Source organism: Callorhinus ursinus, unplaced genomic scaffold, assembly GCF_003265705.2.
Source record: "Callorhinus ursinus isolate GAN/ISIS: 27379988/994484 unplaced genomic scaffold, GSC_fseal_2.0 scaffold18, whole genome shotgun sequence".
In the NCBI taxonomy this organism is placed as follows: Eukaryota; Metazoa; Chordata; class Mammalia; order Carnivora; family Otariidae; genus Callorhinus; species Callorhinus ursinus.
The window spans coordinates 7,915,318-7,980,509 of NW_027397080.1; the positions used below are offsets into that span (position 1 = coordinate 7,915,318).

Sequence of the window (65,192 nt, forward strand, 5' to 3'; positions counted from 1 at the left end):
TCCCCAGAACTGTGTGGTGGGAGTTGGAAGCTTCAGTGTCTGTGTCCTCCAGTTGCCCCATTTCCTCTGAACTGGCAGATGTTGGCATTGGAAGGACCCTCAGAGGTCAGATGGGGCTGCGGAGGGGGGTGCTAAGACCCAGGGAGGTGTAGTGATGTGACCAAGGCCACACAACCTGTAGTTGGCAATGATGCGGCAGCTACCCCCAGAGGCAGTGGAGTGGGGCAGAGGAGCTGGGGTCTGTCCTGCTTGTCCTGAGAGCTGCACCAAACATCTTAGCCCATTGGGGTCCAAGGTCTGAGAGACGCACAAGGGAGAGGAGGGTGTCTGGTTCATCGAGGGATGGGGGGCGAAAGGCTCCTCGGACCCCCCGGCTCCGTACGCATGTTGCAGGGTCCCCTGAAGTGGCCACTAGTCAGAAGAGGCTTTGAGGGGGACCCCCACTGCCAAAAGGCAGAGACTCCCCCCCCCCCCCCCCGCCCCCTGCCCAGCTTCCTCCCCACTCCCCTCCTAGAGCCCTGGGCCATGCCTGGGGCCTCCTTACTTTGCTTCAGGACATCCTTTGTTGACTCTTCCCGCTGTTGGGATTGCAGGACAGAAGAGGAGGAAAGGGGGCCGGGGGGAGAACGCCAACAGGAACCTGAGCAGGAAGGAGAGCAAGGAGGTGGGTGCCGGCGCTCGGAGACGCAAGGGCCAGCAACAGTCGCAGCACCAAGGGACAGTGGGGCCGGTCACACCTGCGGGGCCCACCTAGGGACATTCATCACCTCCAGGCCCTCGCAGAAAGAGTCCAGCGCTGCTCTGTGTGATGGAAGCTTTACCGAACTGGAGCGCTGGGGGCAAAGTGTGCACACACTCTCCATACATATATGGACACACAGACACACACACACAGGGCCCATGTCCAAACATGCAACCAACATACATGCGCGTGCGTGCGCGTGCGCACACACACACACACACACACACACACAACCAAGGCCACCGGAAGACACTTCTCTCTTGGACATCACTGCATGAACAGGGTGGGGAGGTGGAGGGGTCACCTTTGCCTGGCAGAGGGCCCAGTGGAACAGACTTGGTTTGAGATGCTCCCAAGGGATATGTCAGAGGGACCATTTCCCAGCGTCCAAGCCCAAACAGAGTGGAGCCTTCTGGAGGAGCCGATAGGATCTGCCCGGTGTGGCAGACAGGAACCAAAGCTTGAGGACTGTTCAGCATTTTCAGCTGTGTGACTTTATCATTGGAGAGTATTGTTTCACACCCATGATCCATATCAGGGCTGCCCCGACTCTGAAAACTGCTTACAGGTTTATTTCAAATTAAAGACAAAACCAAATGACAACGGTAGCCACAGGCACCACATTCCTTCACAGGGTGCAGGGATTCGTGGGGTATGTGGGAGCAGACGGGACAGGGCTGAATTTCCAGAGACCCTCCCTAATGGCCTCCTGGACAGAGGGTCCAGAGCAGGAAAAAAACTTCGAGGATACTCTTGAGGGTGATACCCAGCTTCTCTACAGCCTTGTTACTCAGAGTGTGGTCTGTGGACCAGCATCCACGTTCTCACCGGGCAGCTTTTTAGAAGGGAGAGTCTCAGGTCCCATCCCAGACCTGATGAACCAGAGTCTGCATTATAACGAGGTCCCGGGTGACGGGCATGCACATTCAAGTTTAAGAAGCTCTGCTCTGATCACCTCTACGGATAGAACAAATGTCCTGGCCAGCTTGCCACAAGAGGGATTCTGGTCCGCTATAAAGGAAGACTTCCCAACTGGGAGAGGTAGAATCTGAGTCCTAGAACACTATAGTGGCACCCTAGGGGGAGGGGGTGCTCAGCCTCTCTGGGACGGTTGGGGACCGTTGGATCCAAAGGCAGGACAGCAGACAGCATGACCTCCTGTGGCATCTGAAGTGTCCACTGGCAGATATGTGCGCCAGGCCCTGGACTGAGTGGTTTCTTGGGGGAGCCAGGCATGGGCCTTGCTCTCCTGGAATGAGAAGTTGATAGGGGTGACAGGCATGAACCAAGGGATCATTCCAATAAATGTGTAATTACAAATGGGTGGGGTTAAGGCCAGGCAACCACTGGCACGTACACAGAGCTATGAAAGTGAATAAAAGTGAATAAAAATAAGACTTTATCTCAGGGAAGCTTTTCAGAGGAGGTAGTATTTGAGCCAAGCTCTGAAGGATGAGTAGGAGTTAAGACAAAGAGAAGGAATGGCATTCTAGACCGGTGCTGTCTGCTAGAAATACCAGATGAGCCACTTATGTAATTTAAAATTTTTCTAGTAGCCACATTTAACGAGTAAAAAGCAACAGGTGAAGTTAATTTTAATTATAGCTTTTATTACACCAAATATATGCTATAATGCTATCTTTTTAACATAATCAATATAAAAATTATGAGCAACATCTTTTACATTCTTTTTTTTTTTCAAACTAAGTCTTCAACATTCTCTGTATTTTTACATTTCACAGCATATCTTAATTTGGACACTATAAATTTTCACCAGAAATACTTGACTTGTATTTAGATTTCATAAAAATTGAAAAGTAGACTCACATCCTGAATTCCTGCTTCAGGAATAGTTAACAGTTTTCCAAAGATTGAATTGACTGTGTTTTAAATTTTAAAATTTAATAATTAAAATTAGGTAACATTAACGATTCAGTTCTTCGGTTGTGCCAGCTGTGTTTCAAGTGCTCGCTAGCTACACGTGGCTAGTGGCTACTGTGTTGGACAGCAGAGTTCTGTATAGACGGCATTGCACATGCAAATGTCCAGTGGCAGAAAGGAGCATGGTGTTCAAGGAACTGAAAGAAGGCCCAATATAGCTGGAAGGCCTGGAGGGCAAGTGAGATGAGATGATTCTAGAAAGGTCTCTTGTAGCTGGGTCTTTATTCTCAGAGCCAGAGGAAGCTGCTAAAGGGCAAGTGAGGGGCAAGTGAGATGAGATGATTCTAGAAAGGTCTCCTGTAGTTGGGTCTTTATTCTCAGAGCCAGAGGAAGCTGCTAAAGGGTTTTTAGCAGCCAGCCAAGATGACCAGATTTGTATTTGGCGAAGATCCTGGTGGCTGTCGTGTACAAGACAGACTGGAGGGAAGCTGCATCAGGGGGTATTGCTGTCATCCAGGTGAGAGGTGTTGGAGACACGGACTAGGGTGGAAATGGAGAGAAGTGGATAAAGTGACAAGGCATTTGGAGAATAAAGTTGGCAGAGTTTGGTGATACACTGGATGTGGAAGAGGGAAGAAAGGGAGAGGAGGTGTCAAGGACAAAGTCCCCATTTCTGGCTTGAACACCCCCAGGGTGATGGTTCAGTGTTCTGAGATGGGGAACCGGTCAGGAAGACCAGTTTGGGAGGACAAGGTTTTGATCATGTTAAGTGCGAGGTGTCTTTGAAACATCCTGGTGACCATGGCGAGTAGATGGTGTGTAGACACAAATGCAGGTCTAGCGTGCGCAGGGCATGTCGGAGCTGGAGCATGAACTGGTGTAGAGAAGGTAATTGAGGGTTTGGAAGAGGTCGCATAAAAAGAGAGTTGGAGACTCAGCTGTGCGGCCTTCCAGGTACAAAGATCAGATAATGGGGATCAAATCGGCTGAGAAGGCAGAGCAGGAGCAGAGGAGAGGGAACCAGGGAGTCCGCAAGCCGTAGAGAGGTCACAAGGACCTAAGGTGCCCAAGGGACCAAGTAAACGAGGACTGGAAATTGACCGTTGGACTTATAACACATGTGCCAATGGTAACCTCAGCAGGAGCCGTTCAGAGCGGGCATGGGGGCAGAAATCAGTACAGACAATTCCTTCGGGAAGTTGAGCAGAGAAAAGGGGAAAAGCCTGACAGGGGCTGGAAAGAGAGATGGAGGTAGAGAGAGTCCTTTTTTTTTAAGGTGGGAAAGACTTGAAAATGTTTAAAAACCCACTGGGAATCGTCCAGTTTAGAGAAAGAGGTTGCATCCACAGGAGAACAAAGGGGAAATCAGTGGTGGAAGGCTCCCAGCAGAGGGACAGCTAGATGGGAGCCCGGAGAGGCTGGTGCAGGTGAGGGAAGGATGGAGGTTTGGAAGGTGGGGGATCTCAGGTGTGGCACTTGACCCTCTGTGGGGCTCTTCCCACCCATACCAGAGAGCCGCCCTCACTGCAGGCCAGGATTTGGAGCCGGAGCTGCAGCCTGGGGGTCCGGCTGCCCACCGCCTCCTCTCCCTGACCCTGGCGCTATCTTTGCCATCTCCCTGGTCATCCGTCTTCATCTCCGGTTTTGGTCTCTACCTCTGCCCCTCCCTGTTTCTCTGACTCTGTCTTCCTCTGTCCCTCTTTCCATGACCATGTCTTTCTCTTTTCCCACCTCAGCCTCTGATTCTCGTCTCTCTGTTCTTCTGCCTCTCTTCTGGGCATCAACCCTCAGCCCCTCTGTGTCTTGGCTGCCTCTGGCTCTGACGGGTCCTAATCTCCCACATCCTCTAGGTCAATACTCACAAGTGTGGCCATGGATCAGCAACCTCAGAGCCTAAAAGTGCAAAATCTCATTCCCCTCCTCGACCTAAAGACTCTGAATCTGCCTTAGATCCCCAAGTCATTCACATGCATGTTTAGCGTTTGAGAAGCATTGCCTTAAGCTTTCCTTTAAAGCAACATCAAAGCAAAAATCAGGATCTTAGAACTTGGAATGATCCGAATCCTCCCGAGTCCCCTGGCACCTTGGTGATACTCTAAGGCATTCAGCTTCTCTGCATCACCTCCTCAAGCCTCCCAAATCTGCTCCTGAAGCTCTAGGCCACTAAGGAAGGGAACATAACGTGGGCTTCTGTGGGTCCTGAGCTTCCATGCCTGCAGAATTACTGGTGGGAGGCAAGTCTCCCGACACCAATGAGCTGGGTGCTTCCCAGTGGGACTCTAGTCCCTCCTTGAAAAGTTAGCCCACCTGGACCTGTCTCGCCCCTGTCTGTCTCACTCTTAATCCTTTCAAGACTAAGAATGGTTTTTTGAGCTGGTGGCAGGGTGTGGGTTTCACGATGGGGTTCAGTTACCTGCGCACAGCCCCAGAAGCAACACACCTGAGGCTGGAGACGGTAAGGATTGACCAGAAGTCACACCAGGTGAGTTTCAGAGTGAGCAGGTGCTGGAGAGAGGTAGTCCTGGTGAGATTCCTAACCCTACTCCTGGGTTTAGGCAAACACAGCACCTGATTCGTATGTGGCTGTTATGTGCCCACGTTGTCATTTGGGAAGTGTTAGCTTTGCCTCTCGACGGGGTCGCAGATCCGCCCCAACTAAGACATTTCTGGCCACCTTAGCCAGTGCCAGCTCTGGTATGTTTCAGACCAAGTCTCTAGAGAATGGATTTGTTTTCCACTTCAGTATTTTGAGTGATGGAGTTGTTTCCTGGATTTGTTTTTTTAAGTGGTTTTTCCCCTCTCTGGTTTGTTTGGTTTGGTTTGGTTTAGAAGGAATGAGAGAGAATTTAGGAAAAAGGGTCAGCTTCCTGGGCCCCATTCAAGCCTTTGACCCAGGGCCAGTCACTGAAGTGCTGCCTTTGTGCCCCAACTTCTCCAGCTGTGGTCCGGACCAGACTTAAGTGGACAGCAGGTGAAAACCCCGGTGAAAGTGGTAAGGAAGGGGAAAAGCAACCAGAGAGCAACAAGTTCCATTTTGGAGGACTAAAGAGATTGACTGCAAAGGGGTTGGAGCACTGTCTGGCTAGTAAAAGTGAGCAGGAACAAAAGCCTTGTTCTAGGGGAGTAGAGGAGATCTAAAGATTAGATGCCCCCAGGGTTGCTGAGGCCGAGCATACCAGAGCTGGGTGCACCTGCTTTGGTGTGGTGTACCTCCTGGCTCTCCCAAGGGAAAGAACCGACACGGGGTGAAGAATAAACAGGTTTTGGCTGGAGGCTTGGTGGAGGCTCCTTCAGCATCACAGAGACCCTGGACGAGCAGCTGCGGATGGTGGGAGAGCTACGAAACTGGGACCCCCTTTCTCTGGCCCCTCCAGCCTGCCAGGTCGGTGGTGAGAAGGATTAGAGACCCAGGCCAGTGGCTACAGAAGGTGGCTTGGGTCCTACCCTAGAGCCTTCCAGAACTTAAGTAGGAAATTGCGAAACGAGCTACATTTTGAAAGAGAAAGTATGTGAAATATGGCTCCTCCCTCGCCTGTTCGCTCTCCCGGAGCTTGGTGCAGGGAGGTGGGTGAGATGGATTCCTGGCTAGACTCAGGCGGGTGTGGGAAAGAGGGCAGAGCCAAGCCCCCAAGGGCCCCTCGGGCCAGGCCACACCAGCTGCCAGCCTTTGATTATTGATTATTGTAATGGGGATGTACTTTTACCATCTGTTGAGCATCAGCCTGGCCCATGGAGAAGGCTAGTTCCTTCCTCTGGCCAAAAAGGCTGGCTTCTGAGGGCTCCCTCTGCAACCCAATATGTACCATGGGCTGCTGATTAAATACTTGGAATGTCTTCAGGTCGAGCCAGGCCTATCCATAAAATGGGAGGCATTTTGGCAGTTCCAAGGCCCCTGGCACCCAGTCTTGGCACTAGCCCGGCTGTCTTCTTCAAGGAGCTGGGGTGGGCTTCCCGCCAGCATGCTTCCCTGGGAAACATCGAAGTGAGTTAAAGTCAACAATGAGTTCATCTCCAAAAGGAATAAGCCGGCAGCCTTCAGGGCAGGGGAATGGAGGGGGGGGGAGCAGGGATTGAGGGGCAGCGGAGGGGGTTAAGTGATGCTGGAACAGCCAGACCAGATCCAAGCCTGTCAAACAAGCTGGCAGCTCCAGGAACAAAGAAAAGTGCTTTCCCAGGCCAGCCCTGGAAAGCTCACTTGGCAAAGGTGGTCACAATAAGGATGTCACAATCCCAGGGACCATGGGAAGTGTCCTCTCAAGGACTGGGAGCTGCAGCAAGACATCGACATGGAAAGAGGCTCGGGCAGTGGGGCTGGTGCATCCATGAGCTCTGACTCTGCCGTTGCCCGGCCTGTCTTGTGGGCAGACGAGGATGGACACTGGGGCTGGTGAGCTCCACTGTCTCCTGCTGGAGGATGGAGTCAGGAGGACCTAGGTGCCAAGGCCACGTGAAGAGCTGGCTCATGATTGTTGGAACCTGGCATTTTAATCTGAGCATCTTTGTTACTACATTTATTTATCTCCGAGGGCTTTGCATTTGGATAATGGTTCCTGAACTGAGCCCGGGGCTCGATTCTGTGCTCTCGACGGCCAGGGGCATGAGGAAACCACACCCTTAATGGCATCAGGCTGCTCTGGGCTCACTGGATCCAAGGCGCTGTGGGCCTGGGGAGCCAATGGCAGAGCAAAGCCCAAAGTGAGCCGCACTCTGGGATTGGCCTGAAGCTGGGGCCACCTCCCTTTGGGCACTGAGTGGCATTAGGGCCTGCCGGGGCCACCTCAAGGGCTGGGCTCCCAATGGAGGGTGGGGAGCAGCGCCTCCTCGCTTGGGACACAAAAGCCTGATGCTGGCCCAGCAGCTATGATACGGAGAACCCATCCCATTCAGCCCTCCTCGGATCCGCCCCCCCGGGGCTGGGAGCCTGGCAACAACGGCCTCAAATCTATACTTGGTTTTTCTCCCAGGGGCAGGACCGCTGCCGATAGACTGTGTTGGATTTCTCCCCTGCCCTCTCACTGGCTCTCACAAGGTACTTTGTTGTATGAGGTATTTGCCTACCACGCATATTTATAATTCTTTCCCTGCCACCAAACCAACAAAATGTCCACATCAATGTCCACATCTCAGTTTCTCCCAAGCACATTCTCATCACATTCCCATGGCTTGCCCTTCTCCTAGTTCCCTCTTAAAAAAAAAAAAAAAAAAGAAAAGAAAAGAAAAAAGAAAAGAAAAGAAAAGAAAACACCAACCAAGCAACCTGCTCATCCTTCTGGTCCTACTGATTGCTCTTCATGTTGGCCGAGTGGGCGTTTCCACTCTCCCAAGAGCTTCTTTGGGGTCCTTCCCAACTCTCCTTTTGATGTGCAGACACAGGTTCTTCCCAGCCCATATTTCCCCGGCATTTTTGACCAATTGCTTTTGGCCTTTGTGACGACAGCCTAGATGTTTGTTGAATGAATGAGAAGAAGCGAATGAATGGAGAGGTTCCCCCTTGAGTGGGTTTGTTGTCCTACTAACCCCGGAGAGCGTAATTATTGATTGTGACTACTCTTTTTTTCCTTCTGGGAGGAAAAGCAAGGCCAGAATCAAAGTTCATTAGGGCCTGGAACCAAAAGCAACCTGACCTTGATCTTTCTGTCATTTGGCCGCCACCAGTGGGGACAACCCAGCTTGCCAGTCATCTCCAGCCACTCCCATCCCCCTTCCCATCTATTCATCTTCTCAGAACTACTCAGTGGTGCCTGATACAAATGAAATTTCAGAGTTCAGTGACTTTGTCTGCACTGTTCCCTCCCCCTAAAATGTGCTTCCCCCGCGCTCTTATCTGTGGATCTTCTACTTTTATCTCCTACCCAGACCGAATAATTGTGTGAAGAAGCTCCCCATACTGCTATCTCCTCCCCTCTCTGTATTTCTAGGCCTGTGCACCTTTATCACACCCCCCATGCCGATGTCCCCAGCCATATGCCAGCTCCTGAGAGCAGGGACTGTGGGATTCATTGTTGCACTCCCTGCTCTTACACGTCCCACCAAGGGGTGGGGAACCGTTGGAAGCATACAAGTAATAACCATGGCAAACGTTTATACAGCCCTGACACTAGTCTCAGCCCTTTACTTGTGCCGCCTCACTTAATCCTCAACCCAGCCCTGCGAGGTGAATCCTGCGATCATGTCCATTTTGCCGATGAGGACACCGAGACACGACCTGGTGAAGGTATGTGACCAAGGGCACGCAGCTAATGAATGGTGGAGCCGGGACTGGAACTCAGGAAGTTTGGCTGCACTACTGCCCAGCGGTTGAAAACTCACATTTTTGCACATGCTTTTCCTCACCTGCGGGCTGTGATTCCCAGCCTGTTCAGGTCTCACTTGTTTATTGGGAAGAGGAACGGGACCCAGGGGGTGGATCCCATGAGCTAACGGCCCTGCTGCCAGGCCCTGCCTCTCCCCTCCGCCCCTCCCCAGGGTCCATTGCTCGTGAAGCTGCTCAAGACTGCCTTCGCACCGCATGGCTGCCACCGTGGGGGCCAGTGTCGGGCCACGGGGACCGCCTCGGGACGCTCTGCTCCTACAGCCGCCCACGCTGACAGCAGCTCCCGAACATTCCCATGCACCGGAACCACTTTGGGCCAAGCTGAGAGTCTCTTCTCTACCTGTGTTGTGCTTGGCCTCAAGGTCACCAAAGGTGGTCCCATAAAGACCCTGGACAAAGGGGCTCTTTGGATTTCTGGCTGAAGCTTCATTCTCTTTGGGGCCCAGAAAAAAATCCCAGGGCTCTGCCCAGGGACCGATAGACCCGTGCTGATCCGCCCAAATCCCCCTTTCTCCTACACAGGCTCCCTCTGCCCCCTCCCCAGGAAATTTAAACCTCTGTGGAGAGCCCCTGCAAGTCCACTAATGTATCAGCTGCACTCAGGGGTACAGCCAACCCCCTTGTTTGAATCCCCCAGGCAGAAAAAAAAAAAAAAAACTAAACTAAATGTCCCTCTGTATTGGGACAGACAGGGTCCACTCTCAGAGGGCAGTGGCAACTGACAGCCAGCTAGAGTCAGGTACATGCCTGCTCAATGCACAGAACATACTCCAGAGCCCTAGCATGGGGTGTGGGCAAGCTTTTTCTGCAAAGAGCCACAGAGCTACTCATCTCTGTCATTGCAGTGCAAAAAAGCAGGTGTAGATCATGTGTAAACAAATGGTGGGGCTGTGTTCCAATAAAACTTTATGAGCACTGAAACTTGCATTTCATGTCATCTTCACGTGTCACAAAACATTATTATTATTTTTTAAGTAGGCTCCACACCCAGCGTGGAGCCCAACATGGGGCTTGAACTCATGACCCTGAGAAGGAGACCGGAGCAGAGATCAAGGGTCAGATGCTTAACTCACTGAGCCACCTAGTTGCCCCAACAAAACAGTATTCTTACTTTGATTCTTTCAACCATTTAAAAATGCAAAGATCATTCCTAGCTTGTGGGCCATAGAAAAAAGGCAGCTGGTAGGATTTGGTGGGCAGCCTATAGTTTGCCTACCCCTGCCCTTGGAGATGAACTACTTGGTTTATGCCTGGTGTACCAGTGAGGTGGGACGGGATGGCGGGGGGGGGGTACACAGCAGCAACTTGAGTCCCCAGGTCCTTGGTGCACCACATCCAGGCATCCTGGGGATTTGCCCAGCTCTGGTTGGAAGCAAAACAATCAACTCTAAAGTCCCTCAAAGAAACCTTTAAAGCATTTGGAAGATTCCTCTAACCTGGTTGCACACTGAGTCAGAAGGAGTGCTTTGTACCCCGCCCCCCAGATGAGGGAGTGGCAGACTTGTCATTTTCTAATCAAGACTCTAAAAAGTCACATAAATCAAGATTTTGATCTGTTCTTCCTCTGCTGCTTGAAAAGGTATTCATCCGAACTTTCTTCCACACCTCAGCCTTCGTCTCTACTTTGGGAGGCAGATTTTGTTTCCAGTCTAGACTAGACCAAACAAGGGCGCAAGAGGGTTGCCGGAGGCCAAGGAAAGCCTTAGCGTCTTGCGGGGCAGAAGCCGCCTCTAGGGCAAGAATGACCTTCTGACAGACAGAGGCCCTCTGACACATTGGTTTCAGGAGTTGACTTTTCAGATTCTTTAATGTGACATTATTCTTCTGGAAACAATCCAAGTGACCTGGTTAACATTTTTAAAAGTGTTTTCGTAAGGAAAAGGGGGGAGGTAGGCAGGAGAAGAGGGGGTAAAGAATTACACACAGATTTAGTCTAACGGCTTAAAAATCAAAAGGATCATTGAACAGATAGATATCAAGTGTAATAGGAAACACACTGATCCTGGGGAGATGACTTAATATGGGCCCTTCAGTCTCTTTGGAGCTTAAACAATTACCTATGACTTGGAATTATACTTTAAATTCCCACATTGGTGTGTGTTCTGGATCCATTTTTCGGGACGCAGCCAGCAATCTCGAGTTATCTAAACTAGGCTGAAAATTAGAAGCCATTAATAGCCTCTCATAAAATTGCTTCTCAGATTTTCATAAGCGGAATCTGCTGAGGGCCACAGGGATTCAGTGATAGGAAGGAGCAAAATGCTGCTAGTTATTTTTCTGAAGCTTAATCTAGGGATCTTTTTGAAGAGCTCCTTGCGCAGCAAGAAGATGAATGCCAAGACCAATACAGACCATGTTTTTCCCACTTAGAAGTGGTGACCAGATACATCACTCATGTGGAGAAGCTTCCTGAGGTTCCCAGAGGTGAGCCTCTCAGCCACTTTTCATAGCCACTCAGCCCACCAGCTAGCTATACCCTTGTCCCCAAACTTCCCAGGCATCCTAGAATGAAAACAGTGCATCCCAGGCAATCTAGCCCGCAAAACTCCAAGTTAACACACCTTATTTTTCTTGTATTCCCTTATGAACTGTTAAGGTTATATGACTGAGGACTCTCTCTTTTTGTTTTGTACAAATGACCCAAAACAACAAAACCCTGAAAAATCTCTTTGGAGTGCTTCTCTGTTCTTCCAGGGTCCCAGAGCCTCTGCTTGGGGGCAAGTGTTTCACATTGAGCAGCACTCAGCCAGGGGCCCGACTCTTGGCCCCAGCTGGCGGGGGTCAATTCATCATGGACTTGCCGGAGGAGAGACACAAGAGACTGAATAGAGAAGCCTCCTCTCTCAGTTCAACAGGGAAGGATAAACCAACAAGCTGGCACTAATTAAGAGCTAATGGCCTTACAATGGAGCATTGCCAAAGGATAACGACCCTCGGGCTACAGCATAAATATCAAGACATTTGGGGCAGAGCCAAGACATATATTTTCCGAGTACATTAGACACTGCTGCAGCCTTCCTCACTCTGGCTCTGCAAGGAAAAAGAGGATTTAAGGTAGATGGGGAAGGAGCAGGGTTGCGCTAGGGCTGCCTTCCGGTCAGTTGGTCAGAAAGCCTCAGGGTGACTTTGGGGAAAGAAACTGCTTTTCAGATCTGTAACTTTTGCGTGTACCAGAATTACCTGAGGAGCTCATTAAAATGCATATCCTCCCCCCCCTTCCCCCTCTAGAGGGTTTGATTTCAGTAGCTCTGGGGCAAAGCCCAGGAGTCTGCATTTGTAATCAGTTTCCCCACGTGGTTCTGATGCTGGTGGTCTTCAGATCACACTTTGAAAAATACTACTGAGGAAGCTGCTGTTACTTGCCCATTAGATCCCAAAGAAAACGTTTTTGCAGAACGAAGAACATGAGGTCAAGCAAGATTCTCCGCTTCCTGTGAAAAGGGCAGCCCCATCTTTCCTATCAGAACTTGGCACGAGGCTGTCTGAGGCTGTCTCAGAAAGGTGGCATCTCCAGCCAGTTCCTGTTGCGGTCTTCTCATTCCGACCAACCTGTGGTTACTGGGAGCAAGATTCTAGGAAAGGAGGATCTAACCATAGGTCTGGAGGAAAGGAGCAAACAGCCCATCTGCATGGTGTGTAGCATGTCTGCGATGCTTTCATATACCGTAATTCATATGACCATACTGTAACCTTTCGGGGTAGTTAACTAAATACATCTGTTTAAAAGCGGAGGAATCACAGGCCTGGAGGTGTGTCTTGCCTCCTCTGGTCACCATGACATGAGGAAGGAGGGTGAAAAATAGTCAATGTATTACAATTGCAGTGAGCAGGGCAGGCAAACCAAACCAGTAACTTTGGCCTGACCTTCATAGATCAAACGTATTATTGGCTGGTTGAACTGAGGTTGGTTGTTGGGATCGGCAGATACTTGTAAAAGGATTGATGGATCAGATTATAAAAATAGATGGAAAGTTCGTACGATAAACGCAGCTGAGGATGAGAACAGGAGAGAAACACCCCACCATATCATCTGGGAAAATGAAACTCCTTGGCAAGACTTCACAACAGCCTGATTCAAAATTTCATAATGAAATTATGTCTCTGATCAAAGCCTGAATGAGCTCATGGGCTGATTTTTGCCATTCGTGTTTATTCTGGTTCGAACCAAACTGAGGCATCAGAAACACATTATCCTAGGCTTTTCTCCAGGAGTGGGCTATTGCAGCCCCTTTGGGGGGCTGAAGGGACAGTATGAGGAAGAGGGTGACATCTCTGGGTCCTCACTGGGCGTGAAGTTGTTTCTGACTGGCTCTCAGAGGCTCCCTTGGGACACCACGTCTGGGTCAGGGGCTCTGTAGCAAAGTTGTTTTTAATCTCAGGACGCTTGTCCTTGGGGCAATAAAAGGGAATCTCAAGGAAGAGAAGGTCTTTCCCGCTGTTGTCCAGGATGTGACCTGCTTTTGCTCTTGAAAGAATGTTTTTTGGTTGGTTTGTTTCAGACTCAGAAGATAAAGACTCAATCATCCTCCCCTCCCCGGCAGCCCACAGAGTATTCACTTTACACCAAGTTGTTTGTTTTGAGGGACTGAGCTACACCACAGGTGGGAATCCACCTCCCTCCTGCCTAACCACCTCTTCTCTGGCCTGTCCTCAAGGCACAGTAACGGGCACTTCCTGGTAACTTGAAGTGAGAAAAACAGAGGGAGGCCTTCTTGGTTGAAGCGCAGGCATCTAGAGATTTTCCGTATTTTGGCTGTAGAAATAGCAATGGCTGGGTTTTTACCTTCTTCACCCTCAGGGCAAGAAGCATTCCCATCTGCTATTGACTGAATGTTTGTGTTCCCCTAAAATTCACCCAGTGAAGCTCTAATTTTCAATGTGATGCTGTGTGGCCTGTGGGAGGTAATTAGATTTAGATGAGGTCGTGAGGGTGGAGCCCCTGTGATGGGATTAGTGCCCTTATAAGAAGAGGAAGAGACCAGAGTCCTCCTTCTCTTTCCACCCTGTAAGGGAGGACATAGTGAGAAGACAGCTGTCTGCAAGCTGGGGAGAGAGTTCTAGGAATGCAACTATGCGGGGGGGCGCCTGGGTGGCTCAGTTGGTTAAGCGGCTGACTTCAGCTCAGGTCATGATTCCAGAGTCCTGGGATCAAGCCCCGCATCAGGCTCCTTCCTCTGCGGGGAGCCTGCTTCTCCCTCTCCCTCTGCCTGCTGCTCCCCCTGCTTGTGATCGCTCTCTCTTTCACTCTCTCCCTGTGTCAAATAAATAAATAAAATCTTAAAAAAAAAAAAAAGGGAATGCAACTATGCAGGCACTCTGACTTTGGACTTCCCAACCTCCAGAACTGTGACAAACAAATGTTTGTTGTTTAAGGCACTCAGTCCATGGTATTTTGTTACAACAGGCTGAGCTAAAAACACCATGTATTCATTCTTTCATTCTGTGAATATTTATTGAGTCCCTACTGTGTGTCAAGTGCTATTCTAAGTCTTGGAGTTATAGCAGTGAGCAAACTTACAAGGTCCCTGTTCTCAAAAAACTTACATTCTGGTTTTGGGGAAGCTCAGATAAACCTGTAAATAACATAATTTCAGCTGGTGATAAATGTCATGAAATAAATAAAACAGAATAAATGCAGAAGGGCAGGAGATGGCTGATTTGGAAAGATCAGCCAGGAAAGTCTTCTCCCAGTAGAAGGGATTGCCAGATAAAATCCCGGATGCCCAGTTAAATTTGAATTTCAGATAAACTATTACCTTTTTTTTTAGTAAAGTTATGTCCCAAATATTGCATGGGACATACTTACACTAAAAATTATTGTTTATCTGAAATTCAAATTTAACTGGGTATCCTGTATTTTTATTTGGGAAATCTTGCAACCCTACCAGTAGGTGACATCCCAGCCAAGAACAGAATGACCAGAGGGAACTAGCTATGCAAAGGTTCAAGGAAGAATGACTCAGGCGGACGGATCCAGTGTAAATGTCAGAATAATCAGAGGGAGGGAGGTACAGGTGAGGTCAGATAAATAGGCAGGGGCCAAATCCTGCAGAATTCTGTAGGGATGGCTAGGAGTTTTGAGTTTCTTTTTCTCTCTCTCTTTAAGTGTAATGATGCGCGACCGGAGTTTTAAGAAGCGTGGCAAGGTCTGACTGATATTTGGTCAGGCACCTTTGGAAGGGTTAGAGGACAACCTCAGGAGATAATTGAGCTTAAGCTTGTGCCATTGACCTGGGACGTGCGGGTGGACCCACTAGGGGCTCCGGGCCGTGCGTGCCGAGCACCTAGGCAGCCGCTGGGGCGGGGCAGCTTGGCGGTTGCTAGGCAACGAAAGGGGCGGGGGCTCCAACGCCGCGCGACGGCTAAGCGGCCGGGACGGGGGCGGAGTTAGGAGAGCGGCGGCGCGCGCCGCGCGTTCGCAGGAAGTCGCCCAGGGGAAGCAAGGGGCGCGAGCGGAAGTGACGTCGCCGGCGCACACGTGGTTGAGTGTGGTTCCCGAGGGTCCCTTCGGCAGGGCTTGGGAAGTTACGAGCTCGTGTACCCGTCCGAGGCCGGATCTAGCGCTCCGGTTCCCGTCCCGTCGGCAAGATGGTGAAGCCCAAGTACAAAGGACGGAGCACCATCAACCCCTCCAAGGCCAGCACAAACCCTGGTACAGGCGGCGGGGCTCGCGGAGGGTGGAGCTTGAAGGAAGCTTGATGGGGAGGGCTCCGAGGTGGTCGGGGGGAGGAGGGACACCGGGCGGCGTTGCTTGGAGTGGCCTCTCGCCGAGTGGCCATTGGGGACGAGAAGGGAGAAGGTGGTTTTTTCATTCGGAGGCACTGAGGAGGGCTGACATCTTGCACGCCTCAGGGCCAGGTGCCAGGCCCCCGGTCTAACGTCGAGGAAAGTGAACACTCAGGTCTGGCAGCCTTGGGGCATCTCCAGTTGTGAGATGCGGAGACTGGGAAGCCCTGCGTTGGAAAGGGCAGTGATCTTGACCTCCTCTCGCGTTCCTGTGTATGTCAGCCCCTCCCCCAACGTATTTCAGTCTTGTATGATTCCAGCTTTCCAGCTCAGGGAATTGTTAGAAGTAAATTAGATAAAGTCGGATTACAGGTGGTGTTAGGGCCGACCCAGCTGACGTTTCACACTTGACCACACTTGCCTGCCACTCTTGCTTTGATCGTTTAAATGAGAAAGGGTTTGTATACTTGGCTCTCGAGTCATCCCACCTGGTAAAGGGCACAGAAAACCCTACAGTTAGATAACTAATGATCATTTCAGTAAGGATGTTTTTAGAGATGTTTATGAGTTTTGCTGAGTTTCTACCTGCAGGATGAACAAGATCATCTTTGGGGGAGTCCCTTCTATTGGGTTTAGTTAATAACACTTTGTTTTTAAATATGGTTTAAAGTTTTTGAGGACTTGAACTGATCACATCGAATGTTCTCCCTGGATTGCTGATAAATTATTCAATTTGCGTAGACTGGAATCTTAGACTGTTAGACCCAAAAAGGCCCTTAGAGGTTATGATGTGATAGGTGAAGAGGTGGAGCCAAAATGGGGAAGTGGCTCATCAAAGCTGGTACAGTTGGTGAGCGGTAGAGCCACCAGGGCTGGGATTTCAGCCTGTTTTCTACTGCATCACTTCAGGAGTAGACAGGTGACCGGAAGATATCCCCAAAAGGCAAAGCTAGGCTAGTCTTAGCATGCTTATTTGTCCTTCTCTTTCTCTCTGAGATGTAAGGCAAGAATCGCTACCTACTTTGCTGTTGATTCAACAAAAACATTAGGAAATTAAGAAACTGGTACAGAAGGAACACTTAAGTATCAAAATCGTAGTCTCCGTGGTGCCTTGCATGTAGCAGGCACTCGGTATTTGCTCAATTGAGACCCACGGGTAAGAGCACAGGTGGTGATCTAATGCTTTTGTTCAAATTCTGGCTCTGCCATTTAGTAGCTGTGTGATCTTGGGCAAGGTGTCTGGCCACCTGTGCCTCAGTTTCTTAGCCTAAGGAATGAGGCTGACGTATCTCTCTTTGTAGGATTATTCTATGGATTACATGAGGTGATGCCTGTAATGTGGATTGCACAGGGCCACAATTAATGCCCAAAATTATTAACTCTTATCAAACACAGTCATATTGAGAATCAGAGATTAGGTCAGCTTTGTCATACCAGGTACACTGGTAGCTTCCATGATGATAATTCTGTTGGGGTGGTAGAGGGAGAGAGTAGATGTTTTGCAGCAAGGCGACAGCTTGCCTACTTTGACCTAGTTGGTGTGTTTGAGGCAATGGCCATACTTAAACTTGGTTATCAAATAGTTCGCAGTCTACTTCTGTCTTTCCTAGATCGAGTGCAGGGAGCAGGAGGCCAAAACATGAGGGACCGGGCCACAATCCGGCGCCTGAATATGTACCGGCAAAAGGAGCGCAGGTGAGCATTCCACGTTGTCATCCTTTCCTTTCCTTCGTGCCCTGGACTCCTAGCTGAGACCTAATCACCTCTAATGTTCCCACCCCCACATCCCCTAAATAGGAGTACCATATTTTCAAATATCATCTGATACGGGTGCTGTTAAGACAAATGGCAAATTTTCGGTTCAAGACATGGGTAGCAGGTGGTGAAATAGTGTTTGTGTCACAAATCTGTATAGCCAGTGGAGGTTTTATTCCTCCCAGCCTCGGCCTTCGCGGATAGCACATTAAATCTCAAGTTAAATATCCCTCAAGAGAACTCTGGTTTTCTTTAACAAAACATATAGGCCTGTAGTTATGAAAGCAGCCGGGAAACTTGTTTTTTAATTCGAGACTTTAGATCACAACATTGTGGCACTTGGAAACTCATCACAACTGTGAGTTCTGCTGAGGCAGCCTCTGCCACGGGGACTTGCTGAGCGTGGCATTTTGCTAGCTGGTCTTAATTTGTTTGGTAATTAGATTCTTCATCCGTTCTGAAAGATGTGTCTAAAACACAAACGTCAATGAACTTAATCTGCCTTAGTCACCTACTCTGCTGTTTGTTTTAGAATTTTGAATTCCAGCATAAATCACCCTCTACTTAAAATTCATTTAAACCAGTCTTCAAATAATTACCAAAAAAACTCATGTATGTGGGTTTTTTTTTTTAAAGCAAACAGTAAACAGATTTTTTAACATCAGCATTATTTGTTATTCATCCAGCAGAAATCATTACGTGCTGTGTTGCAAGAGGTTAAATGACTTTTGGACAATCTGTTTCAAATGTAGAAGTACTTTTTGTTTACTGAAATCTGTATTTCATGATCATTTAAAACCAAAAAAAGAAAAAAGCTCCTTTTGATGGAAAGGGTGTTCTGGAAACCAGGCTTTGCTCTTGCCTTTCTTCTGTCATCAACCAGAATCTGTTACTTCCTCAATTTAGGAACAGTCGTGGTAAAGTGATTAAGCCTCTGCAGTATCAGTCCACGGTGGCTTCTGGCACGGTGGCAAGAGTGGAACCAAATATTAAGTGGTTTGGTGAGTATCCGCCTCTGTCACTTTTGCTCTACCCGACGGGTGCTGTATGGAAAAGGGTAGGCTTAAAAGGTGTCTAAAGGGCAGAAGTTTGGGGGTGAGCCGAACTGTCAAAGATTATATGAGAAATGGCTGAGAAGTACCCATAGTGGGAAAAGTGCTGAGAAAAGTAGTAGTGGTGGTGGATTCCATAAATAAATTCTTTTTGTAGGGGCACCTGGGTGGCTCAGTCGTTAAGCGTCTGCCTTCGGCTCAGGTCATGATCACGGGGTCCTGGGATCGAGCCCCGCATCGGGCTCCCTGCTCCGCGGGAAGCCTGCTTCTCCCTCTCCCTCTCCCTCTGCTTGTGTTCCCTCTCTTGCTGTGTCTGTCAAATAAATAAAATCTTTAAAAATAATAATAATAAAAAATAAGTACTTTTTGTAAAGAGCTCATCGTCGTTAATTGTAAGTGAACCCTCCTAAACAGATAAAGCCATCCTGACTGACCTTCACAGACCTGAGAACTCTCATCTCTTCAGTTCTGGTGGCCTGGAGAGATGGCTGTTTGAGAGAGGCCTTGCAGATATGTTGGTACCTTTAACACGAAGTATAAGTGCAATCGTTGGCCGTTCCTTTGAAACGTTTCTTAATGGCGATTTGCACTGAGTGCCAGTGGAAGGATCTCTTGTTGGTCTTTCCCAAGAATGAATAGAAGGGGATCGGGCGTTCCTTCTTGGAAACTGCACCTTCATTTCAGTGTGGGCTTTCCCTTAGTCCCTGCTAGGTGTGTGGGCCAGTCAGATGGTCAGACCCCATTGTTTGCCCGGTGCTTGACCTCTGTGTTGGTGGAAGGTGGCAGCTACCTTTCAGCCTGTCTTTTGACAGCATACCCTCTGGGAAGCTGCAACTTGGGGAAAGTGTCAAAGAAAAACCTTTTAGAGGGGTGTTTAGCGTCGTGGCTCTATACTGGTCCAGACCACCTGTGTGTGCATTCTGGTTCTGCCATTTCTGTGACCGTGGGCAAGTTATTTCGTCTCTCTGTTCACTGGTTTCCGGTCTCTGAAATGAGGCTAAAAGCAGTCCGTATCTCGTAGGACTGCTGTGGGAGATCCGTGGGTGAGCAGGTGTGCGGCGCTGAGAGTCGTACACAGCCCGCAGTGAGCCCAGTGTCATCGGCACCAGATTCGTAGCCCTCACCGTCTTGGGTTCTGCATTTGTGCTCCAGTGAGCTGTTCTGTTGAATATGTGTTTCAGGCCCCCTCGCTTCCCAGGTGTTCTCCAGGTAGTGTTCTATAGCTTTATTTGGTTCCCTTGCATGGATTTATGGGCTAATTTAATAGTCCTTTCAAACGCTCATAACCATAAAAAGTGGTAACTCTGACCCAGGTTCTGTCCTTCAGGATTCTCTGTGTAGACTGATAGATCAGCTCTGATTGGCTCCAAATTTCTTTGCCAGATCTAGCAGGAAGTGTCGGATGTTTGTCAAATCTCAGTTCCATTCAGTGATGTTGATTTTTCAGTTTCATCCAGTCAGGAAATTGGGCTTGGAAAACTCTTGAAACCCTTTGTGTGTCGGGGTGGGCGGATTAGTCCATAGTCTGTGAGTGCAGGAGAGGCAGTTTTTTTGTTCTTGTCCCCCCCCCCCCCCTTTTAAGTTTGAAAATGGATCCATGGGATGGATGTATCAGGTGTTTGGGTGAAGCCAGGGTAATTCAAAGTCTTGCTTTTCCCTATGTCATTGGGAAGAAGGATGCAGAAGCAAAAAGGAGTTCTTTATTAAATGGCAACATTCTTCTTCAAAACAGGAAACACACGTGTGATTAAACAGTCATCGTTACAAAAATTTCAAGAGGAAATGGGCACAGTTATGAAGGATCCGTACAAAGTTGTCATGAAGCAAAGCAAGTTACCCATGTCTCTTCTCCATGATCGGATCCAGCCTCATGTAAGTTGGAGGATATCCCTGGCAATGGAATTTCTTAGGCACAGTTCATGCTGAGCCCTCTCGACCCGCTTTGTCTTTTGTTCTTCCGTAGAGAAGAGTGGCTCTTCTCATCGTGCAGTACTGATGAGCTTTCTCCTCTGTTAGGGGTCTCACCTTGGTATGAAGCACACCGTGTCAGGAAGGTGCAGTCCCTAGTGGATCAGAGCACAGGCTTGGGAGTCAGGCCTGACTTAGTCTTTGCTCTCCCCTTACGTGTAGAGCCTTAGGTTTCTCCATGAGCTTTCCCTGGCTGTAAAGTCAAGGAAACCTACCTCCTTCAGTGATCAGATGAAGATGAGGCATTTGGCATATAGTGAACACATAGCACACCGCCTTACAGCTAGATAGAGCATGGCTATTACTAGTACTAGTTGTACTTTTTTTGTTAGGCAAACTAGTTTAAGTGGTGACTCCATCAAACTTTAGGGAAATGTGGAATTGGGATTGGGTTGATAGGGGGGAGCCCTTTGGTGCTGTGTACTTTCAGCTTCTGTGAGACCCTTGGAATTCTTTCCAGCAAAGGAAAGGGTGCTGGTCAGATTGGTTCTTAATCGCTGGAGTTGGAGGACAGTAAGGATGGAATCGAGCTTGAAGTGGAATGAGTTTCACACATAACCAAAAAAATGGCCTAATGTTTGCACGTTTTTACTTGCATTGAATAATAATTCCCAGAAATGTAGCCAGTACATAAGCCTTGGTTCCAATGTAAGGAGGGGAAGGAAACATTGACATGCATACATGGATTAAACAGTTCAAAGAAAATTGTTTACTCGCAGAACAAAATAAAAACCAAGGCCTGCTTATTGCCTCAGGTTTTGTCAATTATGCTTTGTTTTATGACGGACTAGAAGAATGGCGCCTATTAGTGGAATGACTATTTTCTTTCAGGAAAACACATGAGTGTAATTCATGAACCACAGACAAGTTGCTCATTTCCCTTGTTCTCTTTTGTCTGTTCTCCCTAAAGCCATCTTTTAACAAACTATTGAATCTTGTTTATGAGAAGAACAGAGAGGTTTTTATTATGGATTTATTGCTTTGTTGCCCATTCCAGTTGTTCAGTGCTTCTAAAATTCAGACTTCAATCGCTAATCTGTAGGCCGAAGGGTCCACAGCTGCAGCAAATCAGCTGGGATTTTGATGCAGATAGGTACTCAGAGTAAGGGAGGAGTTTTGTGCTTTGGCCTTGAAACCTTACCTATTTATTTTAGTGCGGTATCTACTACTGGTTATGAAACTTAAATCTGAGATGGCTGCACAGTGGAGTCAAATCAGATATGCTTTAACTTTTAGCTCTGTGCACATTATAATGACTAATTCTGTAGCAATAGAGCAAAAATACTGTAACATTTGATTTGTGTCCTTTATTGCCTACTGCCTATAACTGTGTGGTACTTGTTAATGTTTAGCTTTCCATGCACACCTCCTTGTGTACTGTGCTTTATAGGTGATTTATGAGATTTCCAAGGATAACTTTAAACACAGTTTTCCCAGTGACATGAGTACTTAGTTCCCATGTAAAACCTGACCCTTCTGTTTGGGGATGTTCCCTTGTGGGAGGGTAGAGAGTGGGTAAAACTGAACTAAGAGGAGATGGGTTAGAGAATCTGAAAAGGTGACCATAGCTTAAGGATCTTTGGGAATTGGGGTGGGGGGGGAATCAAGGTCAGAAGCCACAGGCGTGGCTCCATCATCCGCATTTAGTAGCTGGTGCTTATAGAGGAGCTTTGTACTGCAGGGCAGAGGGCAAATTTTTTTTTTTTTTTTTTTTGAGGGCATTCTCTGCCGGCTGTTAACATCTGTTACATGATAGATTCTAACTCAAACTTTGACTTTTATCCTGCTTCAAAAATTCCTATGCCCGTAACTCCTTTACAGGCACAGCAAGTTCTAGTTAGTATCAGGTTCCTTTTTATCACATCTAAACTATTATTTTGGACTTTTGCTAGCTGTTTTTCATCTGAAGACTTTCCATGTGCATTTAATAAAAACGTTACCTAAATTAGGGAAAATGTTATCTGAAACTAAAATGCATCTTACAAAACAAGCAATTCCTTTTAGCCATGAAAGAAATTAACTTCCAAGAAAAAGTTGGCATTTACAGTTGGTTTAAAAAAAACCACAAATTTGAGTATGATTGTCCTTGACAAAATCTGTGAATTTGGCGAATTTTATGCACTTGTCTGAAAGCTCAAAAAAAAAAAAAGAAAAGTTAAGTTAATGTTCATCATTGTAGCCTTAATTACATTTGACTGAGATTTATGATAAATGAAATAAAGCAGAGTTTTTGGCAAGTCTTACACAACTATTCGTACTTGCTTTGACTATTTGCATTACTTTGTATTTCTCCAAGGAGGCTTACAGAATTTCAGAATTGGGGAACAAGTGCTTTTGTGATTTCAGGCTGATTTGAAACCAAGCTGCATCCATGTTGTAGTTTTGGGTACGGGTTGAGCTTTGGAAAAATAAAGGAAGAAAACCTTTCCCAGGTCGGTTTTTAACTTTCACTTTTGCTCCGCGCCTTCCTTAGCTTTATGAATAATTCTCTTTTCTCTTTAGAACTCAAAGGTGCACATTCTTGATACTGAAAGCTTTGAAACTACATTTGGCCCGAAGTCACAGAGGAAGCGACCAAACTTATTTGTTAGTGATATGCAGTCTCTTCTAGAAAATGCAGAAATGTCCAGTGAGAGCTACGACCAGGGCAAGGATCGTGACCTGGTCACTGAAGACACTGGTGTCAGGTACAATTTGAACGTTCATACCACTCTCATTTGCTCTTCTACAACAAAACATTGTCTTTACCTTTATTTTACCCACATGAAGCTCAGTGCTTTAACTCCTTTTTTTTTTTTTTTAAAGATATTTATTTGACAGCATATAAGCAGGGGGAGGGGCAGGGGGAGAGGGAGAAGCAGGCCCCCCAGCTCAACAGGGAGCCTGACACGGGGCTCGATCCCAGGACCCTGGGATCATGACCTGAGCCGAAGGCAGACGCTTGACTGAGCCACCCAGGCGTCCCCAGTGCTTTAACTCCCAGATTGATAGTGCTCTTCTTCCCTTTGACTAGAAAAATTTGTGAAGCTAGGGCCAGAATGAAAATAATTTGAGGTGGCTTGTTTCCTCTGGGTTTCTTTTTTCACTCCCCAAATAAAAATAAATAACTTTTTTTACTTCGTTATAATAGCAGTAAAGTCTAGGAAAGACAGTTTTGAATATATAGTTAAATTAGAAATGCAACACAAAGAAACTAAGAACTACTCATAATCCCACCGACCATGTTACTTGTTAAAATTGTGAAGGTCAGGGCTTCCTTAAACAGAGACTCTGGAACACTGGAGATTCACGGATGGCCTTTGAGTTTCTTGTGACCCTCGGAGGATAACGTGGAAGATGTACGTACAAGCATAAAGGTGGTGGTGGTTTGTTGGTCTTGTACTTGTTTTGGGGAGGGGAGGAGAAGGATCGATAGCTTTGTGTTCTCATAGGAGTTCATACCCTAAGGAAGGTCAAGAATCTAGATTATTCTAGATCTTTTTTACACTCCATGTTCACTTATAAATATAATACCTTAAGACTGTATTTTAATTTGCCCTTTATTTTATTTTTTAAAAATATATTTTTAAAGATTTTATTTATTTGAGAGAGAAAGTGGAAGTGTGAGAGAGAGAGAGATCATGAGCAGGGGGGACAGGCAGAGGGAGAAGCGGACTCCCCGCCAAGCAGGGAGCCCGATGCAGGACTTGATCCCAGGACCCTGGAATCATGACCTGAGCCAAAGGCAGACACTTAACCAACTGAGCCACCCAGGCACCCTAGCTTGCCTTTTATTTTAGATAAATATTTAGAAAAAATATTTTTCTAAATTATTAACAGTATATTTCTATGTCAGTACTTAATCGACAGTCCCACTGTGGAACATTTATGCTGTTTGTAGTTTGACCCTGTGGTAAGTAAGGCTAGGGTAAAACATCAGTGTGATGGAATCTTCTTAATTCTTTCCCTAAGATACATTCTTATTGGGGAAATGACTATGTCTGAGAACGTGCGTGTTTTTGGCAGGCAGCTGCCTGGCACCCTCCAAAAGCGTTGACCAGTGTTCCCTATTCACCCTTGTGAGTGTGCCAGGTGCGTCAGCACTGAGGTGCTGTCGCTCAACTGCAGCAGGGCCACCCCGGTGCTGTGGACGGCCCACGTCTAGCTGTGCGTCTCCTGCCGATGATGCCAGGCCATTTTAGGCCAGGCAAGAGAGGCAGCTCTTTTCTTCATAGAAACATTTGGACTTTGTGTGCTTCTGCTGATAGGAATTTTTCCTCCTCCAAAAGGTGCAGTAGATAATGGGGGAGAAGACAACCATTTTTGTTTCCGAGACACTGGGTAAATGTCTGTGAGGCTAGTGGAGAAACAGATTCTCAGCCTTATTAGAAAAATTTCTCTTCCTATGGAAGTATAGATTGACTCGGGTCCTGCCGATTCCTTTTCATAATCTTCCGTGACATGTCACATAGCTACAGTCACTTTTGTTTTTAGGATTTAATTTGAGAGAGAGCGAGTGTGTGGTGGGGAGGGGGAGGGACAGGGGAGAGAGAAACTCAAGCAGACTCCCATCCTGGACATGGGGACTCGATCTCACAACCCTGAGATCATGACCTGAGCCAAAACCAAGAGTCGGATGCTTAACCGACTGCGCCATCCAGGGGCCCCTACCTGCAGTCACTTTTTAAAATATTTTTATTTTGGGGCGCCTGGGTGGCTCAGTTGGTTAAGCGACTGCCTTCGGCTCGGGTCATGATCCTGGAGTCCCGGGATCGAGCCCCGCATCGGGCTCCCTGCTCAGCAGAGAGTCTGCTTCTCCCTCTGACCCTCTCCCCTCTCGTGCTCTCTATCTCTCATTCTCTCTCTCTCAAATAAATAAATAAAATCTTTAAAAAAAAAAATAAAATAAAATATTTTTATTTTGGGGGGCACCTGGCTGGCTCAGTCGTTAGAGCATGTGACCCTTGATTTCGAGGGTTGGGAGTTTGAGCCCCACATTGGGTGTAGAGATTAATTAAAAATAAAATCTTAAAAGAAAAGAAAATATGCCTTTAAAAAATAATAAAATATTTTTATTTTTGAAATTTCTAAATGTTTTCATATTTTTTATGTATGATCTATGGTTTAAAATTTTTTAAAGTTTTTTATCATTTATTCATCATGATAAGTGCACTCTTTAATGCCTGTCACGTCTTTCACCCATCCCCGCACCTGCCTCCCCTCTGCTGACCATCAGTTTGTTCTCTAGAGTTAAGAATCTGTTTCTTGGTTTATTTTTCTTCCCCCCCCGCCCTTTGCTCATTTGTTTTGTTTCTTAAATTCCACATATGAGTGAAGTCCTGTGGTATTTGTCTTTCTCTGACTGACTTATTTTGCGTAGCATTATACTCTCTAGCTCCATCCATGTTGTTGCAAATGGCGAGATTTCACTCTTTTTGATGGCTGAGTAATGTTCCATTGTGTGTGTGTACCGCAACTTCTTTATCCATTCACCAGTTGTTGGCCCCTTGGGCTGCCTGCATGATTTGGCTGCTGTAAATCATGCTGCTATAAACGTAGGGTTGCATATATCTTTTAAAAATTAGTGTTTTTGTATTCTTTGGGTGATACCCAGGAGTGCAATTACTGGATCACATGGTAGTTCTATTTTTAACTTTTTGAGGACTCTCCATTCTGTTTTGCAGAGTGGCTACACCAGTTTGCATTCCCACCAGCAGTGCACGAGGGTTCTCCTTTCTCCACATCCTTGCCAATACCTGGTGTTTCTTGAATCACTTTTTAAATTAGTTTTTAAAGATTTTATTTATTTCACAGAGAGAGACACAGCGAGAGAGGGAACACAAGCAGGGGGAGTGGGAGAGAGAGAAGCAGGCTTCCCGTGGAGCAGGGAGCCCGATGCGGGGCTCGATCCCAGGACCCTGGGATCCTGACCTGAGCCGAAGGTAGATGCTTATTAATGACTGAGCCACCCAGGCGCCCCTCTTGAGTCACTTTTTTTTTACATTAAATTTTTTACTGTGGTAAACTGTACATAAAATGTATCATTTTGAAGCCTGCAATTCAGTGGCATTAAGCACATCCATGTGGTTTTGCAGCCTTCACGGCTCCATGTCTGCTTCCAGAACTCTTTCATGTCATCCCAAACTGAAAGTCTTTACTGTAGACAATAACTTCCCAGCGCTTGGTGGCCACCATTCTGTGTTCTGTCTCTTAGCAGTTTGACTACTCTGACTAGAGGTACTTGATATTAGGCGCAGTCCTACAGTTTCTGTCTGTCTGGCTTATGACCAGAATGTCGCTAGGGTCATCCGTGGTGTAGCCTGTGTCAGTACTTTATTCTTTTTTCGTTGCTGAATGATACTCCATTATATGGACAACACATTTTTAATCCATCCATCCATTGATGGACATTTTGGGTATAGTCACTTTTTCAACAGAATTTGCTTTTGCCCCATCTCCAAGTAGTTTTGATGCCCTTTCCTGTGGCACGTGGTTGACTTCTCCCTAAACATCCTCTTTATAGGGTCCAGTTGCTCACTTTGAGTGTTTTCTTATTTAGAAATGAAGCCCAAGAAGAGATTTATAAAAAGGGACAGTCCAAAAGAATATGGGGTGAGCTCTACAAGGTAAGACTTTCAGTTCCTTCTTGTTGATTGCTTCCTTTGGCTTTCATGATCTTGTATGAGAAAACTGATCTTGATATATGGAAACTCTCTCATATAAAACACAAACTCCACTGTCCGCATTCCCCTCCAAAACCAGGACGGGTGTGGCTAAGCACATACTACCATTGTTCTGGGTAACTGCCTTTTTTTGTTGTTGTTCTTAATAGTAAAAGCTACATTACATAGACTTTAGATTTATCATACATGGTTAGAGCTGCATGGGGGTTTTTAAGTTATTTAGTCCAGCCCTGTCATTTATAGATGAGAACACACATCTAGAAAGGTTGAATACCTTACCCAGCTCACCCAGCTAGTTCGTGGAGGAGCCTTCGCGTGTCCTGAGTCCTGGTCCTCAGTCCAGCTCTTCAACTTGGCTGAGTTTTGTCCACGTACTAGAGATAATTCTTGGTGACTAAAGGCTTTCAAGCGCAGTCCCATAATCCAACAGTAACCTAACAGGAAAATAGTACCCTGAAGGCAAACTAAATGTTTTAATTTTTTTGTGAAATACATAAACCCTGTGACAGTAGAAACTTCTAGAAGTCTAAGAAGTAAATGATTTTATTCAATAATGAATAGTAGTCACAAAGTAGGGTAGGTTATATCTAAGTTAGTTTTCCTATTTGAAATTTGACAAGTTTCTTCTACTCAACATTTGGAAAAAGTTTTGAATTCCGATCACTGGGCACTGAGATTGGCCACAACCTACCCGTGTTTTGAAGTTCTCACTGTTTTATTTTCTCCGGTTCCTTTAAGTGTCCTCCATCTCCCACTTTTCATCTGTACTAAATTAGCAACTCATTTTCACCTCTTTGAATCACAGGTGATAGATTCCTCAGATGTTGTAGTTCAAGTTCTTGATGCTAGAGATCCGATGGGTACCCGTTCCCCTCACATCGAGACTTACTTGAAGAAGGAAAAACCCTGGAAACACCTTATCTTTGTTCTTAACAAATGTGACCTTGTTCCAACCTGGGCGACAGTAAGTATGCTGCTTACCCAGAACAGACTGCCAGGCCACTTGGCTCCTTGGAGGCCAAGTTCTCTGTCAGTAAGGCCGTTCCTGGTTTTTGGGATTTGAGACATTAAAGTGCTGGACTTTTTGACCTAGTAGTTGTGGGAGCATTCTCACTGAAAACAAAACTAAAATGTGCTTCACCGACCGCGGGCGGAGTCACGTTTTACCCTCTGATGGTTGGCGAAGGGGCGGCTGCAGTACCCACGGAATGGGCGATGTGGCCCCTTCGGGAGGAGAAGGTGCCACAGCCACAGGCCTTTTCCGCATCTGTTACCTTAGCGGCGTTCGGTCACAATGAAGGCGGTTTTGTAATTGTTCCGTGTTTGTCAGACAAAAGACAAAGCATTAACTGTCGTTCCTTAAAAAAATATATTTTAAAGAATTACAGCTAACATTTTCCTTAGACAGCTGTCTATGTGAAAAACGGTCTATAACTCAAGCTCTGAGTCTTCCTGGATTATGAATAAACAAATATCTTCTCTTCCCCCTTTAGAAACGTTGGGTGGCTGTCCTCTCCCAGGATTATCCGACCCTTGCCTTCCATGCAAGTCTTACCAACCCCTTTGGCAAAGGAGCGTTTATTCAGCTTCTCCGGCAGTTTGGAAAGGTACTGGGACCTGACCTGCCTCTCCTGGAGTGTGGAGCTGTGGGTCCGTGGAAGACTGTCTCTTGCCAGTGTGCGTCAGAACGTTACACACCTCACTTCCCCCCTCTTGGTAATGAGAAGTGTGGGTTTGAGAGCCGTAAAACCTCCAGAGCCTCGGGGTTATAAGGGATTTCGGAAAGTATCTTCCAGCTCAGCCAGCGCCCCTGTCTTTGACGAGCATTGCTTCCCTTTCTGCCGTATCCCTGGCACCTGGCACCTGACGGTCCCTCCTCTGCTTGGGGCCGGGCCCCTCCGCACACTCCCTGTGTTTCCCATCCTGGCTTTGCGAGGCCTGCCATGCCTCCTCCAACTTTGGACCTGTGCAGTTTCTACACCGGCCCCCTTCCCCGGGAAGCCCCCTGCTGATCCTTGGTCCAATGGCCCTTTCTCTGGGAAGCCCTGCGACCAGGTCGCCCTCGCAGATGTTCTCAGAGCTTCACGTTCTGTACCTGCAGCTTGGCGTTGGCGTGTCTCATTCCTTCTACCTGGCTTCAAACAAAGGACACACGTCCTCTGTCCTACCCTTCCCCACTTCCTGGAAGTGGACACTTCCAACTCGTGGCTGTTAGTTACCTCCATTATTTTCTTCCATATTTTTAATACCTGCTTACGATTCTATTTCTGATCTCCCCCACCCCATTCCCCATGCCCCACCACCTGCTGTTTTAGACACTTGCTGAGTCTCTGCTATGGAAAATGAGGACTAAGTTTCTTATAGCTGTCCTCTCCCCACACATACTCCCCTCCCTCTGTTCTCCCTCTGTTGTTATACATCATCTGGCTAGATGACTATTGCCTTCAGCGTTTACATTATTATGACCGTAGAATATCAGGCCCAGCTGATGCACACAGTGCTGTGATTATGATTCCTTTCTAATAGAACCTTCTGTCTCCTCTGGTGTTAATTAGCTCCTTGTCGTTTGTCACTAACGTGTCACCAAATCCTCTGGCAGAGTGGGAGCTTTGAGAGTCTTGGGGCACCTCCCTTTCAGTTGGGACTGCTGCTCCTAGGCTGGCTGCAGAGTCGTCTTCCTGGGATCTCCTTCACCGTCATCCTGAGCATTCCTGTGGCTCTCTCCTGGGTTGGATCCCTTGTTCATTGGGATCAAGGGATCCAACACAGGATCTTCTTTCTTGTCTTTTTTTCTTCCCTGGTTTACTCCTTCCTTTTAATGGGACATATTTTCCAAAAGCTTCCGGAGAAGCAGTGCTTGGAGGAGACCTTTTTTGAGACCTTGTGTTTTGGAAATACCTTTTTTCTGTCTTCACACTGTTTGTCCCCAGAATGCTGAGGGCACCACTACATTGTCCTCTGGTGGCTTCTGGTGTGGCATTGAGAAAGCTGAGACCATTGTGACTCCTGATCTGTTGTGGCTGGGATCTCTTAAAAAACTCCCGTTTTAAAGTTTCACAGTGATGTGCTTTAAGGTGAGTCTTTCACTGTTCAGTGAGTTAGGCACTGGACGGGACTTTGTCTGATGTTGTCCCGTATTATTTCTTGGAGATCCCCCCGCCCTCCACCCCATCATCTGTTTTCGTTCAGGAAATTGGTTTTACCTCCTGGTTTAATTCTTGAATTTTCTTTGCTTTATTTCGGTGCCTTTGTGACGTTTTGCTCTATATTATGGGACGTTTCTCTGACTTGATCATCTAGCTGTTCTTAACAACATTTATTTTGCCTCTCACTTTTAAGAATTGCCCTGCCCCTAATCTTGTTTCACCAATGAACTGTCATCTGTTTCTGAGAAGGATAATAGTGTATTTTGAAATTTTCTTCTCCCTACATTGACTCTGTTTCCTGCCAGTTTTTGTGTGTTTTTTTGTATTTTTTTTTGTCTTGTACTAGTGTCACACTTTAAATTTCTGGTTATTCTCGGCTTTTTGTTCATATTTAAGGGTGAGCCACTAAAAAGCCAATGGAAATTTTATGGGGGGGGTGGGCCTATTGAATAATGGACTTCACTGTAGGGTAACTAGATAAAAACCCAGTATTTTGTTGGAGGGCACCCTTGGTATCAGTGTCTATAGGTCTTTACTCTTGGATCTGTGAGTTTCCCCATAAAGGAGTCTTCCAGTCTCCAGCTCAGGGATGTAAAAGCTTGACTGCCAGGGTTCTGGGAACTCAGCGGGGGTAAGGTTGTCAATATTTAAGACTTTGAAATTAATCACACTGGGAACGCTTGCATTCAGCTGCTGTTATCCCTAAATCTAGGTTCCCATTTAGATCTGAAAATGAAAGATACTTTCCAGAGATGCAGGGTTTCCAAAAAAAAAAAAAAAAAATCAGTATCTGGTAAGGCACTGGGGCAGAGAAGCTGGGTGCCCGTGCTGGGGGAGGGAGGGGTAGACCAGTGTCACTGCTCCGCAGACTTTTCGCTAGTCCTTATTTCAGACCCCTTAGCGGTAGCTGTCCAGCCAGTTCCCGAGGGTTTTTGTGATTCTTTGGCAGTATTTTTGCTGGATTTTTAGTTTTTCTACCTTGGCTTTTATCTTTGTAGCGGGCCAAGTTAGATACTACTTTTTAGCTGCTAGTATTTTGCTAACATCATATGTTTGTTTTTATTGTCTCATTTCCAGCTCATTCTTTGGTTTTATATGCCCGGTTCTGGGGGTTTCTATGTGTTCATTCCCACTGCCGTCTTCATAGTGGGGTTTGTGGCGGGAGTGAGGCCAGTGTGGCCATTCAGTCTGCCATCTTTAATCGGAAGTCCTCAACTAGCTATAGACTGTTGTTGAGCTCTGTCTCCTTGAGACTCTCACCCAGTGGTTTAACTTCTGAGGTTGCTTTTTTTCTTCTTCTGTCGTTTGTTTTTGGCAATGAAAATGCAAAACGTATTGTGCAGAGAAAAGGAGGGATGGGTCTTGGGATTGCCAGTTGGTGTATTTGTGGATGGTATTCCAAACTGATGACAAACAAGTTCTTTCTTCTTTTGCTTCTCGACCTAGATACTTTTAATCTTAAAACATTCAGGAACAATAACACATGGACGACCAAGGAAATGAGTCACCTCTGATTTATTAATAAGTGTGTGTGTGCAGCCCACTCAGACAATGTAGGTGGTGTGTGTCTGAGCTTTAGATCAAGTTCTAGTGACACCTTTGTCCTGTATTCTTTGTTTTATTAGCAAAGTAACACAACCTATTTTTCCCAGGGGATGTTCCTGACTGTGTGTATGTGGTGTGTATTCTTTTTTTGAACAGTTGCACACTGACAAGAAGCAGATCAGTGTCGGTTTCATTGGCTATCCAAATGTTGGCAAGAGCTCTGTGATAAACACATTGCGCTCCAAGAAAGTTTGCAATGTGGCCCCCATTGCAGGTGAAACAAAGGTACGTCCAGCTCAAGGGGGCCTTATTTATGTCTCCATATGTTATTTCCATGGAGGGTGGTGGTTTAGGCCATGGAGATTTCTATCTACTTCTTTTGAATGAAGGCCACCATTGAGAGTTTAGTCTCCACTTGATAGTTTGGTTTGTACCAGAGTTGTCTCTGCTCTTTTGGGTAAGACCGAGAGGACTTTGTATGGCACTGTGTGCCTTTGGCATGATCTGGGAGGTGCTGTTCATTTTTAAGTCTGTTTTAAATTGTCACTCCAGCCTTTTTATTTGACAAACAAAAGTAACCCAAGAATATTTGGTGCCTGGGTTATGAAAGAAAACTCAGTGTTACGGAAGATTCTGGCAGTTGGGCACAGACCCTGAAGCACATAGTGTTTGGGGAGCGGCATGCTTCTACTGCAAGGAAGAGGGGTCAGACGGTATTAAGCTTTGAAGAGTACTTTGAAAAGTCAGGGAAAGGTTGACTTGATATTATCTGCCTTACTTTTAGACTCTTTGCTGGTGGAAACAGTTGTTTATACTCCGTGGAAGTGCCTCATGCAAGGCCCAAGTAGAGGAGAGACTTCGTAGCTTTGTGAGATTAGACTCTGAGTGTATGACCCAGGGGAGTCTCCAGCTTTCTTTCTGACTTCAGGTCTGGCAGTATATCACCTTGATGCGTCGGATATTCCTTATCGACTGTCCAGGTGTGGTTTACCCCTCTGAAGACTCGGAGACAGACATTGTGCTGAAAGGAGTGGTGAGTATTTTTGGTCCTGATAGGCTCTTTGTTTGCCCTTTGTGGGGAGCATTCTGTGGGGGAACATTGGATACCTTTGCGTTTCACTCATTGGGAAGGCAGTTTGGGGTCATCCCGTCTGAGCAGACTTCAGGAACACGACGCTCAGCAGGGCGGCCTCTCCATTCCACTGAAGCCTGCTTGGGGAGTCTGTGGAGCCGTGGGCAGATCTGGTCAGTGTCATCCCACAAAAGAGTTTGTAGTTTACACAGGGGATCCAGAGGGAAGCAGGGCCTGTTTATGTTTAGTGATCATTCATCTTCGAGGGTTTATGGGCTGAGTCATTTTGGAACTCAGGCGTTTCCTCACTTGTTTCTGAATATGACCAAAACCTTTAAATGGCTTCACTTAACCTTAGCCAGGGCTGCTGGCCATACATCCTGTGCACATTCCTCCCCTCTTTCCTTAAACTATCGAATTCTCTTTGTGTCCTGGGATTGGCAGGCTTTTCGCCATTTCTACAAGTGAGTAGCGTGAGATGGTCCAACTTGAGACTGCTTGCAGAACCACACAGTTAGTTTGTGGTGAGCAGGGGTCAGCGTCGAGTCCTGGGCTCTGTGGCAGTGGCTGGCGTGCAGGGACCTTTCAGCCGACTGCAGCTGGCCACCTCGGAGACTGGCCCTGCTAGACTCCACTTGCATCATGGTGTTGAAATCTATTTTCAGATGTTGTTACAGATGTGAACGTCACTGTTTCCATGTAAAGTCTGTAAGGCAGAAATTTCCTGTTAACATCTAGGTTCAAGTTGAAAAAATAAAGGCTCCTGAAGACCACATTGGTGCTGTACTTGAACGAGCAAAGCCGGAATATATCAGCAAGACATACAAGATTGACTCTTGGGAGAATGCTGAGGACTTTCTTGAGAAGCTGGCTTTCCGGACTGGGAAGTTACTGAAGGTGAGCGAGGGTTTGTGCAAATATAGACCAGGACCCACGGCAGACGTGTGCATGTGCTCTGGGCCTTCTTTGGAGGGCCGGGGGGGGGTTTTGTCTGTTCGTTTTAAGGATTCTGTTTATTTATTTTAAAAGATTTTATTTATTTGACAGAGAGAGACAGTGAGAGAGGGAACACAGCAGGGGGAGTGGGAGAGGGAGAAGCAGGCTTCCCGCCAAGCAGGGAGCCCGACGCAGGGCTCGATCCCAGGACCCTGGGACCACGACCTGAGCCAAAGGCAGACACTTAATGACTGAGGCACCCGGGTGCTCCTAAAGATTTTATTTTTAAGTAGCCTCTACACCCAGTGTGGGGCTTGAAGAGTCGCATGCTCCACCGACTGAGCCAGCCGGGCACCCCTGGACCCTTTTTTGTATGTGTTGTGTGAGCGGTATGAAACTTGGCAAGTAGATGGTGATGAACAACCAGGGCAGCTTAAATGCCTCCGTGCTGGGAGGTGGTTTTGTTATTTGAATGTAACGGTTGTCTTCCTGTGACATTTCAGGGTGGAGAGCCTGACTTGCAGACTGTGGGTAAGATGGTTCTCAATGACTGGCAGAGGGGCCGGATTCCTTTCTTTGTCAAGCCGCCCAATGCGGAGCCCCCTGCAGCCTCCCAGGTAAGAGAACAGGGTGGGCCCGCCTTCTGGAAAGCGTGGTTACTGACCTAGGCCTCGTGCCTTTGATTGCCTTCCTTTATGGAGCACCTGTTTTCTTTGGGGGTGTTTCCTTCCACTGTTTTCCCAGCCCATAGAGTCGTTGCTATGACCTTGTTGGGGGGCGGGGAGCATTTGGAGACCAGAAAGGAGATCTGTGATAGAAGACCAAGTCTAAATACCAGTCTTTAGGGCCTTGAATGAAGAGGGCTCTAACTGTAAGTGCTCTTCCGATCCTGTGTCTTTCCTTATGCATGAGGAGCAGAGGCATTTCCAGGATTCACTTAACATTTATTTGTTAGGCCCAACTATATGCTAGGCACGGAATGTAGGAGTAAATAGCACAGCCCTTGTCCTCAAGAAGCTCATAATCAGGTGGGAAAGGAGAGTGGTACAGTTTATAGCCAGGAAAGAAGCCTTAGATTTGGGGCCTCTGGGCTGGATTGAGAAGCTTCCCTTCTGCTGCGTTTCCCTCCCCCTGACAGTGGACTGCCACAAGGCTCCAACTGTGGCCCTTTGCTTTTCTATTCCTAGGCTCTTTTTCAGAACTCTGCCAAGCCTTTGGAAGAGGTGGCTTTAAGTTTCGTTTCCATGCTAATGCTTTGGGTTCATGTCTGTTCCCAGAGTTTCAGTTCTCAGAAACTTCCAGTTGAATATGTTCTCCAGCATTTCAGAATCAACATACCTGAAACGGATGTTAACTTTTGCTCTCTCCCCGCTAAGACCCCCAAAGAGCCAAAAAACCCCAAACCCAATCCTCTCCCATCTTCTTCATGTGGCGTTCCTTCATTGGTTCATTCCTTCGGCACCCGTGCACTGAGGAGCTCCTGCATGCCGGGCGCTCTGCTGGGCACTAGTGGTACTACAGTGGAAGCAGATGAGTCCCTGCCTCTTGCACTTCTGTGTCTGTGGATGCTCTGGTACCGTCTGGTACTATCTCCATACCAGCTCTGCAGTTCTCTGACACCAGTTGGGTATCCAGCAATTCAGTTCCATTCTGACACTACCTCCAAGAGTTAGCACAGACCCACAGATTAAGGGTTCAGCCCCACAAGATGGTCCCCGCTTCAGAGGCCAGCTGCAGATGGGGTTCCCAAGTCCCTGCACTTCTGCCCAGCCAACTACAAATTCAGAGGTTCTAAGGTTTGATAATTTGCTAAAACGACTCCTAGAACTCAGAAAAGTGATTCATGATGGCGACTTTATTGTAGAGGATACAGCTCAGGAATAGCCGAATGGAAGAGATGCATAGGGCCGGGTGTAGGGTTGTGGGTGGCACATCAATTCATTTGACCCAGAAGCTCCCCAGACCCTATCCTTCAGGGCTTCTCACGGAGGTTCTGTTATATTGGCCTGATTGATTAGAATATTGGCCATCGGTGATTGAACTCCATCTCTAGCCCTCTCACCAAGTACTTGGGCTTTCTGGTGACCAGCCCCCGTTCTGAAGCGAGGCTCCACTGTGAGCATCTCATTAGCATAAACTCCGGGGTGGTGGGAAGGGGCTTGTTATGAAGAACGACAGATACCCCTTTTTAGCTCCGGAAGTACCAAGGGGTTTAGAGCTTTTGGGCCAAGACCAGACATATATTCTGACACTACAGGGAGGCAGACAGTAAACAGATAAATAGAGAATGTCAGGAAGCACTGCTTACTGTGAGGAAGACAAAACCAGGGTAAGGGGCTTGGGAGATGGAGGCGTGTTCTCGTATGTGGGGTGGGTGGGGGTGGCCTCTGAGGAAGTGGCATTTTGGCAGAGACCTTAATGGTATGAGGCAGGAGCCGGGGGCCTGTCTTGAGGGGAGAGTGAGACAGGCGAAGGCAGTGGCACACCTGGAGCACCCGAGGCAGGAGCCTGCCTGCCATGGCCCGAGTGCTGAGGGAAAGTCATGGGGCTAGACCCCGGTGCCAAGAGCAGGAGACATGGCGGGAAGCACCTGGGGGGTGCGTTGGTGCGTTAGCCAGTAGGGGTGAGGAAGGAGGAGGTGTGGCAGGGTCTGTTGTGACCCTGTGTGCACACAGTGGGGTTATCTTGAACTCTTCCTCCATGTCTGGTCATTGAGTTTTAGATCATTAGTTCCCCCAGGCTGCGATTTTCTTTTTTTCTTTCTGTAGTGGCTGAAACTTTCAGAATCCAAGAGCTAAAAACTTTACCTTCGGAAAAAGGTATAAAAATGGACCTACAAATTTTGTATACAATTTCCTGAATTTTCTGGATTCCTGATTTATTGAGCACTTTGTGTAGCCACTCTTGCCTTCAGAAAATCACCGGAAGTTCTGTGATTCTCAGCTGTAAGGATAAAATGATGCTATAAATGCGAAGCGCCAGGATAAAGCCTGGCACCCACTTCTCCTTTGCCGTTACCTCAGAGAGGCAGGTCGTTTCAGTGTCCCCCCCACATCTCGGCTCCTTCCGGCCTCACCTTGCCAGCCTCCCTCCTGTTGCTCATCCCTTTCCTCCAGGGGCCTCCCCAGCGCCCCCCTGCTGAGCGCTCTGCTTTCCCTCTAGAGCAGTTGTGAAGGCCCCTGTTGGGTGTGCCTGTCTCCACAGCCCCGTCCGTTCCCCTCCTTGGGGAGGGTGCACGGCGGATGGTTTGAGTGGTTCGATACTCACAGCGGGCTCATCCTCTGGAACCGCAGCTGACTGCCTCTGATCCCTGCGTAGCAGCTTCTGGGTGTAATGCACCTCGGCCTATGGTAGATGAACACCGTGACTCCAGGGTGGGGGTCTTCAGTTCTTTCCCTTAGCCCCGAGAAGAGGACTGCCTCCTTGAGAGCAAGCTGTCCAGAAATGGTTTTTATTTTCTGATCCCATTTCTCTCCCCCACCTGCACCCCTCTTTGGCCTGAATAGCTCCCGTCCTCCTCATCTTTGGAAGTTGCCACAGAGACAAGCCAGAAGAACGCAGAAGAAGAAGTCACAGCAACTGTGGGTGAAGCCTCAGAGCCTGTCCCTGAGAAGGAGAAAGAGAACAGTCACTGTGACACCGACTCAGAAATGCAGCAGATTCTGGCCCGGGTTCGGCAGAACTTCGGCAAAATCAATGTTGTGCCTCAGTTTTCTGGGGATGACCTGGTCCCTCTGGAGATGTCCGACATCGATGAAGCGCTTGAGAGCTTTTCCGAAGAGGAGGAGGGGGAGGAGGACCAGAAGCAGCCGGGAGGCGAGGAAGAGGGGTCTTGCCCGGAGCCCCAGGAAGAACACGCGGCAGATGACACCAAGGCAGTTATTAAAGCACTGGATGAAAAGATTGCTAAATATCAGAAGTTTTTAAACAAAGCCAAAGCTAAGAAGTTTTCAGCAGTCAGGTAGTATCCTCGTCTTCTCACAAATTGTGGTTTGCGCGTTCCTTTCTGAGACCCTTGCCATGGGGACTGGAGCAGTATTTTTCTGGGAGGTGGAAGGGAGTTAATGCCATTTTTCAGGAAGTGGTCTGTCCATTTCTAAGCCGCCGCTCCCTGAAGTATGAGCAGCGTAGGTCTGCCTCTGACCAAGGCCCAGGGAGCTGCCGGGACTGCGGGGCGTTGCCTCCTGCCCCCGGGTTGGCACCTGATTTGGGCAGCTGAGGGGAGTGATGGGCAGCTTTGTTACTTGACTTTTCTGTTGCAGAATATCTAAGGGACTAAGTGAAAAGGTTTTTGCAAAATCTGAAGAACAAAGAGCAGCTGAAGAAGTTGTAGAAGACACAGGTAAAGTTAAATTCGTCACACCGCTTAGGTGCGGTGTGCATCTTTAAAACTATGTGAAATGTAACTTTAACCTCTAAACTTGGAGATTGTGCTGTCACCTGCACAGGTGCTTATCATTACCGGCAGATGACCCTGTTCTATATACTGTTGGTCGTACGGCTCAGATTATTCACTTTTCATTCCGCACATTTCTTGGGATTAATTCGGGAAGCTTCCTGTAAAAAGAGTCCATTAGTAACCTTACAATCTAGGGGTGGGTCAGCCAGATTTTTTTTGTGGGAGGTGGGATGGGTCAGGTATCTGTTCTTAACTCCATTGGACTCACAGCTTCTATGTGGAAAGTGTGTTTCCGTGGCATAAATGCAAATCCTGGCATGGCCTGCAAGGGCCTCCTGGCTTGGCGCCCTCCTGGCCACCCCCCGCTTTCCTCTGTGCCGTGCCTGCCACACTCCATGCTCACTGGCCTTCTTCCTCCAACACATCAAGCTCATTCCTACCTTAGCATTCACACACACAGTTTTGAAAGTTTGAAAGTCCTGTTTCTTCCCTGTGTGTTCGTGTGTTGTGTTTCCAGAAGGGAAAAAGGGAAAGAAGAGGAAAGCACAGAGGGAAGAAGACCATTCGAATAAAACTCGCAGGATGCTTACATCCAAGGAAGTACGTGGTTTTGATCTTAAACATCACCCAGGAAGTAGAGAGGAGAAGTCAGTTTCCTAGGAGACACACTTTCCAAAACTGATGGTCTGGAGTTGAATTCTCGGAACCCCGGTTCTAGGTGACCTAGTTGAGATCAGTTCCATAGCATCAAGAGTCGGCCCAGTGGATGGCAGTCCTTGAGTTCTCGATCGCTGTCCTCGAACATGTGGACTATCCTCTAGAAGGGTCTGCTGGTTTTCTGTGAGCAGAGCTGTGTAGGCAGATGGATCCCTGCCGTCAGCTTTGTAACTGGGCTCATCAGAGCTGGGGTGGGCCCTGCTGGGAAGGGAAGAGCTTGTTCTCAGAAGTGTTCACCCTTAGACAGAGGACTGCTTGTCAGGAGTGCAGTAGAAGAGATTCCAGCAGGGAGGACGGACCAAACGACAGTCTAGAACGGGGCGCGTCACGAGTTACGGTGGAAGGGCACACTTGGGTCTGTGAGGGGAGCCCTTGCTTGTTACTAGCGCTGATTCTAGTTGTTGGGGGAGCAGCACAGGAAGGGAGCACAGAGAAAGAGGGGCCTCTTCTGTGACTTTGCCGTGATTCATGGGGTTTTTTTTTTTTTTCTTCCCCCTTTTGCCATTGTTTACAGCGGAGGCGAGCGGTGCGGCAGCAGCAATCCAGGAAAGTTGGTGTGCGTTACTATGAAACCCACAACGTGAAAAATAGGAACCGGAACAAAAAGAAGACCAATGACTCTGAAGGACAGAAACACAGACACAAAAAATTCAAACATAAGCAGTAATGTTTTAAAAGTTTATTAAATTATACAAAAATATGCAATTAGAAACTGTGTTCCTTCTCTTCATGCCCAGTCGGCATTTCTAAGGCCATGATGCATTTGTTCTGAGGTTCGACAGTTGAAACCCTTCACCGGTGCTGGTGAAAATAAAGTCCCTACACCTCTAAGGCTTTAGGTGATGGGGTCCAGTGGCACTTCTGACACTTAAATGAGCCCTCTTCGTTCCTCCAGAGCGTACCCATGGCATGCAGACCTCTGACAGAAACAGATGAGGTCTACAGAATGGAAAGGGTGGAATACCTTTTATACTGGCAGTTAGTTTGGAACAGAGTTGTGAAAAGAAAATCTCGAAGATGTAGGGTATGTGGCCTACGCTTTAAAATAGGAGGGAAAAATGCCGCTTCAGCTCTCCCTCCGAGTCCGTTAGATGGACGCAGTGAGGACACAGGTACTTTACTGTCAGGGAGTCCCGGGACTGGCGCATCTCAACGAACAGAGTTCTTTCCCATGAGAACGGCGGCCCAGACAGGTGATTTCAGTGGAGCCTTAGAATGCCTCAGGACACCAGGTTGGGGTAAAAGCTGGCTTCCAGTCTGAGATGAGAGGGACAGGGCATGTTTGACCCGGAATCCAGCTCTTCTTGTTGGCCTGCCCTTCTTTCAGGGAGTCTTGGAACCTTAACAGGGACGATGTCGGGTCAGAGCTCCACTAAGGAGGGTCCTTCTTGGCACCTCCTGGGGAATACTGCGCAACTTGAGGCGCTCCAGCCGGGCGGACACGTCCGTGCCTTCCTAGGTGTTGGCCGTGCAGTGTGCATGAAGGGTGGGAGTCCCTCGTCTTGCTGCGCTAGCCTACCCTGGACTGCCCTAAATGGAAGATCTGTGTTGCTCACTTAGGCTTCTGGGTCTACGAAACCAGGAGCAGCCCTGGGCCTCTGAACTTTGAGTTTAACCTGGGAGGAATAGTAAAATGCAGTCTACAGGCCATAGCCTCCTCATTAATAATTAGAGCAGCACGTGAGGTTTGGGTACCTCTCCAGTTGTTCATCAAACATAGCTAGTTAGAGGGGTATTAGGGTCAGGGTGTGATTTTCTGCAGAATAAGATGAACAAACCAAATCAGGGCTCCTGAGGTGCAGGCAGCTCACAGTGGACCTCATGACTTGTTTCTTCCCAGCAAACATTTACTTTCTCAGAAGCCCTGGCTTTGGCTGCCATTGCTGCCTCACCTGGGCAGTCTGAGACTAGGGAAGAGGCTGGGGTGGCCTTGGCGGGCGGGGGTAAAATGACCTAGTATAAACGCAGAACTCCAGCATGAGTCACTAGACCCGCACTGGGGTAGGGATGGTGAAAGACCTCAGGGGAAAGACTGAGGCCTCAGCAGCCCAAGGTCAGATACAAGATGCATCATGGACCAGAAATGGGACAGGCAGGCGGCTCATTCAGCTAGAAATAATTGATAGTATGGAGCAGTGGTGGGAAGGCAGTTTCACCTGCGAGGGATATGGCCGAAAGCCTTACTTTCTGAGTTGGCAAATCCCAAGGTTGGCCACATACAGAGACTGTCGGCTGCACCACCTTCCACTGCCCAGCCAGGAGCCTGGCTGCCAGACCTAAGTGTTCCATGCCACTGGGGCCACGTGTGACTTCTGACAGACATGTAGGTGGGGACCAGGGGGAGGATATGGCCTGTTCACTCAGGAAACTAGCTTTTTTTTTTATTACAACAGGCTTAGGATGGGGTAGCAGTGCTTGCTGAGACCCATGTGGAAATGATCACTTCTTTGGTGCAATAATACCTTCCAGTTGGGCCTGAAAAACAAAAACAAACTCCATTAATATTTGAAGCTTGCAGCCTTGCGCTGAGAGGTGATAAAGTCCCTGGGAAGAAGAATCCAATGCTGCCCCGCCAAGTGTTTTTCCCTCCATTCCCAATTCCATATTTCCTAGATAGCCGGTTTCGGGCTTGGCATCCAGTCTTGCTACATTGGGAGAAACCAGAGCTGTCCTGGTTTCCATACAATAATGGCTCTGCGTATAATATAAAGCACTGAAAAGGAAATTGAATAAAAGTTGTTGAAATAGTGGTTTTTTATGGCTCAGATTTCAGGCCTGAAATGCTAAGGTAAACATGTGGCTCTCTGGTTCGGGATCCTGGGAGCTCTGAGTTGGGACGAGAGATTTTGGAAACAGCCATTTTTCAGCCACTTAGACAACTTGACACCCAATTAGAGAAAATTGCTACCAGTAAGTAGGGAGCTGTCCATCTTGTATGTAAAGCTTAAGACACTTGGGAGTTATTTACTCTGCTCCTCCAGCAGCCAGGAAAATAATTTACTATCATGGTATATGGACAGATCTTTAAGTAGGTCTATCCTAGGGACAGCAAGCACTGCTTTATTTGCAGTGCAGCTTGGAGCCAATAAAAATAACTCACTTCTAAAGAGTCCTTCACCCTGGGGATGACAAGTTTGCTTGGAAATGTTAGAAAGATGCCAAGGTGTTCCACTTTGCTCCTGCTGCTGGTGCTGTAGGAGGAACTGAGGAACTTGGGCTTATGATAAAGGAACATGGCAGATAAGGCACGCAGCTTCAGAAGCTGCTAAGTAAACAGATTCATGTCTGGCTGTGAAGTTTCTAGCTTTTCTTTGTTAAACTCAGCAACAGGAAAACCTGTTGTCCTGCCCTAGCAGTTCATACAAGCCCTTCCTTATCTCAAGTGCCTGTCCTCCTTGCTGGAGCCCCAAGAAGCCTGCCAGTCACAAGAATGTAAGCTTTCCATGAGACTAGGGAGGAAAGGGAGACAGCATCCAGGGGCCCCTCTGACCAGGGCCATGGAAGACCACCACTAAACATCAACAGGTCCTATATCTAGAACAATGGTTCTCAAACTTCAGTAAGCACCAGAATCGCCTGCAGACCTTGTTAGGCTGTTGGGCCCCAACCCCAACGTTTCTGATTCAGTCGATCTGGGATGGGCCCAGTGACTTGTATTTCTAAAAGTTCCCCGGTGATGCTGCTGGTCTAGGGCCCAACCTTAGAGCAGTTTCAGATCCCACAGAGAGCCTGGAGTTTCAGACGCCTGGCCCCGCTCCAGCTCAGCTGGATAAATGTAAACCACTGGCGAAGGGACTTTGAGGAAAAACACCTACCGTTGAACTCCTCTGACCACACACCTGGGGAAGGTTCCTAATTTGAAATGGTTCTTCCCTCTCAAAGGGCCTTCCCTGCCCACCCCAAATGCCATGCCTCAGAGGGGCTGCAGGCAGGAAAGGCCTCCCAGAAAGCCTGCTGAAGAGATCCAGCCCATGCTAGGAAGGCTCCAAAGTATCAGCTGTCATGGGAGAGAAATTCCACTTTCTGCCATATCCACCTCTCCTGGAGGAGGGGTAACGTTTTTTCAAGGGAAAACAAACCCTCCACTGGAGAGCCGGGCTGAGGTGTTGTGGGAATCCAGGGCCAGATGCATGCAGAAGCTGCACAGTGAACCCTCACCCCTGCCCCCACATCAGCTTCCTTCACTCCTTCACTCCTTGGCAGCGCGCGGGGACAAGTCTGCTGACTCCTCGGTAGGAAACGGAGCTGCCTCCTGGCCCCCGCACAGCTGGGGGGCGGCAGGCAGGAGCCCCAGCACCTGGGCCTGGGGAGGGGGGGCCCACCTTCAGCTGCTGATTCGTGCGCTTGAGGAACTGAATCTCCTCGTTGTGCTTCTTCTCCTCCACCAGTCTCCTCTCGATCTCCCGCTTCTCGGTGGCCTCACACTTGGCCTTCTGCTCGTTCACTTGCCTCTCCAAATCTCTCTTTTCTGTTTCCAATTCTGCAATCTGAGGACGGAAACTCGGGTCATCCTGGGCCTCCACCAAGAGGACAGGCCGGTGTGAGTGCCTGCGGAGGGGACCTGGGACGCAGCCGGCCAGGCTCACGGTGCCAGGGTCTGTGCTGCCACCCAGTGGGAGGCCGGTGACTGGCAAGCACCAGGCGGGCCCGCACACTCTGAACCCAAGGGTCCCCGCTGACAGGATGGCCAGAGCCCCCTCGGAGGTGAGACTTTCGTCTGGAATGACAACCCTGTGGCCCTGAGCTGGGCAGAAGAGTTCACAGAGGGCGGAGGCCTCGTGGTCAGGCCCACTCACTTTCCTCTCCATGTCGGACTTCCCCTGCTCGGCCTGCAGCGCCTTCCTCATGCCGAAGGCCACGCTGCTCTCGTACAAGGTCTGGTAGGCGGCGACAGTCATGCGGATCTCATCCCGGACTCGCAGCAACAGCAACCCCCTCTCCGCACAGTTGATGGTGACCTCTCGTATCAGCTCGTCTTCCAAAGTGCATAACAAGGAGTTCAGGAGGGCAGGCGGGAGGGAGACGGCACCATGTCTGGGGCTCACCGCCCTTCCTACTGGGGACAGTGTAGCGTGTGTCCTCCCCACTCAGAGACAGAGGCCCCAGGAGCCTTGCCAGACAACTACTGCTCTGAAGGTGGCACTTGGGAGGATAGGCAGTCGGCGAGCCCAGGGCAGAGGGAGACAGGAGCCCTCGGGTTTGCTTGTCGCTGGGAGGCTCCCCTTACTGACCCTCAGGTAGAAACCCCATGGTATGAGTCAGAGAAATTAGACTTTTCAGCTTGAGGACGGTGGCTGCTTTAAGGCAGCTGGGAAATCCTGTGTGCCCCGGTGGCCGGATGGGCTTGGGGCTGCCAACAGTAGGAATCAGAGCTTGCCCACGCATCTCTTCCATGGATGCTGACCGTCGTCATCCTCAGACTGAAGGGAGCCTGCTGGCCGCAGGGTTTGGCAACAGTTTGAATGTCAGAGTCTGCACGGGCTAGTGAGTTTGGGCTGGGGGACAGCCATTTGACACTATCACTTAAATCTTTTGTGACTGTCGGTTAATAGCAAATTATCCCGAAATATTTTTCTGGGCCATAGGGCTGAATGCTGATGGATGGATATAAATACAGAATATTTAGTCTTTCTGATTAAAAAACTAACATGCTTATTATTAAAAAAACCTGTTTTTTAAAAATTCAAAATGGAAGTTCTTGTCTTCAAACATTTGCTAAGAGGTTAGGAACTGGGGGGTCATGTTGGCTGGCAGATGAGGGGGAGGCGGGCGCGTTTAGCAGATCCTGGGGCAGGGGTCGGGGAGGGGGAGGAAAAAATCATTCCAGGATGGGGTGGGCCTCAGCTCAGGGGTACTCAGGGCTTGGGTCTGTGCTCAAGGGGAAGGGCAGGAGGTGGGAGAGGACCGCGTATTCCCGCAACGCCAGCCCTCGCCAGGCCACTCACCAAAACACTGCGAGTAGAGCTCCCTGCGCACGGGGCAGATGCCGGTCTCTCTGGCCTGCCGCTGCTGCAGCTTCAGGTCCAGCTGCTCCTGGAGATGCACCACATCCATCCTGGTGCTGGGGGTGCTGGACACCTGCTGGATCCATAGCTGTGTGTCCTCCACCCATTCCCTGTGGCACAGACACAGCCAGGCTGAGCAAACCCACAGCTAGAGGGGCCTCAGGACGTGAGCAGAGATGGCCCTTTGGGTTCTCTGCCTGAGCAGGAACAAAGGGGCAGCTCTGTCACCAACTCACCAGAAGCTTCCATCCCTCTCTCTTCCTTGGGGAGTGTGGGGCTCCATAGCCACACCCACTAAGCTGCCTCCACGGGGCCTCTACCTGGGAGCTGGGCAATCTCTACCCTCCTATGGCTTTCTGTGAAATCATCACCCATGTTCCAGATCTTACCCTCCTAATGGGTTGAGGACAGATTCATAGACCTCATTGCTTGATTGGAAAAGAAGGCCCAGTGAGAATTCCCCACTGACTTGTGGGGTGGGAGACACAGGGCACCCTAAACCTTGTGCCAGCCAGAAAGAGGCAAAAGTGTGCAGTGGGGAGCTTCCTGAAGGCGTGCAACTATGTGGTCCCCTCCCCGCTCACCCCACCCCCCTCCCCCCAATAAACCTTGTGTCAGAGGCTTGGCCAGGTTCTGGAATCACAAGGAGGGAGCCTGAGGGTAGAATCACCATGGGGAGAGGATTTCCATTTATTGACAGGAGGAAATCACCTGAAAAATCCCCCCTCCCTTGACTTCCATCTCGGACGAGATGGCAGTCACTCTTTTCATTACAGTCTTAGAAACTGTACTGTCAACTTATTACCTAAAAATAGTTGACTAAGCATGTCAGATAGTCATACACGTGGCTGCAGAAGGAGGGAGCAGGGTGAGGGGATGGTGAAGAAGGGAGAAGGTGCTCTTTTATAAGGATTCTCAAGGAAGGCCCCCTTGAGGAAATCACATTTGAGCAAGACCTGAGTAAAGAGATGGAAGGGAATGAGGTGGACATTGGGGGAAGAGTATCCTTGGCAGTAAGAACAGCAACTGTCAAGGCCCTGAGGTGGAAGGGTGATGGAAGTATTCCAGAGACAGCAGAGGCCCCTGCGGCATCAGCACACTGAACAATAAGGAGAATAACAGGAGACGAGATCATGGATATATGAGGGGCCAGATCGTGCCAACTCTTGCAGGTCATTGTAAGGACTTTGGATTTTATTTTATTTTATTTTATTTTAAAGATTTTATTTATTTATTTGAGAGAGAATGAGAGATAGAGAGCACGAGAGGGAAGAGGGTCAGAGGGAGAAGCAGACCCCCCGCCGAGCAGGGAGCCCGATGTGGGACTCGATCCCGGGACTCCAGGATCATGACCTGAGCCGAAGGCAGTCGCTTAACCAACTGAGCCACCCAGGCGCCCAGGACTTTGGATTTTAGTTGGAGTGACATGGGAAGCCATTAAAGAGTTCCTGGCAGAAGACTGGCATGATCTGGCTTAGGATTTCAGGGCTGTTTGGAGAATAGATTGTATGAGCAAAGAATGGAAGCAAGGTTTTCAGATAGGAGACCACTGTAGGTGACAAACAGTGGCGAGGAAAAAAATGGTGGAAGCAGAGGGGGTGGAAAGTGGTTAGATTTGGGATATAAATTTGAAGGTAGAGCCAAAATAATTTGATGAAGGATAGGACATGTGATGTGAGAGACCAAAAGGAATGAAGGGTGGCCTGAGCCACTTGTAGAAAGGAGAAGACTGGGGATGAGTAGGTTGGGAGAGGGGGACATCATGATTTAGTTTGGACATGCTGAGTTTGAGATGCCCAGGAAACACCTTCATGAAGATAATGAGGAAGCAGTAAAATACATGGGTGTGGAGTTTAGAGGAAAGGACAGGGCTGGAAATACACATTTGGGAGCCATCGGCATGTAGATGGTATTTAAAGCCAGGAGCCTGTTTGAGCATTCAGGAAAAGAGGAGGATAGAGAAGAGGTCTCCCCCCACCCTTCCAGGATCCAGCCATCTGCAAGCTCTAGGAGTTCTGGGATGCTGGGAGGAAATCCGGGCCAGGAACAGAGGGACAGGGTGCCTCTTCCTACATTCCCAAGTTCTGGGATGCAAAGCCTGGGCTTTCTCGAAGCCACTGCACCTATGTTTTTACCTTGGGGGTAGGATGGCATTCAAGATTTCTTCTGCCTGCTTTGTAGGATCTGGGACACAAGAAGTTGAGGGGAGCTTGGTCTTTGGTGGCTGTGGAACTGGACCAGAGGGTCCAGGCTGCTGGGCGCTGACTTTCAGTGGCCGTGCCTGAGAATGGATAGGTTAGGGCAGGAGGTGATTCAGACACTGAACTCCACGTATCCAAGCCCTCTCGGTTGCCCCAGGTCTTCTAAACACCCTTCCCCTCTTCCCAGCTCACTTTCCCCATCTCTCTTCTCAGAAGTTATGTCTCAGCTGAAGGAAGCCATGAAGAGTCTTTGGTTCCATCCTAGCCCAAGGCCTGTATCTCCTGGAACCAATGTTTCTGGCACAGGTGCTCAGCCCTGTAGTGATGGAGCGAGCAAGCACTACCAGATCTATTCTTGGAACAGACTACTATGAAAAAGAGTGAGCCCCATCCATCTCTGTGACTTCCTCCCTCATCCTAAATCTGCTCTCTGGGGTCACCCATCTGCGCTTCTTGTGCCGCTCTCCCATCTTCCTTCCCCTGTCCCAATTCCCTTTGCTCCCAGTTGCTGCAGCCCACGTCTCTCGGGACCCGGGATCCTCATCGCAGGGATCTTTCCCCATCGGAGCTTCCGGGCTCCCCCGCCCCCTAAGACCCGTCCTTACTTTGGGGCTCCGCTTCTCCGTATTCCGGCTCACCAACACCGGGGTGTCATACTTGAGCAGAGAGTCCGCAGGGGGGATCATGGCGGCCACGGTGGTAGCAGCCCGGCCGTGGCCCCTCGAGTGTGCGCCTTGTTTGCCGTCACCATGGAAACCTCCTCTCCCTTCCCGGTGGCCTGGGCGGGGCTTCGGAGTGGGGCGGGGCCAGCAGCACAGAGTTTCCGCTCAGCCTCCGTGAAAAATTCTCCTTGCGCTTACCTTATCTGGGTTCCTGCTCACCAGGTCGCCTTGATACTCTTGGAAACATGCAAAACAGGAGTTCGAGTCCCTGCGCTGCATCTCGCTCGCAATTTGAATGAGGTGGCAGATCCCCTTAGCTAACCCCCAATTTTGTCACCTGCAAAATGGGAGTCATGTGACTCCTCAATGAAGGCTTGGGGAAGATTCCAGAGGAAGGGATCTGGAGTTCCCAGGTTTTAAAAAGTATTTATTTTGGGGGCGTCTGGCTGGCTCAGTCAGTGGAGCATGAGACTTTTGATCTGGGGGTAGTGAGTTCGAGCCCCACCACTGGCTGTAGAGATGACTTGAGAATAAAAATATTTTAAAGTGTTTTTAGGGGGCGCCTGGGTGGCTCAGTCACTGAGCGTCTGCCTTCGGCTCAGGTCGTGATCTCAGGGTCCTGGGATCAAGCCCCACATTGGGCTCCCTGCTCGGCAGGAAGCCAGCTTCTCCCTCTCCCACTCCCTCTGCTTGTGTTCCCTCTCTCGCTATGTCTCTCTCTGTCAAATAAACAAAATCTAAAAAAAAGTGTTTTTAGTTAAATGTTGAAATGACAGCATAACAAAGTTCAAGAACAGAGGGGGGCATACTAATGACTTGCCCACGGGCTACTATCTGTGATTGCTTTTCCCTCTCTCCTTAACTTCGTATTTCCAAACTTAAATGTAATCACAGTTTGCGCACCATTATTTATCCCGCTTCTTTCCTTGAACAAATCAGGGATTCCTCCATCTGTCACAGAGCTTATAAACAGCTTACGAATGGCGAGAGACCATTCATCAGTTGCCTAAACAGTTTCCTACTGCCGGACATTCAGATTGTCTCCGTATTTAGTAATTACTAATAATGCGGCAACAAACAGCCTCGAGGGGAGCTTTTTCCCAGAAGTTTCTTTCTGTCACTTAAAACTCCCGCCACCGGAGCCGGTCCTGACAGCCCCGCCCGCTGCAGTGTCGTAGTCACGTGCCTAGCTCTCCGCCGCGAGGGTTTCTGGGAGAGCGCGCACCCGGAAGCGGAAGTCTAGGGGTCAAGTCCGTCATTTCCTTCAGCGAGAGGAGCGCAACGGATCTTTTTTCCTTCGCTCGGCTCGTATCTCGGCATGAAGGAGGTAAAGAGCGAGCGGGAGCGGGGGAGCCGGCGGAGGCACCGCGACGGGGACATGGTGGCGGCGGCGGTGGTGGTGAAGGTGAAGCAGGAGCGCCTCAGCCCGGAAGCCGCGCCTCCCGCCCACCGCCGCCCAGATTCCTCCGGCGGTAGCGCGTCCCCGCCGGCTGGCGAGCCGGGCCGCCCTCCTCACCGCGGGAACCGAGCCCGAGGAGGTAGCCGGTAAGTGGAAAGGCGCCTGGGATGGACTTGGGTCCGGCTCTTCGAGAAAAGACAGGGCTAGCGTCAGAAGCACACCTTGAATGCTGCGCGCCGCAGCTTGGATTTAATCTTACGGTGGTGGAAGTGAGCCGGTGGTGCTTGTGCTGAAGAATGTTTACTCTGGTACCTGTCACTTGCGTTAAGCGCCTGATGCCTAATGGGTAGGATCCCGCCTCTTCATCTCTGTGCCCAGCTCTTGGCCGAGTAGGGCCCAGCAAATGGCACTGATCGAGTTGAAATAAAAGGTTTTCCCTATCTGCCTGCAAATCGAGTGCTGGCGTTGGCTTTCCAGTTATCTGCCCCCAAATGTTTCCATATTGAGAGCCTAGGCGATCTACCTGGTAGGGATTTGGAAGAAAGCTGAACTCGTTAATTTATTCCTTCAGCATAGTTTTACTGCATGCTAAAGACTGCCCTAGGTACAGGGGCCTCAAGGGTGGCCCTTGTAGTCCTCGCCCTGTCGAAATTGATGTCCTCTCGCCTTGAGACAAAATAACAAGCCGATAAAATAGTTTCAGTTAGTAACAAGTATTAGATTAAAGAAGAGGTTAAAACAGGAGTGTGATAGAGTTTGAAGGGAAGTGAGAGAAGGCCTTCTCTGAAAAGGTGCCATTTGAGTTGAGTCCCGAATGATAAGAATAATCTAGCCTCGTAAAGAGCCAGGCTGAGGAAACAATACGTGCAAAGAACCTGAAGCAGAATTAATGTGATTTTTCTAGAAATAGGGGGGACAATTGTCTGTTGATCAAGGACAGTGGTAGGAGTGAGGTGGGAGAGGGAGGAGATAGAGCCAGAGGACTCCCTGATGGATTGGTGTGGTTGTGGCGGGAGGGAGTGGGGAGCTATTGGTGGTGAGAGAAAAAAGAGTCAAGGGTGTTTTCTAGGTTTTTGTCTTGAGGAACAGGGTGGATGGTGGTACCAGTTACTGAGATGGCAGAGACTGTGGGAGGAAAGGGTTTTGAGGGGTTGGGAAGCGAGTGTTAGGCTCTGTGAGAAGGTTCAGTAGGCAGCCATGTATGTGGGTCTGGAACTCAAGACGTCAGGGCTGGAGAGTGAAGCTCCCACCTCCTTTAATATGAAAAGCAGAGCCCTTCACAAATGTGCTGTTTGTGTTAGTAGGTAAGCCTGATACTTGAAGTGAATTTATATGGGGGAAGGGAAATTGAGATAAAACCCTGTGTGTACCATGCTCTGAAAAGGTCCCCAGCCAAAAAGAAAAACAAGTCCTCAGGGAGAAGAAGCAAGTCTCCTCGGAGTAAGAGAAGCCGAAGTCCTCACCACTCAACAGTCAGAGTGAAACAGGTAAGTGGATTGAGATGTTTGGATACCAGGTCCAAATGTAGAACCTCTTCCCGTCATAACAAACACATAATCATATGTGTTTACCTGTATCTGCAATGGGTTTTTCTAAAAATTGGGTTTTGGGGTTTTTTTTCTGATTGTTTTGTTAAACTTTTTTTATTTTGAGGTAATTGTTGATTTACATTCCATGGTTAAAAAAAATACAGAGGTATACTCTTTACTCTATTTTTCCCACTGGTAACGTCTTACAGAATTCCAGTACAATATCACAGGGAGATATGGACATCGCTATAGTCAAGATACAGAACATTTCCATCACCACAAGGATCCATCATGTTGCCCTTGTGTAGTCTTACCCACTTCTCTCCCACCCTTACCCCTCAAGTCCTGGCAACTTCTAATCTGTTCTCTATCTCTATAATGTTGTCACTTCAAGAACGTTATGTAAATGGAATCATACATGTAACCTTTAGGGATTGGCTGTTTTCACTCAGTGCAGTTCTTTGGAGATTCATTCATGTTGTTGTATCTGTCAGTAGCTCATTCCTTTTTATTGCTGAGTGATAACTCAGTTTTGTGCATTTAACCATTTGCCCATTAAAGAACATCTGGGTCGTTTCCAGTTTTTGGCTGTTATATGTGAGGTTGCTATGTAACATTTGTGTACAGGTTTTTGTGTGAACACGTCTTCATTTTTCTGGGATGAATGCCCAGGAGTGCAATTGTTAGATTGTATGATAGTTGCACCCCAAACTGAGTGGCTGTATTAGTTTGCTAGGGCTTCCATAAAAAGTACCACAGACTGGATACCTTAAACAACAGAAATTAAATTTTCTCACAACTCTGGAGGCTAAAGTCCAAGATCAAGGTGTCAGCAGGTTTTGTTTCTTCTGAGGCCTCTTTCCTTGGCTTGCACATGCTACCTTCTTGTCTGCGTCCTCATGTGGCCATTCCTCTATGGGCTCATATCCTTGGTGTCTCTTCCTCTTCATATAAGGACACCAGTCATACTGGATTAGGGATTTGCTGTCATTTAACTTAATCACGTCTTTAAAAGACCTTATCTCAATAAAAAACAAAAACAAAAGCAAAAAACCCACAAAAATGGTTACATTCTGAGGACAGTGGTTGGGACCTCGACATATGAATTTTGGGGGGACACGATTCAGTCCTTAACAGTGACTGTACCATTTTACATTCCACCTGTATTGTGCGTGAAGCAGTTTCTCTGCATCCTCATCCGCATTTGGTATTGACATTATTTTTTGTTTCAGCCATTCCAATAGATGTGTAGTGATTGTGATTTTATTTACTTTTTATTTTTAATTTTAAGTAGGTTCCACACCCATCGTGGGGCTTGAACTCACAACCCCGAGATCTAGATTCCCATGCTCTACCAGCTGAGCCAGCCAGGTGCCCATCTCATTTGATTTTAATTTGCATTTCCCTTTGAGCATTTTTTCATCTACTTAACTTGCCCTCTGTATATCCTCTCAGGTGAAATGTCGCTTCATAGTCTTGCCTATTTTCTACTTTTTTTTTTTTTTTTTTTTTTTTGCTTTCTTAACTGTTCTGTTTGTAGAGTTCTATGTTACTTCTATGTTACTCGACCTTTTTGGGTACATGGTTTGCAGATAGTTCTCTCCAGTCTGTAGCTTGTCTTTTCCTTCACTCAGCAGGGTTTTTCTCAGAGTAAAAATGTTAAATTGTCATGAAGTCCAGTTTATCAACTTTTCCTTTTTTTTAAGTTTTTTTTTTATTATTTTTAAAAGGTTTTATTTATTTATTTGTCAGAGAGAGCATGAGCACAGGCAGAGGGAGAAGCGGGCTCCCTGCTGAGCAAGGAGCCCATTGGGCTCAATCCCAGGACTCTGGGATCATGACCTGAGCTGAAGGCAGAGGCTTAACTGACTGAGCCACCCAGGTGTCCCTCCACTTTGCTTTTTATGGATTGTGCTTTCGGTGTCATGTCTCAGAACTTTTTGCCTAACTCTAGATCCCAAAGATACGTTTTTTCCTCAAACTTTTACATTTAAGTCCATGATTTATTTTGAGTTTGTTTTGATATAAGGCATGAGCCTTGGGTTGAAGTTCATTTTTTTTTGCCTATGAATGTTCACTTGCTATGGCACCATTTTTTGAAAAGGCTGTCTTTCTTTCCTTGAATTGGTTTTGCTTCTTCATCAGAAATCAGTTGGGAATATGTGTGTAGGTTTACTTCTGCTTCTCTGTTTTGTTCCATTGATCTCTGTCATTCTGCCAGTACCGCACAGTCTTGATTACTGTCGCTATATAGTAAGTCTTGAAATTGGGTAGATGGGTTCTTCTCCTTTTCTTCTTAAAAATTGTTTAGCTATACTAGTTCCTTTGTCTTTCCATATAAACTTTAGAACAATCTTGTCTATATAAAAAAAATCTTGCTAGAATTTGGGTAGAAATTGCAGAAAGCTGTATTTCAGAGAATTGGCTTTTTGTTGTTAAAGAATGAATTTATTTATTTATTTAAAGATTTATTTATTTGACAGAGAGACACAGCAAGAGAGGGAACACAAGCGGGGGGAGTGGGAGAGGGAGAAGCAGGCTTCCCGCCGAGCAGGGAGCCCGATGCGGGGCTCGATCCCAGGACCCTGGGACCATGACCTGCGCTGAAGGCTTAACGACTTAGCCACCCAGGCGCCCCAAAGAATTTATTTATCTGACAGAGAGAGAGCAAGACAGCGTGCATGCACTAGCAGGGGGAATGGCAGGCAGAGTGAGAGGGAGAAGCAGGCTCACCACTGAGCAGGGAGCCCGATGCCAGGCTCGATCCCAGGACGCTGGGATCATGACCTGAGCCGAAGGCAGACGCTTAACCGACTGAGCCACACAGGCGCCCCGAGAGTTGGCTTTTTATCATATCAAATCTTCCAATCCATGAACACTGTATAAGTCATTTATTTAGATCTTTGATTTTTTTTCTTCAGCGTTTGTAGTTTGCACTTAAGTTCTATATATATTTTATTAGATTTACATAAAGTTTTTATTTTGGGGGAGTGATTATAAGTGATACTTTAAATTTTGGTCCACATGTTCATTGCTAATCTATAGAAGTATAATTGATTTTTCTGTGTTTTTCTTATATTCTGTGACCTCATTGGTTTGAATGGGAGGGTTTTTTGTAGATTTCTTGGGATTTTTTTTTACATAGACACTCATATCTTCACATAGGAACAGTTTTATTTCTTCCTTTACAATCTCTCTGCATTGTATTTCCTTGTCTTGCTTTATTGTACTAACTAGGACTTCCAGCATTGTGTTGAATGAGAGTAGTGAGAGCAGATAACCTTGCTTTGCCCCTTATCTTGAGAGACAAGCATTCAAGAAACTCTATGTTACAATGTGCAAATAGACATTAAGAAAATGTCTATTTTCTTATGTTTCCTATGCACTGTGTTTTTTTTTTTTTAAGGTTTTATTTATTTGACAGAGAGAGACACAGCGAGAGAGGAAACACAAGCAGGGGGAGTGGGAGAGGGAGAAGCAGCCTCCGAGCCTGATGCGGGGCGTCATCCCACGACGCTCAGATCATGACCTGGGCTGAAGGCAGACGCTTAACGACTGAGCCACCCAGGCGCCCCACACTGTGTGTTTTTTAATTCAAAAAAGGAACCATGGGGCGCCTGGGTGGCTCAGTCGTTGAGCGTCTGCCTTCGGCTCAGGTCATGATCCCGGGGTCCTGGGATCGAGCCCCGCGTTGGGTTCCCTGCTCAGTGGGAAGCCTGCTTCTCCCTCCTCCACTCCCCCTGCTTGTGTTCCCTCTCTCGCTGTCTCTCTCTCTCTGTCAAATAAAATCTTTAAAAAAAGAAAGAAAATGGATTTTCCAGGGCGCCTGGGTGGCTTAGTCGTTAAGCATCTGCCTTCAGCTCAGTTCCTGATCCCAGGGTCCTGGGATCGAGCCCCACATTGGGCTCCCTCCTCAGTGGGAAGCCTGCTCCTCCCTCTCCCACTCCCCCTGCTTGTGTTCCCTCTCTCACTGTGTCTCTCTGAAATAAATAAATAAAATCTTAAAAAAAAAAAAGGATTTTCCTGTTATTTTGTGAGACTGTGGGCAAGTTTTCTAGTATCTTAAAGATATAAAGCCAGACAGCCTTGGTGGTGTGCAGTGTGAATTGATCAGGTACTGCTTTAGCTATCTCAGAATGCAGCTCCCAGAACCACACCACCCGGATGAGGCCTGTCATCCACTTGTGGTTTTTTCGTTTTTTTGTTTTTTGTTTTTTTCCAGTGTGCAACTGGCAGCTTTTTACCTGTGGTTTCTAAATGAACATTTTACAATAAATCCTGGGACTTTTAGAATGGAGCTTTTCTTTTCTTTTTTTAAAGATGTTATTTATTTATTTGTCAGAGAGAGAATTGGAGAGTGAGCACAAGCACGGGAAGCGGCAGGCGGAGGGAGAAGCAGGCTCTCTGCTGAACAAAGAGCCCAGTGCAGGACTCCGTTCCACGACCTTGGGATCATGACCTGAGCCCAAGGCAGATACCTAACTGACTGAGCCACCCAGGCGTCCCTAAAATGGAACTTTTCTGTGCTTATTGCCATTTTGATGTATCTTCATTTGTTTATCTATGTTAATTTCCCTCCTTACCTCAAATTATCTCCTTAAAAGCTAATTTCTGTGTGTTAATCAGCTGGAAACTTGGAAATGGCTCTCAAGCAAAAGGGCTCGATAGGCGGTTGACACTAAGTGACTTTCACATGGGTTAATCCTAAGGGAGAATGCATGCAGCCTCTGACTTAAGCATCACTTGTGCTTGCAGGCATTCTTTTCTCTACACCTGAACCACCATTTAAAAAATAAATTTATTGATTGCATGCTCATTGTAATAACACAGAAGTACATAAAGTGAAAGAGTATGGGATATGTTGTGTATGGTTACTTCTCCCATTATCCCCAAAATTGCAGGTCCCCCCCCAAAAAACCACCTAAGTCTCCAGAGGCAACCATTTTAATAGCTTGATATTTATACTTCAAGACTCTATTATACTTATGTTCTCTTTTTTTCCTTTGTTTTAGTATGCACCTCTGAGTGTTTTCCATGCACTGTGTGTTTTTTAATTCAAAAAAGGAACCATGGGGCGCCTGGGTGGCTCAGTTGGTTAAGCCTCTGCCTTTGGCTTGGGTTACGATCCCAGGGTCCTGGGATCAAGCTCTGCATCAGGCTGTCTGCTCAGCAGGGAGCCTGCTTCTCCCTCTGCCCCTCCCCCTGCTCGTGCTTTTTCTCTCTCTCTCTCTCTCAAATAAAATCTTTTAAAAAATGTTTAAAAAGGAGCCATATTATATATATTATCCTACTTCCCAGTAATTGAAATCTTAGTAATTTTGTGTTATCTGGTTATATGATTTGTCATATCCTTTTCCATACATAGCTTTTACTAATTTTGACTGGTCTACTCATCTTTATTTACTTACCCTGTGCGATGGGGTGGGGCAAGGGCAGAGGGAGAGACAATCTCCAGCAGACTTCCCACTGAGCTGGAGCCCGATATGGGGCTCGATCTCACGACCCTGAGATCATGACCTGAGCTGAAATCAAGAGTTGGACGCCTAACTGAATGAGCCACCTAGGAGCCATGGTCTACACCTCTTTAAAATGAGGACTGAGATTAATTGGTCATTGGAATAGTGGATGTACAGAGTCTTATGGGGATTGGAATACAAGGGAGGTGGGGGTGATGACCTAGAGTCTGTGGCTTCTTTTAGTGTTTCATTTAATCAGGGATAAAGGGCATAATGAGATTAGTTTTGTAGGTGGTGGAGGCAAGCTTGTGAGTATCTTAAGGTAGGAGGGATGGGGGCCTGAGCCTCCCTCTTGATGCTTGTCTTTGGAGGCTAGGCAGTCTAGAAAAACTGAGTCCTACTCTGAGCAAGCAGGCCTGTACTTGACCCCTGTGTGTAGCTGGGAGAAGGCCTTGGGAGCAGGGGAGACAGTGAGATTTCAGTGCTCAGGATTTCCTCTTTACCTTTTCCAGGTGTGGTAGCCTTGCTCATAGTGTGCAAGGCTCCCTCTTGAACTCTGATGTTTTGGTTATAAGGATAAGTTTATTATATTCATGTGTTCATTAGATACTTACTTCCTAGCAAAATTATTAATATCCTTTGCCCATTTTTTTCTTTTGAATTGTCTTTCTTACTGATTTATTTTTTTATTGATATATTAACAGATGTTATGTGTTGCAGTTTCTCCAAGGCTGATTTTCAATACTGAGTCTTTTTCAAGAAACCATGATATGTTTATTAATTTTTTTCAGATCTTTAAAAAAATATCAATAAATTTTTACAGGTTTCTTACATGTCTTACATCTTAAGTGTCTTCCTTGGTATTGAACAATTTTTGTTACTGTTGAAATGAAATCTTTTAAAATTATTACATTTTCATTTTGACATAAGAGAAAACTAGTTTTTTTCTTTACATGTTTATCTTGTACATGACTACTTAGTGCTGTTAGTTTTGTTTTCTGTATATGCTTCCCTATGAGTGTGCCTATAGCTCCTCTAGTTTCTAGGGTTCTGAACCTGGACTTGCAGTGTTAGAACTGTAGTCAGGTATTAACATAACAATAAAAATTAAAAAAAAAAAGAACTGTAGTCAGGTGACAGTGTGGAAATAGTCTGTGTAGCCTTGCAAGGGAATACAACCACCACTGCTAACCTTATTTCTGTGGGACATTTTGCTCTGAATGCCAAAGTCCAAATCACAAATGGCTTTTTGAATGCATCTTGTTCACAGAATGTGGACTGCCTTTCATTTACTGGATCTGTTTGAATTTCAGGAACGTGAGGATCATCCCCGGAGAGGACGGGACGAACGGCAGCACCGGGAGTCATCGGGCCAGGAACACAGACGAGCTAGAAACAGTGACCACGACAGACACAGGGGCCATTCCCACCAGAGGAGAAGCTCTAATGAGAGGCCTGGGAGTGGGCAGGCTCAGGGACGGGACCGAGACATTCAGAATCTACAGGCTCAGGATGCAGAGCGGGAGTTTTACAACGCCCGAAGACGGGAGAATCGCCAGAAGAACGAAGTTAGTGTTGGTGGTAATGAGTCTCAGGAGTTGGTTCCCCGACCTGGTGGCAACAGTAAAGACAAAGAGGCACCCGCTAAAGAAAAGCCAAGCTTTGAACTCTCTGGGGCACTTCTTGAGGACACCAACACCTTCCGGGGTGTTGTCATTAAGTATAGTGAGCCCCCAGAAGCACGTATCCCCAAAAAACGATGGCGCCTCTACCCCTTTAAAAATGACGAGGTGCTTCCTGTCATGTACATCCATCGGCAGAGCGCCTACCTCCTGGGCCGGCACCGCCGCATAGCGGACATCCCAATCGATCATCCCTCCTGCTCAAAACAGCACGCGGTCTTTCAGTATCGGTGAGTGTACATTTGCAGGAAGAACCAGAAGTGTGCGTAGAAGCTGAGAGTCTCAGGATTACTAACATTTGTGTGCATGTGTATGCAGACGCAGAAGAATCCCATACTCCTCAGATCTAATCTTCGTTTTAGGATTATGAATCTAACCGCCCTTTGAATAATCACTTACATGTGTCTAAAAGCATCACATTTGGTGTCAGAGATCCAGATTTTGAATCCTGCCACTGCCCCTTCCCAAGGGTTTGACCTGGGGCAAGCCACTCTCTGTGCCCCAGTTTCTCCCTACCTCAAAGGGCTATATTGGGGGTTACATGGAAATGTACCTGAGAGTGCCTGGCACGTGTGTTTGCCATTCTGTATTTGACTGTTGTGTAGGGCATCTGTTACTGTGTGATCATCACAACACGTACGGAGGATAGGTCAGCTCTTAATATCCCCATTCGATGGGTGAGAAGATTGAAGCTCAGCAGAGCCTAATAAATGATCTGATTCAAAGTTAGCTCCCTTGACTGTGACGTCAAAATCCACTACTTCATTCCCATTGGGACAGGAGCTAAAATATGTTGAAATACAGGTTTATCTTGATTATAAACAACACAAAATGTATTTTCTTAATCATGGCAAGAGTTCTTGGATTCTGATTTTATATTTTTAATCTACCACGAATTTCCCTCCCCTACTCCCTCAGCAACCAGTTCTCGCCTTTTCTATCAAGTATATTTAACTTGCTCCCAATTTCCAGATCCAAGGCCATCCCTTCCCCTTGATTTCCTAGAGTTTGGACTTGAACTGTGTTCAAGCCAGGTAATTTACATAATGTAGGCAAAATGCTGGGTGGTCTGAGGTGGGATTTTGCTTACAAGTTTCTCTCTTTTATCTCTGCTAGGCTTGTGGAATATACCCGTGCTGATGGGACAGTTGGCCGAAGGGTGAGGCCCTACATCATTGACCTTGGCTCAGGCAATGGAACGTTCTTGAACAACAAGCGCATCGAGCCACAGAGATACTATGAACTAAAGGAAAAGGATGTACTTAAATTTGGGTTCAGCAGCAGAGAGTATGTCCTGCTTCACGAGTCCTCCGACACCTCTGAAGTAGACAGGAAAGAAGATGAGGATGAGGAGGAGGAGGAGGAAGTATCTGACAGCTAGCAAACTAAGAAACAGCCCAAACTCTGGAAGGACCTTTCTTTAAAGGTTTTGGGATTGAGTCAGAGAGCACCATGGTTCTCTCTGTCATGCCTCTTAATGCCTTAAGTCTTTCCTCTGTTGCTGACCACCTTCTGTTATAGTATAGGAAAACTGACTTCTGTTTGGTTGAACTTTTTTCTGTGGCACATCAGCCCCTTGCCTGTGGGCATTTGTTTTCAGAACAGTCTCACCAACACATTGTGTTTCAGTAGAAGCATCGTGGCTTTAGTTGGTGCTTTCAGAACTGCTGCCTAGGAAACTACAAACCCTTGGTTCAAGGGGAATTGTGGCTTGTTCTCTTTGTACAGTTACTTTATTTATATAGTTGTCAAGCTTTGTGGACTGGGTTTGTTTTTGTTTTTGGGGCAAACCCCTGAACAGAGAACCTTACTAAGCTTTGGTTGTCACCAAAACAGCCTCCATTATATACCAAAACTTTGACCTGGTTGAGCTCTTGAGTCACAGAAGTTGACTTTGCACTTCATTTTTGGGGGGGTGGGAATTTACCACATGACCTCATTATTAACTGTTGGACTTAAACAGATGCTTTATGGAACCTGCTGAAGCCTACAACTGTACAGGAAGATCCTGGCTACCGCCAGTGGGTGCTGATACAACGTCACGAGAGGCTGAAATGGGTCATGGATCGGTTTCCTGTGAGAGAATTCTGATTTCTCCATAGAGCATGTACATAACAATTTTGATCATCATATCTGTTCAACTTAGCAGTTTTATTCAAATGTTATTTCTTTCCTTCTTTGCAAAACAGTGTCATTTATGTAGCACGGTCCTTGCTTTATTCTAACAATGTATGTATGTGTGTAAAGGAGGTTGTATAGTTGACATGTTTCATCTTTTTAAAAAAATGTTCATAGAGATTGTATTTACTTTCCCAAGGCCGGAAAGCAAGGGAGTTGCCGTTTCCTAATTTTCCACAGAGGAATATGTGTAAGTAGCAAAGTCGTAACTACTTACACATTGTGTGTGTGTGTGTGTGTGTGTGTTTGTGTGTGTGTATACCTAAGAGTGTGAGTGAAAGAGCTGCATACTGATTTTCATATGAGAATGTTTTGTGATGTAAATAGGCGAAGGCCTCCCTGCATTTGAATAGCAGGTTTTCATTTGTATGTATTTTTGGGATAAAAAATAATAAAATTTGTAAATATAGCCCCATTTCAAAGGGTTATCTTTTCTTGGCAGAGGGCCTTGTGTTTATAGGTCCATTTGCAGCTACAGGAATCTTTGTATCAGTATATTTTTGAGGTAAACATAGGTAGTTGCAGAGGGTGTGCTGAGGCGAGACCAGGAAACAGGGAAGTTGGGGCCAGCAACAGCTCTGGAAGCCAGACCCTCACACATCAGCGAGTGAGTGCTGGTCCTGTGGAAGCAGCAGTGTTTTCTCAATTGGCAGTGAAGGGGTTTTCCTTTCCAGAATAGTGCGTTGGGGCAGGTTCTACATAGCAGGTCTTGTACCAGTTGATCCCTGTCCCTGCTATGTTGCCCTCGGGTAGTGGTGGGTTGGGAGGCGGGGGGCAGGTGATGCAACTAGGTGCTGCTGCTGCCCACCATTCCTCTTGGAAACTTGTGATGCTGTGAAATTGTCTTTCTCCCACCTACCCACAGTAGGTCCGTCCCACCTACCCATGTGGACTCAGGCCTAAGGGCTGACTAGTGTGGGGAGGGGCAGCTGACTAGTGTTTGTGCAAAAGAAAAAGGAAAAGATCCCCTTAAAGAGTGAATACTCAATGAGGTCAGTTAGATGTAGGGAAGCTCTAACAACAAGAGAGCAGTTAGCATCCCCCCGCCATGTGCTACACACTGGCCACTGTGACTGCTACTTTCCTAATTTTCCTATCTGCTGTAGACCCCCTATTGCATATGTGCATGTCTGAAAGGTAGGTTTTGCTTTGATGGATCTAGACCAATGGCTTTCTTTTGCTGGGATGAGGCAGTAATCTGGCCTCCAGGGCCTCCTGTTCAGTTTGTGCTCCTACTACTGCTTCCAGGTAGCCTTGGGCTTTGCCACAAACCCATCCTGCTGGGCAGCATGATAGGTGACCACTTGGCCTACATTCTTCAGTAAGAGGTCCCAGTTGTGAAGTAAACTTGTTTTAGTGGAGGAATAGCTTCTTGCATTAAGAGATTCTAAATGCCAGACATCTTGGAAGGTGCCCCCCCAACACACATACATACTTTTTTTTTTTTTTTTTAAGAAAGAGGGTCTGGGTGCCTGGGTGGCTCAGTCAGTTAAGCATCTGAATTTGGCTCAGGTCATGATTTCAGGGTCCTGGGATCGAGCCCTGTATCAGGGTCCTCGCTCAGCACAGAGTCTGCTTGTCCCTCTCCCTTCACCCTTCTCCCGGCTTGTGTGCGTGCTCATGCTCTCATACATAAATAAAATCTTTTTCCTTTTTTTTTTTAGAGATTTTATTTATGAGAGAGCACAAGCAGGGGGAGGGGCAGAGGGAGAGGGAGAAGCAGGCTCCGCCCCCCCAGCAGGGAGCCAAATGTAGGGTTCCATCCCAGGACCCTGGGATCATGACCCTAGGCAAAGGCAGACGCCCAACTGACTGAGCCACCCAGGTGCCCCATAACTAAATAAAATCTTAAAAAAAAGGGGAGTCAAAGAAAAGACACTGCCCATCTCCAAAGCCAGATATCACTGGTGGACTTCTCATTTGAAGTTGACATAATCCTAAAGCTTTCTTCTTGAATTCTTTGGAAATTCATGTTCCTCCTAGCTATTTGCAACTTCTTTATTCTCCACCTGTTCTCCCCACTGGCTGCAAAACACTGCTGTCAAAACGAAGGTATCAGGACGCCTGGGTGGCTCAGTCGTTAAGCGTCTGCCTTTGACTCAGGTCATGATCTCAGGGTCCTGGGATCAAGTCCCATATCGGGCTCCCTGCTCAGCGGGGAGCCTGCTTCTCCCTCTGCCCCTGCTCCCCCCCCCCCCCCCCCCCCCCCCCCCCCGCCGGCTCATGCTCTCTCTTTCTCTCAAAGAAAGAAAGAAAGAAAAATCTTCAAAAAAAAAAAAAAAAGCCATCTACAAAGCAGCCCTTTGTTTCAGAGCCCCTCTCCCAAATCCTCCGTGGTGGTCTACAGTTCTGCTGAAGTGTTGGACAGAATCTTCAGGTTTTCCCCATCAAACCTCTTCCTAGTCACCTAGTTCCCTCATTTGGACATGGACAAAGGACACCTCATTAAGAGCAACTGGTGACGGAGCTCTCAGATACTTTTATTGTATTCTGGTGATAAAGCAGAGTCATCAATTCAGGTAATGAGTTTTTTTGTTTTTAATTTTTGTATTAGTGTATGGAATATGCCAGTATACAATATAGCTTGGTTTTAAAAGGCTTAGAACTGAAATACATAGTTCAGGTTGATGATTATTTGATACACTGCACAGAGGGTTATGTATTTTAACATCCTTTCCTTTGCGGAAATTAGTCGTGGATGTGAGGAATGGGGTGAAGGCATGTTAGTGAAAGCCCAAGTGTGACATCAGCGAGCAATGCCTGCTTGTGTGATGGCATTCTGAACCCACAACATTCCTGGGTATGTGCATTTATACAGGCGAGAAGCCTGCTTGATTTAAATTAAAGCTTTGGAATTTAAAGCTTCATCTGGTCTCTTCGGGTTAAGTTTCCTTTTATCAAGTGGGAAACAATTGAAAGAGACAGTTGATTTGTTCACATTTACTCTAAAGTTCAAGTGAGTTAATCCAACAAATGATTGCATAAGTTTACTGTGCTAACAGCTGAATTACAGCTGTGAGTTAGAAATGGAGCAGTCATCTGGAAGTGTACCTTGTTCAAGAGGTGGCATTTGCGGTGTGCCTTAGAGAACAGGTTGGTTTTGAACCAGTAGTAGAAGAGGGCATTGTTAGAGACCAAGCAGTCTGGGGGACAGCAAGACTGGAGTGGGGTATGCAGAAAGTGTTCTGTAAAATGAAGCTGTTTCCCTGAAGTCCCACAGCAAGGCAGGGGTAGAGCTAGGATGAGAAATCACCTCAGTCCTGGTTCAGTGGTCTTTGCTCTAGGCTATTCCCTTCCAGCTCCCTGGCAGTGCTTAGTGGACAGATTTGAGGGAAAAGACAGCTGGTACATTAGTCTTCTTGATTCATAGTGGTTCAAAGAAATCACAGTGGTTGGGCCTTTCAGGGGGACAGTGGCTCAGGCAAATCACCAAGTCAGAGCTGCTTGGAAATCATGTTGATTCATAAAAATATATAAACATTCAATTATCAGGTGCCTAACAAGTGCCATGAGCTAAGACTTCGATAATAAAGTTGGCCAATACTTAGGTGCACACTCTGTGTACAGGTGCAATTCTAACCATTTTTCATGAGCATTAATGCAAGCTTGTATTATTATTTCTATTTTGCAGATGCAAAAACCGAGGCACAGAGAAGTTAAGGTCACACCGGGATTCAAACCTACTCTGGTTCCAGGTGCCACACTCTTACCCACTGTGATGTACTCCCTCTTACGCAGTTGAGAGATATACAAGGTCTGGCCCTGGCAGAGCAATATAACTAGCAGCTACAGACAGTGCTAGATAGGAGCAGCATTGGGGATTGTGGAAGCATAGAGAAATAGGATTTAACAAAGCCTCAGGAGTCAGAGAAGAATGAACAGCCAGAAGAGGTCAGTGGGGTTGAGGAAAGAGAGCAATATTTCTAGGCAGAGAGGCTAGCACTTAGAAATGCCTGAGGTGATAAACTAATGAGGTTTTGGAAGCGCTCAGAAGTTCAATAGGGGAGACAGTGAGTGAAACTTCTGGTTTCTGTTAATGATGGCCTAAGCTATTGTGTGTGTGTGTGTGTGTGTGTGTGTGTGTGTGTGTGTGTGAATCCTCCTGCTGCAAGAAGCCAAAACTTCTGGATAAAATATAAGCAAAAAAATTTCTGAAAGCATTCAAGAACTGACAAATTAGTAAAAATGTTATCAGGTCAAAAGAGAAGATAAATAAAAATTCAGGGAGAAATGGAGCATAGATCAAACCACATTTGATCTAATGGCAAACCACATTTGATTCTAGCCAATCAGACCTTACCCTATGTTGAATGGGACAGAATCAAAACCCAGAGCCCACATAAAATGAACAGACTGTTAGAAGTTGTTTCCCACAAAAAGCTGGCATGCCAAAAGGCTATCGTTTTCAGAGTAAAAGAGGTGATCAGAAATGAGATCCTTCCAGGGATTTGTAGCCTGGGAGCTCAGGAGAATTCAAGGCTTGAACCTGGCTTGAGATGATCCTGCACTATTGATGCCTCCAGAAGTATGATAGAAGTAAATGAAATTACTTTTTGGAGGAAGGGACTTATTTTTATCTCCTCTCCAGTTACTTCCACATTTTTTTTCCTGCAAAGATACAATTACTTTTTAAAGCTCACCAGAAAAGTTACTGTAGGTGAGAACCAACAAGAATAACAAACTGATTCTCAAAGACTTAGATACTTGAATTATAAGATACTATAAAATGTACTATTCTCAAAGAAACGATAAACTTGAAAATAGAGGGAACAAGAAATGGCAGCAAGTGAAATGGAAATTTTTTAGAAGACCAACCAAAACTTTTAGAAATGAAAAATACAGTAACTGTCAGAAGCTTCCAGGAGAATCAGTGAACTGGAAGATAGAAATTATCCATGCACATAAATTTAACAAATGAAATGGGCCAATTTCTCAAAAGCCATAAACTACCAAAATTCACCTGATGTGAAATAGATAATCTAAATAGTCCTGTAATTATTTAAGAAACTGAATTTCTTTTATTTTTTATTGTTATGTTAATCACCATACATTACATCATTAGTTCTTGATGTAGTGTTCCATGATTCATTGTTTGTGCATAACACCCAGTGCTCCACGCAGAACGTGCCCTCCTTCATATCCATCACCAGGCTAACCCTTCCTCCC

General features: G+C 47.2%; 4 protein-coding genes across 7 annotated transcripts in view; 3 read left to right on the forward strand and 1 right to left on the reverse strand.

Moving 5' to 3' along the window:
• RSPO1 (R-spondin 1) overlaps positions 1-1,975 on the forward strand; it is an 18,701-nt gene extending 16,726 nt beyond the window's left edge. The window contains exon 6 of the mRNA XM_025857115.2: positions 594-1,975. Coding sequence (XP_025712900.1) covers positions 594-754 — 161 coding nt within the window. The 3' untranslated portion in view covers positions 755-1,975. The remainder of the gene's footprint in view (positions 1-593) is intronic.
• Positions 1,976-15,386: 13,411 nt separating this feature from the next.
• Positions 15,387-39,626, forward strand: GNL2 (G protein nucleolar 2). Of its 2 annotated transcripts, XM_025856559.2 has the most exons (16): positions 15,387-15,588; positions 17,273-17,357; positions 18,324-18,418; positions 20,202-20,341; positions 22,940-23,124; positions 26,976-27,042; positions 27,905-28,063; positions 28,593-28,706; positions 31,947-32,075; positions 32,719-32,823; positions 33,601-33,759; positions 34,302-34,415; positions 37,305-37,759; positions 38,061-38,140; positions 38,715-38,797; positions 39,429-39,626. In XM_025856559.2, the coding sequence occupies exons 1-16, from the start codon at positions 15,525-15,527 to the stop codon at positions 39,579-39,581; spliced, it is 2,187 nt and encodes a 728-aa protein (XP_025712344.1). In that variant the 5' UTR covers positions 15,387-15,524; the 3' UTR covers positions 39,582-39,626. The 2 variants fall into 2 exon arrangements, with proteins under 2 accessions (XP_025712344.1, XP_073758991.1); XM_073902890.1 differs by lacking the exon at positions 31,947-32,075.
• Positions 39,579-47,883, reverse strand: DNALI1 (dynein axonemal light intermediate chain 1). Of its 3 annotated transcripts, none has more exons than XM_025856561.2 (6): positions 47,726-47,883; positions 47,055-47,200; positions 44,860-45,029; positions 43,711-43,889; positions 43,237-43,401; positions 39,579-41,389 (listed from the first exon to the last, which is right to left on the reverse strand). In XM_025856561.2, the coding sequence occupies exons 1-6, from the start codon at positions 47,804-47,806 to the stop codon at positions 41,354-41,356; spliced, it is 777 nt and encodes a 258-aa protein (XP_025712346.1). In that variant the 5' UTR covers positions 47,807-47,883; the 3' UTR covers positions 39,579-41,353. The 3 variants fall into 3 exon arrangements, with proteins under 3 accessions (XP_025712346.1, XP_025712345.1, XP_073758992.1); XM_025856560.2 differs by having other exon boundaries at positions 43,711-43,967; XM_073902891.1 differs by having other exon boundaries at positions 43,711-43,970.
• Positions 47,884-49,038: 1,155 nt separating this feature from the next.
• SNIP1 (Smad nuclear interacting protein 1) lies at positions 49,039-60,435 on the forward strand. The gene is made up of 4 exons (XM_025856825.2): positions 49,039-49,327; positions 50,566-50,668; positions 57,480-58,078; positions 58,965-60,435. The coding sequence occupies exons 1-4, from the start codon at positions 49,101-49,103 to the stop codon at positions 59,227-59,229; spliced, it is 1,194 nt and encodes a 397-aa protein (XP_025712610.1). The 5' UTR covers positions 49,039-49,100; the 3' UTR covers positions 59,230-60,435.
• The last annotated feature ends 4,757 nt before the right edge of the window (positions 60,436-65,192 follow it).

Bases quoted from the DNA above. Each gene is read 5' to 3' on its own strand.
- GNL2 (XM_025856559.2), top strand. From the start codon at position 15,525: ATGGTGAAGCCCAAGTACAAAGGACGGAGCACCATCAACCCCTCCAAG. The intron at 28,707-31,946 runs GTACTGGGACCT...TTTTTTGAACAG, and splicing joins TTCTCCGGCAGTTTGGAAAG to TTGCACACTGACAAGAAGCA. The intron at 37,760-38,060 runs GTAGTATCCTCG...TTTCTGTTGCAG, and splicing joins AAGAAGTTTTCAGCAGTCAG to AATATCTAAGGGACTAAGTG.
- DNALI1 (XM_073902891.1), bottom strand. From the start codon at position 47,806: ATGATCCCCCCTGCGGACTCTCTGCTCAAGTATGACACCCCGGTGTTG. The intron at 45,030-47,054 runs GTAAAAACATAG...TCTGTGCCACAG, and splicing joins AATGCCATCCTACCCCCAAG to GGAATGGGTGGAGGACACAC. The intron at 43,971-44,859 runs GTGAGTGGCCTG...CACTGTCCCCAG, and splicing joins GCTCTACTCGCAGTGTTTTG to TAGGAAGGGCGGTGAGCCCC.
- SNIP1 (XM_025856825.2), top strand. From the start codon at position 49,101: ATGAAGGAGGTAAAGAGCGAGCGGGAGCGGGGGAGCCGGCGGAGGCAC. The intron at 49,328-50,565 runs GTAAGTGGAAAG...TGCTCTGAAAAG, and splicing joins CGAGCCCGAGGAGGTAGCCG to GTCCCCAGCCAAAAAGAAAA. The intron at 50,669-57,479 runs GTAAGTGGATTG...TTTGAATTTCAG, and splicing joins CAACAGTCAGAGTGAAACAG to GAACGTGAGGATCATCCCCG.